Source organism: Nyctereutes procyonoides, unplaced genomic scaffold (genome assembly GCF_905146905.1).
Source record: "Nyctereutes procyonoides isolate TBG_1078 unplaced genomic scaffold, NYPRO_anot_genome, whole genome shotgun sequence".
Classification (NCBI taxonomy): Eukaryota; Metazoa; Chordata; class Mammalia; order Carnivora; family Canidae; genus Nyctereutes; species Nyctereutes procyonoides.
In genome coordinates this window covers 31,080,460-31,152,548 of record NW_026575048.1, presented here as the reverse complement: position 1 = coordinate 31,152,548, position 72,089 = coordinate 31,080,460, and the positions used below count along the sequence as shown (strand labels likewise).

Below are 72,089 nucleotides of genomic sequence, written 5' to 3'. Positions count from 1 at the left end.
AACTTGATTAATTATATTTACATTATAATATTTACAGTTGGAATTGGAGTTGCCCCTATAACTAGCCCCAAAAATGGAGTCAGGGAGTTTCTTTTTTCACATAGAGTTTATAATGCTCCTTTTTTCCTCCCAGCTGCCACTTGATGCTGTTGTGGTCACACTCCATTTATCCATCTAACTTGATAATCCTCAATTCCTCTGGGCACAGAAACTGACCACCAAACTTTAAAAATAAATGTAAGGTATAAGAGCCCTCTAAGGAATGTAAAGCATGTAAACTTTAATGTATTCACTTATTAATATCATTTTGTCAGAATAGAGACATTTGTAGCTTTATTTGAGCTTTTTTGTAGCTGTGTTCGGTTCTTCAAATTTTACTAAATATACCAGATGTGCAGAAAGTTTCCTAGTATATACATGAGACAACATTGAATACCGTATTACCTCTTCATTTAAGGAATTTCCATAGAGGAAGAGGTTACCTCTAAGAGTACTTTACCTCTACACTGTTACTTTGTTACAGTCAGTCTTTGGTGTTAGTAGCACTCACCAATGTGTCCTTCCAGCTTTCTTCAGTTTTGTTATCAAGAAGTTAGTTATTGTAAAATCGACTATTCTCTCATTTACTGGCAGGAAATCCGAAAGCCTTGTTTGCATGATAAAATTTTATGTGTATTAGTACTAGTTCTTCTACTGTAAAATGAGCACAAATTAAACTTCCTTTGAGCATCTTGTAATGTGCTGTAGTTCTCATAAATCTAGGTACTCATTGTATCATACTGTAAAGCTTCTTTAAAAAAGCATAAGTTTTGGAATCCAGGTAGAGTGAATTTAAATCCTGCTTACTTTAGGTTTGGGACCTTGAATAAATTACACAACCTCTCAGGGTATTCATCTAGAAAATAGAACCAGTATGCCAGTCTTGCAAAGTTATTTTTAAAATGATAAAATATGTATGTATCATATCCACCATGGTTTCTGGCATCTTAATAAGTAGATCTTTTGTCATCATTGTTAGGCATGATAAATTGAACTGTGTCTGTAATATATGCTAAAATATCTTACATTAAATAAGTTGAGAATGTTGGTTCACTTAGGATTCTAGTTAATTAGGTACCAGTAAATAAATTTTATTGCCTTATTGTAAAATCATTACTGAAAGTAAGGTAAGTCTGTATAGATCACTGTAGAAAATTATAAACTTTTATAACATTTTAGTGTGCTGCTCACAACTCAGTTTTGAATAGTTTCATTATTGTTAACTCTAAGCTATAATTAGTAGTATTGATTATGTGGTATTCTCTGTATAATCCTTCAGTACTTTGCAGTCAGTTAATCCTGGGTTTTGACAGCTTCAGTAACTTAACCCCTAAGTAACCTTGGGAGCCAGGAGGCAAGTTTACAAGTGTGGACCAGGAACATTAAACTTGTTGCAGTGGAAATCTTTCAAGACCTTGATTCAGATTTTTTTAAACTCTGAAAAGCACTTTTGTTTGAGCAATTTACTTAATTTACAGGTGTGGGGAATTTTTGTTTTAAGCTGTATAAAATTTCACTGTACATGAAAGGGGTATTTTCATAAATATTAATATAATGTGTGAATTGGAATGTAAAACTCTTCTTGATAAGAACATAGTTGAAGGGAACAGTAGGTCTTTAACCCCAAATTTGGAATCAAGGTATTCTAGATCATTATTGTTGTCATTCAGTGCCTCAGTATCTGATGAATTTCTGTGTCATTGTTTGGGTACCATAATACTAATAAAATGCTAATTCACACAGATAAAGTACTTACAAGTGGTAACAAATTTTAACAGCTTCTCTTGCAAGCTCAGAGCACTCTTTAGTTAAACTGATCCACAATCATAAAAGAGAAGTAAAATTTGTTTTCAAAGTTGAATCACTGTGAGCACTACAGTTAGACTAAGGCACTAGATTAGAATTCTTTCTTGCCTAGAACTGCTCACTGTATGACCTTGAGGAAATTATTAAATCTAACCCTCAGATTTCTATGCTATGACCTATCTCATGGCATTATCAGAGGGACTAATACAGAACATGTGAAGTTCATGGCAAACAGTAAGTTCTCAGTAAATGTTAGCAGTAGTTATTAAAGATTTTTATAAATATAAACAGCATGTACAACATATTAAAAGCTAACATTAACAATACTTCAGCATTATATGCTTGATCTACTCAGCTGCCAGTTGTACAGCAACAAGAACATCAAGATTATTCTAAGCTTGTTTGAAATGGTATTGAGCATCACATGCATGCTTTACAATTTTGTTACCAGTAAAGCACAACTCTTATTTTTTTTAAAAGAAAAAAGACATGCAGAGCAATATCTAATCTGTGACACATTTACACATGTAAAAGAAGTTTAAATATGTGTGCAAAAATGGAGAAATATAATTTGATGTTTGCATAACTTTGTACTAACAGTGTTATATTATCTTTCGTGATAAAAGGCTTTTGAGTTTATGTATATTTTTTAATTGCAGTTTAAAAAAATAATTTTAAATGGATTTTTACAAATTAAGTTTGAATCAGATGTTTGCAGAACCCCTAAACGACCTTTGCCAGAAAAATCTATATCCCACTCTTCCTAAGGAGAGAGATAAAAAATGTCTTTAAAAAATTCTTATTAAAAAAATTCTTATAAATTGTTTTAGTGGTGAGACAGCATTTTACATAGCTTAAATTTACTGTATGTGCTAAAAATATCTTTCCTCAGTTTATGGCTTTTTACTTAGTGGTATCTTTTGGTAAACCAAAGTTATTAATATATTCAACAAATTCATTCAATAAATTGAATGCCACCTGTAGTTTGTGGTGGTAGAGGGGGTCCATTCCTGAAAAAGTATCAAAAGTTTATTAATATTCCCTGTATAATTTGTTCTTTTTGCATTCTTTAAAGAAATTTCAAGGTCGTATTCTTCTAAATCTAAATATTTTATAGTCCTGTTCTTCATACTTTAATAAATCCTTAATCTATTTGGAATTGGAGGAGGGATGAGAAACAGAGCAAATGTATTATTTTTAGTAGACGACCTAGTAGGTCAGCACCAATTTTTAACAACTCATCCTTTCTCCACTGATCTGTAATGACACCATTATCATATACTAACTTCACCTACATGTATTATATATTCATTTTCATTTACATTTAGGAAATTTGCTGTATCAGCAAAAATCCCTGAAACCAAGTGGTGTCAGAAATGTTGTGTTGGTAAGTAAACTGTTCCATGACATGTAGTTCTCCTGCTTTGCAGAGCAGATAAGAAAACACTGTGAGGCTCATTTTTAAATCTAGTATAAAATAGTACTTCTCCAGGGCATTCTGGCAGTAGTAGTTTATTTTTTCCCCTTAAGTAAAACAAATGTCTTGGCCATTCCGTCTCCATGTAAACTAAACCTAACATAGTACCTTGCACATAACAGTCGTTTTGCAAATAATTTATTGACTGAGTAAATGGAGAAAGTAGGATGACTTTTTATTATAGTACTTTATCATACCTTGTTCTCCAGGGGGGGCCTGTTCCTTATCATTCACATGCTGCTCAGTAATAGCTTATGAGACTGCATTTATTCATTCAGCATATATCTTCATGCCTTTAATATGTGAAATCATATTCCTATGACGTGAAGGTTATAGTCTCCTCCTTCACACACCATGATCCTAAATTCCTCCCCCATTCCCATCACAACCAGCTGTTTTATTTGCCCATAGCAAAAGCAAAAAATAATTTTCTTTCCTTCCCTTAAGAAACTCTGAGGCTTTGTTTTATTTGTAAACCTATATTTTGAGATTTGATTAATGTCTTCATGTTGCTAGAACCAAAGTATCACTGCCTCTGAACATTACTACCAAAAGCACCCTTAGCCACCTGTCCCTAAATGTGCTATATTTAGCCTATCTATTTGGCAACTTCTCCCCAAACCTATGTATGATCTTCCTTCAGGATCTTGCTGCCTCACCTAATCGTCCTGGTACCATGAGACCTAAAATCTTTTTTCCTAACCCCAGACCCTAGAACTTATTTGTAATAAGACAAAACTCCTGCAAGTGATAGTTTCCTACCCTCATGGAAGGTGTTTTCACCCTGCAGTCTAATTAAGAAATGAAATGGCAGCCAGCTTTTGTTTTCAGAGCATGCAACTACTGTTGTCAGGACTTTGCATTATAAGAGAACTTACATATACTTTTTTGCCTTGACAGTGCGAAATCCTTACACAGGCCATAAGTACCTATGTGGGGCACTTCAGACTAGCATTGTTTTATTAGAATGGGTTGAACCAATGCAGAAATTTATGTTAATTAAGGTAAGCATGAAAAGCAACCTAAGTCATTCTTAGTATAAAAGCTTAATTAAGTCAATTTTCCTGTTCTTCAAAAAAAAAAAAAAAAAAAAAACCCCACCCAAACACCACATTTTTTCTTTTTTTCCCATTACTTCTCAAGTTAATTTCATGATTTTGGATTATGTGGCAGGAAAGGAAATTTCCTAATTGTAAGGAAATCAGTTAGCCAGATAAAAGTTTTAAAAGAGACTAGAGAAATACTTAAGGGAAATGGCAGTAGGAGCAAGAAATAGCATCTCACACACACAGTCTGATGTCCAGAACAGGAGGTGTTAAGAAGCAGTGGAATGTTGTTTAAATACATTCTCTGGCTGACCTGCTTTATCACAGAGGAGAAACAACCTACAGGTTGGCATTTGGCCTAAGAGGAAAGGGATAACCATAGTGAGAGGGAATTTACTTGGATTAACTGTTAATTTGGTCAGGCCTTCCCACGGATGGTTTTTTTGTGCCTAAGTTTCTGTAGAATCTTTAATTAATGAATATTCTTTAAAATATTTAATATTATTCAACTGTAACTTAAAATTGGAGGAAAAACTAACAAAAGGGCTCATTCCCATCAAGGAAATACCAAATGAATTTTTAAAGCTGTTTTCTTTGCTATTTTATATAAATTAAGTAGTCTTACTTCCTGAGCATTTGACATCTCCCTAGAAATTGGGGTCAGAATATAATTGGAGAAGATTCTTCCTAAATTTTATAATCCAGCCTTAGGGTACTTAAAGTATTGGCTTCCTGTTATTTAAATTTCTCTAAGTGACTAAAGAATCTTTTTAATTTCCTATCACTATTTGCTAACCTCAACATTAAGTAGGGCTAAAGAAATAAAATAGTTTCAAGAATTTTGAACCCATTGAGGTGCTCTTGCCACAAATCACTGAAGTAAAAATTGTTTAAACCAAAAACTGAAGGGGAGAAATAAATAGCCATATGAACTATCTAAAGCAAGGCTTCTGAATACAGCCCATTTATGGCAAAAACAGTTTTGTTCTCAGGTCCTCTTTATTTTTGCCTATTTAACAAAAGCATGCCTCCTCTAGATGGGGGTATAAAGTGTGCACAGTTTGATTTTTCTGCAGCCCTTCCCTTCCCTGTTGTCTTCTTATCTTTTCCTTTTACTCTATTTTAATTAGGTCCTCCCAATTCCTTTCATTCCTAACCTATAGCAGAATAAAAAATAGTTTCATTCTATCAGTTTTCATAGATTGAGTCTGATTAAAACTTAGGATGAATGAATTTTTTGCATTACCTGATATGTTATACCACTTATCCTAACATATAATGAAAGACCTTTTCTCTCTCTATTAAAGGAATTTTAGATATGAAGAACATGCAGGAAAGAATATACACTTTGAAGACATGAGAAGCTTAAAAATTACCCATCCACATCTTCTCTTTTCCAGGTGGATGGTTGCAGGGAGCCTGGCACTGACTAATTAATGAGGCCTGTTGCCAGTGTTCTAAGATACTACACTTAGAATACCATCTCCCTTAAGACTGCACACTTCCCATTTTCCTTATATTTCCTGAGCTCTCTGTAGGCCCTTACCCTGAATCTTAACCCAACTCTCTTTCCCATCTCTCTACTTCAAAATACTGGGGATATTTTGTTTCTAAGTTTGACATTATTGTGATTAGTGTTTATGATGTTTCTATTCTACAGTCTTATCTGTTTAAAAACATTTTTATCCTTTCTGTAGTCTCCCTTCCTCTTAATGACATTTCTGACAGAGATTTTGCTTCATTAGACTACATTTTCATAAGTAAAAGTTAGAAATTAAAGACCTTTCCAGCATATTATGTGCCTATTACAAACCAGGCACAGTGCTTTTTAACTAGAGAAGAAAATGAATAAGATGTAGTCATTGGTTCAAAGACCATCACCAATAGCAACTGGATTTAAAGCTCTTAGATGGGAATCCTCTTCTGTTAATGACAGCACACATTATTAGAAGCTAAATAAAATTATTCAGAATCTCTTGGTTTTCTTATTTGCTGACAAAATTAAACAGAAGCATTGTTTTCTGCTTTACTGTTCTTATCACATTTCAAAGAGAATTTTTTTTCAAAGAATTATTTTAAATGTTTCTGTACACTTGTAGGTGCTCTGGCAGTCACAGGGAAGGAAGGGATATGGATGAGGACAACAGATGCACAGGCTTTACCTTCTAGCCACAGAACCACATCATATTTTCTAACTCTCTAAGAATGGTAGTTACGGTAGCCCCATTTTACCAGTCTCTTTTCTCCAGACTTTATTTTCTTTAGAATCTATGAGTTGCCAAATTAAAATATAAATTCAGTAGCTTTGTTAAGTACTATTACTGCTTACCCTTTGCAGAATAAAATGAAAATACAGCCCATTTATAAGAGCAACAAAAATACAAAGATACTGAGTGGACTTATTAAAGTATGTATAAGATTGATATTTTTTGAAAAAGCAACTTTTATTGTGAAGAGTATCACTAGCTACTCAGAACTCCCCATGGCACCTCCCACCAAGTCAGCGCCTGTACTTTCCATTTTTACCGGATAAACATGCACCTCTAAAACATTAGAATTAATTTTACCTGATTTTTCAACAATATGTAGATGGAATCATAAAGTATATACTCATTCATGTCTGACTTTTGTGTAGCAACATATTTCATTGTTGGATATAGCTCATTTTCATTGTTCTATAATTTCCCATTGTGTGAATATGCCATTATTTTATCTATCTACTGTAGATGAGCATTTGGGATACTTCCAGTTTTTTGTTATTTGAACAGTACTGCTGTGAACATTTTTGCATATGCCTCCTATGCACATGCATACTCATATTCTCTAGAACGTATAACCAGAGTATTATTGCCGGGCTCAAAGGGATGCATATCTTCAGCAGGAACAGATGATGTAGGTATCTAGTGTAGCCATACTATACAGGTCATGCACCTATCACCTTGTGAGTGTTCGTCTGCTCCTCTCTGGGTAACACTTTTTGTGTCTATCATTTCATTTTAGTCATTCAGGTGGATATGTATAGTCTCTGGTAGTTTAATTTCCTGATTATGTTAATGTTCTCCATCGATTTTTCTAAATTTAGTAAATATGAATTTATTTAGACTTTGTATAGCATTCTGTAGCAACATAAAAATAACTTTGAAGTTAAATAAAATTGGTTGCATCATAACTGTGAGTTCATGAATAGTCACTTGAGGTATGAGGATAAATATCTCTTATTTGTGATTTTTTTTTTCCTGTCCAGTTACAAGAAGAGGGTTTCTTGCTAACGAGCATTTCAGTGCTCTTACCCATGTTTGCTCAGTTGAATAAGAAGGCAGGGAGTATAACTGAAGCAGCATCAAATTGGGAGGCAGGAGATACTGCCAGAAAGGGCTGGAGGACCCTGGACCAGTCACCAGATTCCTAGGTCTCGGTTTCCACCTCTGAAAAGAGAGGGCTAGACAGGTGATTTATAAGTTCCCTTCTAGCCATGATGTCCTAAAATTATGTGATTTTTTAACTTTAAAAAATTTGTACAGTGCTAAACCTTAAATATTTTATAATTTGTATTTCTCTGCATATCCAAAGTTTCTGTGGCAAGAAGCAATCTTTTAGTAGAGAGTTATTTTCCTTATTTTCATAAAACTAAAAATTCTTAACAGTGTTCATGAAACTATTTGGCTTTTGTTTTCCTTTGTTTAATATATTTTTGTTTCTCTCTTTAGCACATAGATTTTCCTATACCATGTCCACTTAGAATGTTTGAAATGCTGGTAGTTCCTGAACAGGAGTACCCTTTAGTCTGTGTTGGTGTCAGTAGAGGGAGAGACTTCAACCAAGTGGTTCGATTTGAAACAGTCAATCCAAATTCTACCTCTTCATGGTTTACAGAATCAGGTTTGTGATTTTTGTTGATTATTAAGGCCAATACATTATTTGATTTTATAAATAATAAACTTACTGTAGCTCTCAGGCTAAAATAGTGCATAAAAAACTAATCTGGAATAACATTAAAATCTCATCTGGAGGGATCCCTGGGTGGCGCAGCGGTTTGGCGCCTGCCTTTGGCCCAGGGCGCAATCCTGGAGACCCGGGATCGAATCCCACATCGGGCTCCCAGTGCATGGAGCCTGCTTCTCCCTCTGCCTATGTCTCTGTACCTCTCTCTCTCTCTCTCTGTGACTATCATAAATAAATAAAAAAAAAAAAATTAAAAAAAAAAAAATTAAAAAAAAAAAAAAAAACCCTACTGAAAAAAAAAAAAAAAAATCTCATCTGGAATAACTTAATAACTTCTGGAAAAAGAATATGGCTTGCTTTAAAATAGCTAATTTGTTTGACACATTTAAAATATAATGCAAAAAAAAAAAAAAAAAAAAAACCATAATGCATTCCTGAACCCAAGTATACATCTGAATCACCTGGAGACTTGCTGGCCCCCACTGCGAGAGTTCTTCATTCAGTACATCTGACGTGGGACCTGCGGATTTTACTTCTGTATGTTCCCATGTGGTGCTGATGATGTGAATACAGGAACCACACTTTGAAAACTACACAAATACACCTATCTCAGGCCTAGAAAAGTTGATTTAAATAAAAGGAAAAACTGTACTGAGTGTAGTTTATTTTCCATTTTATTCCTATAATTGAAACACAGCTACTATACAGTAACTTTAATAAAATTTTAATGATTTGTAATTAGGATATAAATTATAATGAAATAGCTCCTACTGAAATATTAGATGGTACTTGAAAATAATTTTTTATATAACTTGTTTCCTTACATTTTGATCTGTGTTGTTTAGTTGCATAGCAGATCTTTCCTTCATAGCTAGAAATATTATTTACAATTAATGAGCTTTTTACAGAAATTTGATTATAGTTTGAAACCTTCAATTTTGTCATAATCAGTACACATTAGTAAAACTTGTGTTATGTGGTAAGTAAATCTGAACTTTTACACTTTAAAAAAAGTAACCTGGATGGTTTTTTTTTTTCTTATTTTTAAAGCACTGTATTTATTATGGAGCTCCTTTTGTTGTTTCTCCCTTTAAAAATGACATTGTATGGTGTTTTGCTGTAAAATACAGTGGCCATTTTAGAAGGCACTTTTTATTTATTTAGAGAGCAAGGCATGTGAAGGGCAGAGAGGTAGAGGGACAGGGAGATTGAGGGGGATAATCTTAACAGAACTCCATGCCCAGTGTGGAGCCTGACATAGGGCTCAATCTCATGACCCTGAGATCATGACCTGAGCCAAAATTAAGAGTCATGCTTAACTGACTGAACTACTCAGGTGCCCCTAGAAGGCAATTTTTACAAGTCTTGTAGAGCCTCTTTGTCAGAGTTTTTGGGTTCTTACAGAAATGTTAAGCCAGTTTACTAGTAAATACTGATGAGTCAGGAGTTTGTTGGAAGCCTGAGTGTTCACAAAAGGAAAGAAATTAAGAGTTGAAGTTTTCTGCGGTAGAAAAAAATCACAAACACATTAAGAACCCTAGAGACAATTGCAGGACTTACTGAAACCCAGGAAACTTGAAACCGTTTTCCTTTAAGGACATATTGTTGAAGGAAAACGTGGTTGGCCCTTGGCAACATAATGTGGCTTCTCTGGCTCCCCTAAATAATCTATACTGCCTTTTCCCTTAGACACTGCTTCTTCCTTTCAGATAGTGGGCTCACTCTTGCTTTCCTGATCTCTTCCCCTCTGTTTTACAGACAGGCATTGTTGGGTGACTGGTACTTTATTGTTAGTGATTTTCAGTTAATGCCTTATTTCTCCCAAGCATTTTAATTTTAAATCCTTCTCTACAAACTATTGAATGAAGGGCCTAATCTCCGCACAAAAGAATTTAATACTATGGGTACCTTCCTTTTAAGGAATTTTTAATTTCATTCCCTTCCTGTAAGGATATCTCTTTATTAGAGGTTAAATATGATAAGTATAACTCATCTCTGGTTTTGAGATGGTGAGATAAAAATTGAGTAAGAGAAAGTATAGTTAGACTTTAACATCAAATGAGATTCTAAACCAGTGGTTTCCTAAACTCTGCTGCAGTTTAGAATCTACTTGGGAAGCTTTTAAAACTCCTGACACCTCAAGTCACACACACCCTCAATTAAATAAGAACATCTAGAGGTAAAGCTAGGCATCAGTATTTTTTAAAGATCTCTAGATGATTCCAGTGCGTGGTAACTAATTAATACAAGCAGTTGATAAAACCTTATTTTCCTGGCTTTCTCTCTAGTAATGCTGAACTGGCTTCCTGAACTGAAATAGATTGTGTAGATCTAGATTGAATAGATTGTTAATTTTCACCCATGTGTATAAGGGCTATAAAGATCAGATTTGCAGGAGGCCTAGTCTAAGTTCTTTCAGCCCTGGATAGTTACAGAAGTACCAGGTCTAAAATACATTTGCAGGTCTGAAATACTGCAGTCCTTGGATACCTAAATACTATGGGAAATAGAAACAGCGAACTGTAGGTCATCAGACTCTCAGGAAATATAAGGCCAGAAACAAAGGCCTATAGCTCAGCAGTTTCAGTTTTGATGTTCATATAAAGTTTAGGATAACCTACTTTTCACTTTATGGCAAATCATTATTTAAATATTCTGAGTTTGTAAGAACTTTGATAAATCATTATAATAAAAGTAATGCCTCTTTGCATTTTGGTATTTATACTTCTCAAAATACTTCAGTATTTCTTTTAATTTCATTTGTACTTGAAATATTTGACTCTGATTCACTCAGTAAATATTACATGTGGTGCCAGGCACTACCATATAATAAAGTACAAAAGCATAGTCCGTGGCCTTCTGAGCTTAAAAGGAGGAATCACTCATAACCATAATATAGAAGATTAGACTCCTGATTCCACATACAAATGAAGAAGATTGACAGTAGTAATGACGATAGCGCTCCACCGAGCACTCACTTCGTTTAGCACTTGGATCAGAGTTTAGACCCCCAAGCAGCCTGGTTTAGCCACTATATATGTATAGCTAAAAATGTAAATCCATTTCAAATTCAGTGATGTTCAGAATTCTTGTTTTTATACTTCTGTGCTTTCAATATTACTTTTTTGTGTAAGTTTATTGAGTTTGTTTGTGTTACAGATAGCCCACAGACAAATGTTACTCACGTAACCCAACTGGAGAGAGATACCATTCTTGTATGCTTGGACTGTAAGTTTTTCTTTATGAACACCTTATTTTAACACTTTTTTTTTAATCTTGGTTTCTGAGTGAATTTTCCCTACCTTCTTTAGGTTGTATCAAAATAGTAAATCTCCAAGGAAGATTAAAATCTAGCAGAAAACTATCATCTGAACTCACCTTTGATTTCCAGATTGAATCAATAGGTAAGTAAAAGTTTTGTATTTCTTGTATGATTTCAGTAAGAGCTACTTAAAATAACTTACGTGATAGTTATTTGAAACTATAGAACAATATTACTAAGGACACATTTTTTTAAAATACAGGATATAAAGAACATGAGTCAGTAGCAATCTTTTATAATTCTCTGAAATAGTTAATAACTGATATAATCTATAAATAACGCTACCCTCCTTAGAGATTTGACATTTCAAAAGAAATAATTAAATATTATTTTTCATAACACAGTTGTGAATTCCCATTCCTCCAAATTCCTGTAGTTTCCCTATAAGTACTTGAAAATTTCAGACTTAGGGTACTCTGTTATATTTTTGCTGTTGTATTTGCTTATCAGAGCATTTTAAGCATCTCCATAATGAGATCATGGAATCTCCTTATCATTCTCACATTTTGCTTGACTAGAGTGTTTTCTGAAAAAAGATTTCTTACAGAATCAGTATTCTAAAATGATTACATTCCAGAAAAGTAGGTAAAAATGATCATGTATGAGATGGTGCTGGAAAAATGAAGGAGAGCTAATTCAGTATTTAACTAGACAATTTTTTTGGTCTTGTTATCAGTGAAAGATATTTCCACATATATATGTTGATTGAGGGTAGGGCCGAGAGCAAATAGTTCATTTGTCTTATTCCTGGCTCTATTTTTACTCTGTCCTCCAATTAGAATGACTCTCTGCCAGCAAGCAAATGCCGATGATAATAAGGAGGGAAATCTCTTCAAGATGTTAAAACAGAATCCATGCTTAAAAACACAAGGTCAGGGCCAAAGAGTAAGATAAAGAACAGAAACTCAAAGCAGTATGCAGGCCTGAAGCCAACAGATGTGCTGGGCTCCTGGTAATAAAGAATATGAAAAGTATCCCACAGGAGATAGGAACCAGAGCCGGGCTCCTTGCTTGAGATGCCTGGTAACCAAGACTCTCCGCACCTAAGGCCTGATGGCTTTATAGAAGATTTTTATCCACCCTTAAAGAGATGATCTCTATCTATACAAACTATTTCAGATTATTGATAGAGAAGGAATGCTGAACAAATCAGTGTTTGACACTGATACTAAGGTCAAGCAAGATTAACATAGAAAACAAAATTATCCAGTCTCAAAAATAGATTTCAAAAAAAATCTAAAGTACTAACATATAGAATTCTGTATCATCAAATAATAGACTTTATGTCAGTAAAGTAGGGATAGTTAAGCATCAGAAAATTTGTTTATGTAATATAGCACACTAAATTTTAAAAGCAAAAAATCACATAATTTTTTGGTAAATAGACAAGCATTGAGTAAAATCCAATAGACAAGCATTCGTGATTTAAGAAAAAAAGAACCCAACTTCTTAGCAAATTAGGAATAGAAGGAAATGTTCTTCATCTAGCAAAGTATATTTTAAAATATTCATGTTTTAATGGTTAAACTCTCCCATTAAAGTCAAGAACAAGGTAAGAATACCTACTATCATCACATTTCAGCATCTTACTAGACAAGAAAGGAAACTATGAGGATTAGAAAGAAAAAAACACAAGATCCTTTTTTGCTGATGGTATTATCTATATAGAATGTACAACTGTCTAAACAGGAACCACTAGGAGAATTCAGAGTTGCTGAATGTGAGTAACAGAAATGAATCACTTTTCAGTGTGCCGGTAATTGTGAAATTTTTGAAAGGAAAAAAGATCTCATTGACAATGGCAATAAAATAGGTGGAATTAAATGTAATCAGAATATGTTTAAGGTCATTATCTAGGAAATTCCAACTTGTTTAAAATTATTGTTTAAAAACATAAAAGTCGATTTGAACAAATGAAGAACTATACCATGTCCATGGATAGAATGACGGAATATGAGAAAGGTGTCAGTTCTTTATAAATGAAACCACAAATTTGGTGCATTTATAATAAAAATCCTGATAAGGTGTTTTATGCCACTTGATAAGCTGATCTTAAAATTCATATGAAAGAACCAAAGGCTAAGAACAGTAAAATACATTTCAAAGAATACTTGCCCTACTCAGTGTTGAAACTTTTATAAGGCTATAGTGATTAAGACAGTGTGGGCTCAAGCAAGACAGGGATAAATAAATAGAACAGTGGCTCTAGAAGAGAAGGCTCAGAAATGGGCCTATATATAGATGGAAATTTATAAGCATAATATGTCAGTGGAAAATGGTGGATGTTCAGCAAATGATGCTGGTACAGTTGGCTATCTACAAGAAACAAAATTGGATGTTTCCTTGCTGAATACACACAAAAGTATGTATTTAAATATGCTTTTTTTTTTTTTTAAGATTTTTTATTTATTCATGAGAGACAGAGAGAGGCAGAGACACAGGCAGAGGGAGAAGCAGGCTCCATGCAGGGACCCTGACCCGGGACTCGATCCCGGATCTCCAGGACCACGCCCTGGGCTGAAGGTGGCGCTAAACCACTGAGCCACCCAGGCTGCCCAAGCACCAGATTTAAAATAGTGTGTCAGGGAGGGAAGAAGGACTGGAATGGGATTACAGGAGATTGTATGTGGATGCCAGCTATATTTGTTTTTATTTAAAACAAAAGGCAAATATGGCAAAATGTTAGGATTTGCTAGTTAAATAGTAAATGCATTTGTTTCTGTGCTATTCTCATATTTTTCTAGGTGTTTGAAACACCTTATTTTCAAATATTGTCATTTTATCAAAACAAAACTTTCTAGAAACAAAACAATATTTTTGAAGGATTTTCTTTTTTCCTGACAAAAAGTTGAGTAAGTTCTATCTGGCATATGTGTATTTTTCATTTCAAAAGTAAAGATGCCATGTAAATATGGAATAGCTGACAGTGATTAAATGAAGTATTGCTATACAAGATAGAGGGACAAAATGATGCTTATTGGTTAAACTTTTGTACTATTAACAGTAACTGAGCTGTTCTTGCCTGCTAGTTTGCCTACAAGACAGTGTGCTAGCGTTCTGGAAACATGGAATGCAAGGTAGAAGTTTTAGATCTAATGAGGTAAGCTTTTAAAAATTGTGTCCATTAAATAGTCATGAAGCTATCAAATTCTACTTCAAATAATTTTCTTTAACTTTGAAAAATTCCTAATTAATAGAGGAATACTTGGTATGCTCACTTTATTAATATTTACTGTATTCAGCCGGGTAATTAAATTAATAGCACATACTCTGGCAGCACCTCTCTCCATTCACTCAAACAACTCCAGTGCATATTTTATGTGCAACCAGATACTCCTACATTCAGAACAAGAATTTCCTGATACTGTTAAAAGTGATTTTCTTTCAACTCTCCCAGACCACACTTGGAACAAGAGTGTAGATGCTGGCTCTGTCTTGAGGCAACTTTCTACTTTGTATTTCAGAAATAATGACCAGAGCAGGCTTATAAGTAAAGGATTGCACATTCCTTTTCAACTGCCTTACCTGTTGTCTCTCTTACCTGTATTCACTTGACATTTATAAGATTCTTTGACTCCTCCCCTCCTTTTCTATAGATGCTTTGGTAGAGATATGCAAATTGTATGTCTGGTTTTTGTTTGTTTAGATTCTATTTATTATTTATTATTTTAGAGAACATGAGCATGGGGGGAGGGGCAGAGGGAGAGAAAATGCCAAGCAGAGTGCAGAACCCAACATGGGGCTTAATCTCACAACCCTGAAACCATGACCTGAGCTGAAATCACGAGGTGTTTGACTGACTTAGCCACCCAGGTGCCCCACTTCTTTCTTCCTGCCTTAATTTAGCTCCAGGAACAATTTAACTCCCAGTTCCTGTGACATACTCAGTTCTGCTCAGCATTTCCACCAGAATGCACTGGGGTTACAGATGTGAGCAAGATGTGGTATTGCCCCTAAGAATATTATGGGCAAATTAAGTCACCAGAGACTCTCAGTACCCCAAACCCCTCTCAATAGTTTAACTTTCACTTGAGCATTAGAGGGAAAAGAGAACTTTGGGTGCCTGAAGCAAGAAAGTAGCTCATTTGTGTTCTAAACTGTCATTCTAAGCTCAAAGTATGTCTTCTAACCAAGTGGACATTATAGCAGAGTTATCATGAGCATGAGTTCCGGAGTTGAAATACCGGATTCAAGTCTCCATCCTGCTATTTCATAACTGTGGCCATTGCATGTCACTTAACTTCTCTTTGCCTATACTTTTTCATTTGTGAATTGAAGATAACAAAATAGTACTTACTTCTTTGGGTTATTAAGATTAAATGAAAGGAAGCATGTAATATGCTTAGCATAATGCCTGGCTTATAATAAGTATTCCAGAAAAGTCATAGGGGCATCTGACTGGCTCCATCTTAGAGCATGCGGCTTTTAGCCAAGGCACAGGGTTATAAATTCGAGCCCCAGTTGGGTTATAGAGACTGCTTAAAAATAAAATTTTTAAATGAAAGAAAAGAAACTTCATAGCTAATATGTTTCTAGTAGGTATTCCCACAAAAGGGCTTCTCAGGAAGTTTGAAAAATCACCTGGGGGAATTGAGCGGGAGATAAGAATAGTCAGCAACAAATAAACACTAGGCAGAGAAAGAAAGACACCATGGGCAGGATACAAGAGAGCAGTTTCAGAAAAAGAAAAGGTTGCCCAAAAAAAATCACCTGAGGGGCTGTTTCAAACTGTGCCAACAGCCTGTACTGAATACTCTTCCAAAAATGTTAGGTCCTCCTAGTAGGCAAACCCCCAAACACATTGAAGATCAGTCATGGTGAGCCACTATTACTGAAGTTAACAGGTTGTAGCCTTCAGATGTGCTGGGTTCCAGAAGAGAGTGAGAATCCTTAGTGTTTCCAGAATAACCAGTTTTAGAGGTACTAATAGAATGCATTTAGTTTGGAAATCAAATGGTTTTTTCAGCCTATGACATTGTGGGGAGAAGTTACTGCCATTATAATTTAGAATGTTTTGCATTTAGTAAGCAAAAATAGTGGGTTTTTCTTTCTCCCATAGACTTATCTTTAACTTCCCAACTGGTAATTTGCCACACTGAGGACTTCTTAAAGGATACATGCCTTCAGAAAATACTATTTCAGGAGACTGGGGGAGATACGGGAAAGAAAAATCATCTATAGAGCACTGCCTTAGCTAGGCATTATACCTACTACTGCTTCTAAGAACACTGCACAGTACTGCAGGGTAGAGATTTTTCTCTTTTTATTTTACAGAAGACAAAACTATTTTTCAGGAAATTATATAACCTTGTCCAGTGTCGTAACTGGACACTCCCATAAGTGGGAGAGCAGGGCTTCAAATTCCAGTCTCGAATTTGTCCCATCATACCACAGCGCAGCCTTTGAAATAAAAGAACCAGATCTGAGTGGCTTGCTGCTTCAGTGGCCTTGCTGTTAGTATTAACATAACTGACAGAGGTTTCTGATAGATAAATGGTCTAGGTGCTTGCTTTTAAATTTTTCCAGGGTCTATAATTAATAAGTAAATGGTTTTCCTACTCTCCTATTTTATGATTAATTGAAAATTAAGCACATTTTTCATAGACTAACAAACTCTGATGTATTTAGGTACTGATTTAAGTTAACAATCATGCAGGGTTCTATTTTCATCTTAGGAATTATATTTCTTTTCAGTAGAGCTATAAATTAAATGCCCATATAAAATTTTGTGCCTTTAATTCCAGAAATTAAGTTTATATTTTAATTGAACAGGTAACACAAGAAATTTCAGATAACACAAGAATTTTCAGACTGCTTGGATCTGACAGGTATGGAGAATGGGTTGTGTTAAATACATTGTACTAAATGCATTTTATAAATCCAGCATGAAACTGATTTCTTTTTCAAGGGAATTGAAATTTCTACAGTAATATATTCAACATTGTATTTTTCACACTGAAGAATTCACAAGTCAGAAAGTTATAAAATGTGCCTGATCTTCCAAGTAACAGGAATATATCAATCTGTCAGTACTAATTTTGCATTAAATGTGCTATCTAAAGTATGATTTACAGAGCGAGAAAGAGGAAATTACCATATGCTAACAAATAAAACTTCTTGGTTTTAGTGCCACATAGAATTTTTGGGTTCTATTCTGATATACTTTCTGATTCTTGAACGACAGATGATTTTATACTTTGTAAAAATTAAGTTCCCCAAATTATTCCAAATACAGGTTTTCTCCACCTCTGACCCTTAGAACAACACCAGCTTAGAGGTGGGAGATGGTGGGCAGCAATATTACTTCCTGGGGTTGGAACTGGTTCTGTAATCATAGGGATTTGCAAATCATTTTCTGTCCACAAATCAAATAAACAGCATTTATAGAGGCATAAAATGAAGAAGCAATGGAAAATGTTTCTGCTAACGTTAGTTTTCAAGAATAACTTTTGGTCTGATTATTATTAATTATTATTATTTTAGGGTCGTGGTTTTGGAAAGTAGGCCAACTGATAACCCCACGGCAAATAGCAACTTATACATCCTGGCGGGCCATGAAAACAGTTACTGAGGAAGTCTGTGCTTTGGACAGTTAATTCTAGAAAGAACAAACACTACTGCCGCAACATTGATGAATGCTTGAAGCTGTACAAAAGCTGCAGTGACCTGGCTTCAGTTACATGTAATTTATTGTGGCATGAGACAAGATGGGGAGCCTTTTTGTTTTAAGTGGTATGGATATATTTAGCATATTGAACCACACAAGTGCTTAATTCATTGTTATGTAATCTTTGTACATATGGGCAGTATTTTTCTGTGAAACTTCATATTGCTGAAGACATACACTAAGAATTTATGTAGATAATGTACTTTTATGAGATGTACAAGTAAGCGTCTTATCTGTACAAATGTAAATGTTGATGAAAAATGCAACTGGGGTTAATATTTTAAGAATTCTTAGTATATTATTGGGTGTGGCTATATTACAAAATGGGATGCTGGCAAACAGTACATTTAACACTATTGTATTTTTATTATATGTAATTTAGTAATACAAATATAAATCTTGTAACTTTCAAAATTGTAATGGAGGCTATAATCATTTTATAATCTTGTTTTTAATTTTAATGCAAGTACACTGGTGTTTATATTTGCACAGAATATATGTGATGTATTAAGTCACAAAAGTAAGCTGTGACATTGTCAATACACATTTGGCTCCACAATATCTTTTTTTAAATGTATTTGGATTGTTTTCTATGTGAAACAAACCAATTAACCACCTGTTGTAGTAACTGGTCTTTTTATATTTAAGCAGAATCCTGTAAGATTGTCTGTGCTTAAAAACATACCTTTGAAAAAATTTTGAATCACAGAATAGTGGTACCGTGATATAACACTGCAGTTGTTGTCTGAATTACAGTATGCACAGTATGCACAAAGGATAAATTAGCATTATTAAAGAGTCCACACTAAACATTTCATATAATCATATTGAAGAACTATAACATTCCATAGAGTGGAGTGGTTCAAATTTCTAGTGAAATTTTTGCTTTGGTTGGCCTTATTTTATGATTTTCATATTTCTTTTGACTTAGAGTATTCACACATGGCCAAAATAATTTAGTTACTACCTCATATAAACGATATAATGGTTACTACACATCACAGGAACTTAGTTTTGGTTTAAAGTCCTTTTTGATTGCTTTTTTCCAATGGAATAGGTATATACCAAGTTTTAGCAAAATGCACACTTTGGCTCTTTTTTGGTATATGTTCTTTATATTTTAATGTGGATATATACACTAGGAACAAACTAAATTGTGATTTATGGTCTTCATTTATTTTAATTGATAATGCTTTTAAATATGTTCCTGATTGTACATAGTGTAAAATAAACATGTTTTTTAACATGCGGTTGTATAGTAGCTTGTCATCTGGCTTATATGGAGTAAGACTAAAATATATTAAGGAGAAAAACAGTTTTTCATCATTCTGCGTTGACTCTTTAAATACCCCCTTAAATACTTCATGTCCCTTAGATCATATTTTTATTTGAAGTGTCATCTCAGTTTCATAACGGGGCATCTTTTATAGAATTTTCAACTTTCCGATCAGAAAAATCAATTGAACATTCATAGTCTTATGGAGAGCAGGTGTCGGCAAACATACCTCAGCCCAATCCTGCTTACCACCTGTTTTTGTAAATAAAGTTTTATTGGAACACTGCACCACATACTCATTTATGTGTTGTTTATGGCTGTGTTTGTGCTACAGTGACAGAGGTGAATGGTTGCAAGAAAGCTGTATGGCTTACAGAGCCTTAAACATTTACCGTCTGACCCTTTTATAGAAAAAGTGTGGGGATCCCTGGGTGGCGCAGCGGTTTGGCGCCTGCCTTTGGCCCAGGGCGCGATCCTGGAGACCCGGGATCGAATCCCACGTCAGGCTCCCAGTGCTCCCAGCTCCCAGTGCTCCCTGCTTCTCCCTCCGCCTATGTCTCTGCCTCTCTCTCTCTCTCTCCCTCTCTCTCTCTCTCTCTCTCTGGGACTATCATAAATAAAAAATAAAAATTAAAAAAGTGTGCCAACTCCTGGGTTACAGAAAGGAAGGGGGGAGCGTGTTGGGAATGCAGTTTTGGAAGTTAAAGAAGGGGACAATTAGATTGGAAGAACTGGATGGTGGATCATGAGGCACCATTTCTACTCTTGGTAGTGTCACCACCCTTCTGTGTGATGTTAGGTAATTTACTTGACTCTAGAACAGTTTTCTTATCTAAAACATGACTTCTAAATCATATAGGTGTTAATAATCATAGCAGTTGTATATATGTGTCACTTTTCCCAAATAAATACATTGTCACTGATCTTAGCATTAATGACTGAATAATGACTCAAAAACACATCTTTGCCAGAATAACATTGACTTTTTGAAAAAGAAAGACTCATGGAATAGACTTTCAAGAAATTAAGATTTTGTTCTTGGCATTTATTGACCAAGTTGTTGATCCTTTTTCTGGACCACTGTTTTTTCTAGTTTCCAAGTCCTGTAAGTTATATATATAGGGTCGCATCTCAGAAAATTTAACAATCATATTTAACTGTCAAACACTTAGAATTATTTCCAGAAAATATACAGCTGTTTGTGTGTTATTCATGGGCTTTTAAACAACATAGACCCCTGGAATCACACTTTGGGGGCCAAGCCCAAGTAACCTGTTATTTGTATAAAGTCGTACAGATTATTCTGATGTGTAGTCCCTATGTGGGAAACATTGGCTGATCTGAATTTAAATCATTTTTCTGACGGTGGTCCAAGGATCACATGCCTCAGAATAATCTTTGATGACTCTTAAAAGTGTAAATTTTGTGGCTTCACCTAGTATTTTTTGATTAAAGATCTGTATTCATTCAGAAGGAAAAGAGACACACTGAAATGTTGGAGCAATGTATCTCCGCTTCATTGAAGTTTAAGCTACCTATTTTATTAGCTAGTTTTTTAGACACTAGTGTTGAGAAGAATGAGATCAGTTGTTTCTGGGCCTGTTGCAGTCATTCAGCTGGCAAGTGTGCCACTGATTACAGGAGAGATCAGGAAACAGGACAGACAGCAGTTTTCACCATTACTAGAAGAAATATGAAAATGCATGCTATACAAAATCATGGGTAAGCACTAAAAGTATTATTTGAGGGAATATTTTAAGAGTCAAGTGCATGTATCTCTGTCAGGTGTGATTCTACATGCTTTACATATATTGTCCCACTGAAGCCCCAGAACAGCCCAAGTGGGTAGCTATTGTTAATGCCATTTTACAAATGAAGAAACTAAGGCACAGGAAGCTTAAATAACTTGCTAAGATAATATAGCTGAGAAGTGGTGGAGCCAGGATTTGAACCCAGGCCACTTTGGTTCAAAGTGTATATACTCTTAACTACTGAAGTATGTATTACACAAAATACAAGCAGTATATTCATTCACTGCCCTCTAAAACACATTAAGCATTTTTCTCCAGGAGTTAGATTTCAAATTCTGATTTCCACCGTCTCTTGCAACAAGAGAAATTCTCTTCCTGTCTTCCATTTTTTGCTTTACCAAAAAGCATTTTCTTTATTCAGTGTTTTTGTATTAGAATAAGAGGATTTGCATAAAATAACTTTACAGTTAAAGGTTATTAAGTCTAGTCAAAACTCATTGCAAAGACTTTTTACTTTGTGAATACTCACTAACTTATCTATCACTTACAGTGTATCCAGGCACCTCACTGGCACTGGAAAAAAAGAAAAAGCAGCATTTCCAGTATTCAAGGAGCCCACTTGGATGAAAAAAATAAATAAATAAATGTAAAGAAAGGTACAAAGGGCTGCACCTAATTACGCTTTGGGAAAAAGCCTTTACGTGGAAAGTTATATATAAACCAGGCTGTTAATTGATGAGGGTTTATCAAGTGCAGGACAAAAGGTCAGCGAGCTGTAGGCTAGACCAAAGTTCCAGGACCTCGAAGGCACGTTCCCGGAAGAGTGGTAAATGCAGCTGAGCTCAGTTTGGAGTGCCTGGAGCATAGCAACGGGGCAGGAAGCTAAAAAGCCAAGGTTGGGCCTGATTGTGGAGAGCTTCCTAATGAGGAAGGGAGCTAGGAGCTCCGCAGTCCACAGTTTGGGAACCCCAGCGATCAGACACCGGGCCCAGGAAGCCAGGCTGCTGGGTTTGTGTTGAGGTGATCTACTTGAATCCTTACTGAGAACGTTTTCTGTAGCAGGAGGGGGGCAGAAGTGGTACAGAAATGAATAGATGTGAGCTCATGTAGATTTGAGTTTATTGGGAACATGCTTGGTCTTGAAGGAGGAAGGAGATAAAGGCGGTTTCTGGTATTATTTTCTAAGCAGATGAAAGCAGATGGAAAATCGAAGATGAGGGAAGGGGTGCAGTCAGTCACCGAAGGAGGAAGGGGGAGGAAGTACGGCCACCCTAAATCCGTCCGGCACAGGGAGGACCGCTTCGTTGATGCTAAACAAAGTATGTACGTGCTCCGTGACATACGGTATTTTTTTTTTTAAGTCCGTACTTGGGAACAAGAAGGGTAAGCTTCGGCAAAAACGACCTTGTCCGGCGAGAGTACGTTCACTTCAGGAGAGCAGTCATCACACCCTCGCTCGACGGCTTCCCCCGCCGGGCGGCCAGTGCGCCCCGTGGAGAACCGCGCCAGACGGTACGCGGTACGCGCCCCCGCGGCGCTGGGCGCTGGTGCCCGGGGCTGCCGGCCACCGAGCAGCCGCAGACCTGTGCTGAAGAGCCGCGCGCACAACCAGGCAAGACTGGAAAGTACTCCTGACGGAGGATTTGACGGACTGAGGGTCCCCGCCCGGGCAGGGAGACCGCCTGTTTGCAACATCCACTTGTGCTTCACTTCAAGTGCGCTGGGGGACTTGGAAAGGGGCGCCTCCTGCAGTCGCGGCGCCCGCCCGGCAGCCGCCTGAGACTTTCCTGAGCGCCTTCTTGAGGCGCCGTCGGGCTCGCGGAGCAGAAGCTCGGCGGCGTCTGCACCGCGACCGTGGCTCCGCCCAGGGGTTGCTCGCGCCCCCACCCACGGCCCCAGCCCCTCCCTTCCCCGCCGCGAGGGGAGGCAGGCGGCCGGGCGCCCCCGGCGGCGGGCGCGGGGGCACCGCAGGCTCCGGAAGCCGCCCGGCCGGCGCGCGCTGAGCGTCCGGTTGCCCGGGAGACGCCGCGGCCGAGCGCTCGGCAGCGGCTGTGCGGGGGGCGGCCTGCGCGCAGCGACGCCCAGGGTCGGGGCGGCCGGGGCTGCGCGAGGCTGCGTGGGGCGCGCCCCGGGTCCGCGCCGTAAGTCGGTTGCCGGCGGGCCCCGGGCCTGGGGGAGAGCGCAGCGGGGTCCGCGTGCACGCTCCCGGAGAGGGAGCGTTCCTGAGGGCCCCCACCCCCGCCGCAGCTCCCTGGGGCCTGCGGGAGGGCGGGAGGGGCCGCGGGCGCGCACCTGCGCTTCGGGAGGCCGGCCCCGGGTGGCCGCCGGGCTGCGCTGCCTCTGGGGGGTCGAGACCCCTTTAGAGGCCTGGAGGTCAAGCGGACTCGGCCACGCTTCCAGGTACGCGTACATAGGAAATGTGGTGGTGGTGGTGGTGGTTTAAACAAAACCAGTTTCCTGGCTTATATAAGTTACATGGTCTTCTGGTTTCCTGGGATGCTTTTAATTAATAGGGTTGTACTGTCGCCAGGACGAGTTTGTTGGGCAGCCCGGGTGCCTTCGGCCCAGGACGTGATCCTGGAGACCCGGGATCGAGTCCTGCATCGGGCTCCCAGCATGGAGCCTGCTTCTCTCTCTGCCTGTGTCTCTGCCTCTCTCTCTCTCTCTCTCTCTCTCTGAATAAATAAAATCTTAAAAAAAAAAAAAAACAAGTCTGTTAACAGGTGTGTGTGTACTTTTGAAGTTCTGTGATGCAATATGAGGTTCCTAAGACAGATGCAGAATCCTTTCGCAGCCCATTGTTCCGGATCGGTTCTATTAAACATGAATAGTGCAGGTTTGGTTGCATTGGAAACAGTAATAAATAACATCGCACGTTGTGGCTTTAAGCCTGCAGAATTTAACTGGGCTGGCCTGGTCTTGAAAATGTCTCCCTTTGCTTCCCTTGTTCCTAACACCGCTGTTTACACCAGTTTCTTGTAAGTTTAAGATCAGGAAATTAATAATTATGTTTTCACCCCATTACTCTCTCTTTCTTGATTTTCTTCCCCCAGTGTATTCCATAGGCTTGCTTGAGCCCTTAGGACCTGCTTTGTGATACGGTCATGGAAAATAATCTGCCTCCCAGGGTTTTCTGTTTCTATGTGCATCATTTCCTTCAGACTAAGGAAATAAAATAGGAAACTTTCAAAGAATTTAATGATCCACTCAAGTATCTTACCCACTCAGGTATCTTTCTGTGTTTACCAATGGGTCCAACTCTATATCTCTTCTTGCCTTTGTGCACGGAATTTCATTAATTTAACAGTCAGATATTTGGTAAATTTTGAAGTCAGGAAGCCCCATAGCCAAGAGATACATAAATTCAATTGAACATCACTAATGACTGTGAAAAATATTTTCAACCAGTTTCATCTGTTTCACTTTTGAGAGTACCTCAATTTTTTATATACCTTTTGAGAGTAATTAATTTTTTGTATCTTTTAATGTTTCTGTACCTTTTGAGAGTAAGTTACAGACATCATGTACCTTTATGCTTAAGTAGTCCAGTGTAAACTGCCTAAGAATGAGGACATGTTCTTACATAACCACAGTACAGATTACCAAAATCAGGAAATTTAATACCTAACCCACAGTCAATATTTAGGTTTCACCAATTATCCCAGTATTGCTCTTTATAGTTATTCTGAGATTCATTTCAGGATCAACACTGCATTTTATTTTCATGTCTTTTCATTCTCCTTCCTTCTGGAACAGTGCCTTGACCATTGTCTTTTATGACCTTAGCACTTTTAAAAAATCACAGGCCAGATATTTGTAGGATGTCAAAATTATTTCTACTTTTTTCTCATGATTCAATTCAGGCTTTGCATTTCAGGCAACAGTACCACTAAGGAAATCCTGGGTCTTTCTCGGTGGCATATTTGCCTTTTCTAGAAATTCCATGTAAATGGAATCATACAATATGTGGGGGGTGGGAGGAGAGTTGTCTGGCTTCTTTCACATAGTATATGTTTTCAGTTGTGGTTTTTTTTATGCTTATCACATAATAGAATAAATCAATACTTTCCTTTTAATGCTGAATGAGTATTTCATTGCATGGATTTTCATTCATCAGTTAATGGACATTTAGATTGTTTTCAATTGAAGCTTTTATGAATAATGGTACTATAAACACCTGCATACATGTCTTTGTACAGGCATATATTTTTATTTTTCCTGAGTAGATACCAAAGAGTAGAATTTTTATTTGTGTTTTATGTTTAACTTTTAGGATATCACCAAACTATTTACCAGTGGGGCTGTGCCATTTAACGTTCCCACCATTAATGTGTGAGAGTTTCAGTTTCTATACATCCTTATCAATCCTTGATATTGTCAGTCTTTTGGATTTTACCCATTCTGGTGTGTGTGTAGAAGTATCATTGTGGTTTTAATTTACATTTCCTAATGGCTAATAGCATTCTTTCATGTGCTTATTAAACATTTGTATATCTTCTTTGGTGAAATGTCTCTTGAAACCTTTTGTCCATTTTTAGGGTGACTGGCTGGCTCAGCAGAGCATGTGACTCTTGATCTTGGGGTTCTGAGTTTGAGCCCCATGTTGGGGATAGAATTTACTTGAAAAAAATCTTTTGTCCATTTTTAACTTAGGTTATCTGCCTGCCTGTTGAATTGTAAGAGTACTGTATATATATATATTGTGTATACAAATCCTTTATCTCACATTTTCTTCAGTCTGCAGCTTGTTTTTTCATTTTCTTTTTTTGAAGAGCAAAAGATTGTAATTTTGATAAATTCATTTTATCAATTTTCTTTTACATATCAAGCTTTTAGTGTAATCTCTTGGATATTTTTGCCTACTTAAGGTCAAAAAGATTTTTCTCCTTTTTTTTTTTTTTTTTTTTTTTAACTAGAACTCAGTAGTAGTTGTGGCTCTTACATTTTGGTCTATGATCCATTTTGAGTTAATTTTTGTATATTGTGTAAGGTATCTAAGGTTTTTTTGGCTTTTGTTTTTGTTGTTGTTACTTGTAGATACTAATTGTCCTAGCATCATTTGTTGAAAATAGTCTATCTTCATTGAATTGCCAAGGCATCTTTGTCAAAATCAATTGGCTATAAATAAAAAGGGCTATTTCTTGAATGTTTCACTAATATATATGTCTATCTTTATTCCAATGCCATATCCTTTGATTGACTATAACTTTATGGTAAAATTTGAAGTCAAGTATTGTAAGTCTTCCCAGTTTGTTTTTATTCCAGGTTGCTTTGGCTCTTCCTGGTACTGTGCATTTACATATCAGTCTTAGGTTCATCTTGTCAATTTCTAGCCCCAAAAAAGTCTATTGGGATTTTTATAGGGATTTAATTTAATCTGTCAGTGAATTTATGGAGCACTGACATTTTATTGAGTTTTCCAACCCATGACCATGACATTTCTCTCCTTTTATTTATCTCTCCTTTAATTTTCAATGTTCAGGTCTTGCACTTCACTTGTTAAATTCATTTCTAAATGTTTTATTCTTTTAATGTTATGATGAGTGGAATTGTTTTCATTTCCAAATTGTTAGTGCATAGACACACAATTTATTATGTTATATTGATCATGTATCCCACTACATTGCAAATATGTTCATTAGTTCAAGTTGCTTTTTTATAGATTCATTAGGGTATTTTTTACATACAGTATCGTGGCATTTCCAAGTAATGACAGCTTTACTTTCCATTTCCAATCTATATAACTTTATTTTTCTTGTTTTATTGCAATGGCAAGAACTTCCAATACAATGTTAAATAGAAGTGGTAAAAGCAAAATCATTTTCCCAGTCTTAGGGAGAAAGCATTGTCTTTAAACATGTTAACTACATTTTTCACATGTTAACTACATGTTTCACATATGCCCTTGAGGAAGGTCCCTTCTATTCATGATTTGTTGAGATTTTTATCATGAGTGAGTGTTGGCTTTTGTCGATGCTTTTTTTTATGCCTATTGAAATGGTCATGTGGTTGGGTCTTTTATTCTGTTATTATTATGGTGTTACACATTGATATTAACCAAACTGGGCAACCCGGGTTGCGCAGCCGTTTAGCCCCACCTGCAGCCTGGGGTGTGATCCTGGAGACCCAGGATGGAGTCCCACGTCGGGCTCCCTACATGGGAGCCTGCTTCTCTCTCTGTCTGTCTCTGCCTTTCTCTCTCTCTCTCTCTCTGAATAAATAAATAAATCTTTAAAAAAAAAAGATATTAACCAAACTTGCATTCTTGAAATAAATTCCACATATTCATGGTATATAATCTTTTTTATATGTGTCTGGATTTGGTTTGCCAATTATTTCATTAAGGATTCTTGTGTCTATATTTATGAAAATAATAATCTGTAGTTTTTCTGGTAATTTCTTAGTCTGTGTATCAAGGGAATATTGGCCTTATGGATTTAGTTAGGAAATGTTTCCTCCTCTTCTATTTTTAGGACTAGTTTGTAAATATTGGTATTAATTCTTTTTTGAATGTTTGGTAGAATTCACTATGAAGCCATCTTCATCACTATGAAGCCCTTTTCTTTGTGGGTTATTTTTCATTATTATCCAGTTTCTTCATTTGTTATGGGCATAGTCAGATTTTCTATCTTTTTCTTGGGTCAGTTTTGATATTTCGTCTTTTTAAGCCAACCACATTATCTGATTTGGCTGCATAAAACTATTCATAATATTCTGTTAGCCATTTTTAATTTCTCTAGGTGATTGTGATTTGAATGATTTTTTTCTCTATTTTCTTAGTCTAAAAATTCATCAATTTCATTGATCTTTTTGAAGAACCTACTTTTTGTTTTATTGGTTTTTTGCTGTTTTTCTGATGCATCAGTCATTAAGCTGATTGTTCCTTTGTATGTGAATGGATCTTTCTCACTGTTTTCAAGATATTCCCTTTATCTTTGGCTTTTAACAGTTTGGCTATAATGTATCTAGAGCTGTATCTCCTAATGTTTATCCTACTTTGATATTCATTTAGCTCTTGAATCTGTAAATTAATATTTTCCATTAAATTTGGAACTTTTTTGCCATTATTTCTTTCAGTATTTTCTTCTGCCCCTTTGTCTCAGTTGTCTTTCCGGGAATGTCATTACATTTATGTTGGTACTATTGATTTTGTACCACAGGCCTCTGAGGCTCTGTTCAGTCTTTTTTCTCTCTTGGATATTGGTCTTTTTCCATTAATATATCTTCAGATTCATTGAGTCTTTCTTCTGCCATCTCAAATCTGCTCTTGAGCCCATGTAGGGAATTTTTCATTTCAATTGTACCTCTCGACTCAAAAATTTGGTTCTTTTTTTTTTTTTAAACTTGTCATTTTGTTGTTGTTGTTGAGCTTTCCTATTTATTAAATCATTGTCATATAATTCTTTAATTCTTTAAATTATATTGCTTTAATTATTTGAACAAATTTATAATTGTTGTTTTAAAGTCTTTGTCAGCTAAATAAAATAGCTAAATCCATTCAGAATCCATTTTTATTAACTTTTTTTCCTGAGTATCACACTTTCCTTTTTCTTAGCATGTCTCATTTTTTTTAATTGAAAACTAGACACTTTAGATATTATATCTATGCTGGATTCCAGTTTTCCCCCTGAGGAAGATTTTGTGGGTTGCTTTTGTTTTTGTTTTTGTAACCTGCTTGTATTCCAGAATCTATCTCCTTCTGAGGGTGTGACTGTTGTTGTCTGTGTTCAGTTTTTAATTTTTCTGGCCTGGCTCTCTAGGACTAACCATTGTCTGCATAGTTTAGTGGTCACCAATAGTTTGGGCAGCAGTGGTATTTAAACAACTCTAGCCGTAGTCTTTCACCCTTTCCCAGTGGATCAGTGTGTGGGTTGAAGAGCATATTCATAATTCAGTCAGTCCTCAAATCTGCCTCAGCTTTAACTTCCTTTATCTTTCCTGTGCATTCCTCATAGTTTCCCAGTTAGCCAGAGATATGTAAAGCCAACCTAACTCTTCTATGGTTCTTACATTTCCAGGGTCCTCCCATAAATTTTTGGCTAGTCTGCAGCTCACCCCTACAGGAACCATACCCTTAGGCTTGCAAAGCTGTGGGGGGTTTCCCCGTTTTTTTCTTACTGAATTTTTAAGGATTTTACTGATAGTGTTGTCACAGGTTTTCAGCCTGTCACAGGTTTGAGCCATATCAAGCACATTTTCTCTTAGAGTAAGGCTTCTGGTTTATGGCCTGTTCACAGTGGTAGAACTGCTACACCTGCTGAGCTGGAGGATGGAGATAAAGAATGGCAAGCAGACCTGGGTAAGAAGCCACAGATGCCCATTGTCCTTAAGTGGAGTTCTAATGTATCATGAATAAATACTTCTCAATTTGTTTTTTGCCTTTGGTTGATTTCCAGAGCCCCCAAATTGTTATGTGTTGTTTTTTGTTTTGTTTTTTTTTACAATTTTGACTAGTCTTGTGTTTTAGAAAGAGGATTCACCAACATACACAGTAGTCAAAGCCATAGTTGGCCCCTGGTGCTTTTTGTGGGATTAAACACACACACACACCACAAATTATTTCTTATACAAAATTACTCTAAGTTCTCAACCTCTACGTAAATTTTTGTAAACTGTATTTCTCTAGAAAATTATCCATTTCATCTACATTTTCAGATTCATTTTTATAGATGTCTGCAAAGTAGCCTCATGATTTTTAAAAACATTGTTCTCTTTGGTGGTTATTCTTGTCATTTCTTATTTTTATTTCCTATATTCATTCTTTCTCCCTTTTTTCTTGGTTAAGCTAGTTATAGGTTTGTTTTAATTTTTTTAAGGAACTAATATTTGGGTTTATTAATTAGATCTATTATTTTTGTGTTCTCTATTAATTTCTGCATCAGTTATATTGTTTCTTGTGCTTTCTTTGGCTTATTTTGTAGTTCTTTTTTTAAATTGTTAAGCTTGTTATTTTTACTCATTTTTCTTCTATATTGCTTTGATCTCTGGATTTTTTTCTCCTAATTTCTGTATGTCAGGTTATCTCAACCATGGCATTATAAACATTTTGGATAGGTAATTCTTTATTGTGGGGTTCTATCCTGTGCATTAAGGAATACTTAGCAGCACCCTTGGCCTCTACATACCCATAATAACCAAAAACATCTCCAGACATTGAAAAATACCCCTGGGGGCTAAAATCACCCCCAGTTGAGAATCCCCACTTTAAATATATCTCATTGCTTTAGATATGTAGTATTTTCATTATTATTTTTTTAAATTCCATTATTTAAGTTTGCATTTCTGCCCTTTACCCAAGAGGTATTTAATTGAAGGCTTTTTTAGTTTCTAGGTGGAAAGTCTTTTTTTTTAATTTTATGTATATATATTTTAATTCTAATTTCTAGTTTGATAGTTTGTAATCAGAATGATTTTATGATTTCTAATTATGAAACTTTCTAATGTTTTCTTTGTGACCTAATATATGATCGTTTTTTTATAAATATTCCATGTGTGCTTGAGAAGAAGGTACATTTTAGATTATCAGAGTGTAAAATTCAATGCTGCCTTTCTAAAGCTGCCTTTATGGTTACATTTTTAAGTCTTCTACATAGTTACATATCTTCTGTGCACTTACCTTGCCTTTTCCTGACAGTAGTATATTTAAGTTTCACTATTAATGTATTTCAGTGCATGTCTTCTTGCATGTCCTAAAGTTTCTGCTGTATAACAGTAATTGTTACATTATTTGGAGGCTCTTATATCTTCATTGTGAATTGTGGCTTTAGCGTTAAAACTACCCCCTTTTGTTGTATTTAGTTCTTTTTGTAGTTTTAGTTCTACTCCATCAGATACCAGGATCATAAATCTTCTTTCTTAATGTTTCCATTTGCCCTGAATACCTTTGCTTGTCTTTTTATTTTAACTTTTCTGAATCACTTTAGATGTGTCTCTTGCACAGAGCATATAGTTGGAGCTTGCTTTGAGAGTAAAATTGAAAATCTTTTTCATTTAATAAGTGAGTTAAGCTCACTCATAATTATTGGTATCACTGATATTAGTCTTTATTCTGTCATCTTGTTTTATATTATAATTTTTATGTGTACAATATTAATCTGTGTTTCTTTATGTATTGTGTTGGTCTTTATGTCTCAGATTTCTTTGGGTATTTTTTTAATGCTCTTAGTCCCTGCTTTCTTATTTAACCTTTTATTTTATGGTTTGTCTGTTTTTAGTGGTATATTTTACTCCATCTGTTCAGTTATGAATGAGTTTATTCTGCTTTCTTCTTTCCCTTTCCATTTCTTACACATATTTTTATTTTTTTAAGATTTTATGTATTTATTCATGAGAGACAGAGAGAGAGAGAGAGAGAGAGAGAGAGAGAGAGAGGTAGAAATATAGGCAGAGAGAGAAGCAGGCTCCATGCAGGGAGCCCCATGTGGGACTCGATCCTGGGACTCCAGGATCACGCCCTGAGCTGAAGGCAGGCGCTAAACCGCTGAGCCAGCCAAGCATCCCTCTTACACATATTTTTAATTGCAGTACTTTCTAACCTGTCAGTACTTTTAACATTTATTTTTTTAAAGATTGTGTTTATTCATGAGAGACACAGAGAGAGACAGGCAGAGACACAGGCAGAGGGAGAAGCAGGCTTCATGCAGGGAGTCCAATGTGGGACTTGATCCCAGGACTCTGGGATCATGCCCTGAGCCAAAGGCAGAGGCTCAACCACTGAGCCACCCAGGCGTCCTGCACTTCTAACATTTATATGTTACTCTTCCACCATTGTCCCCACTTTTGCTTTAGTCTTCAATTAAATATATTAGATGCTTACTGTAAATCTCTTCCTGAAGTTTTCCCAATCAGCTCTTGGTTGGGTAAAAGTTGTCCTCTTGTAGATTCTTTGAGAAGGTTTACGAATGTAGTGTACCTGGAGTTCTTGCATATTTTGAACAGTTTCTATAACTTTGCTACTTGAAGGACAGTTTGGTTGAGTAGAAAATCCTGGCTTTCACTTTCTTGAGTGTCTTCAAAAGGCTGCTATATTTTTATGTTGCTTTGTGTGTTCTCTTGACAATTTTGATGTCACTCTCTTTCTCCTACACTTTAGTCTTTATACCTACAGGTTATGTAAGTATTTGATTTGATAGTTTTATTCCAATACACCTTTGAGTTGATTGTTGTGATTCAGTTTTGCCAACTACCTCATGGGCCTTTTCAATATGTATACTCCAATCTTATTTTGTTGCCAGAAAAATTTCATAGTTTATAGTTTCTTTTTTTTTTAATTTTTGTTTATTTATGATAGTCACAGAGAGAGAGGGAGATAGAGAGGCAGAGACACAGGCAGAGGGAGAAGCAGGCCCCATGCACCGGGAGCCCGACATGGGATTCGATCCCGGGTCTCCAAGATCGTGCCCCGGGCCAAAGGCAGGCGCTAAACCGCTGCGCCACCCAGGGATCCCCAGTTTATAGTTTCAACTGTTGGTTCTGTTACACTGGTTTTTTTTTTTCTTCAGAGATTCTAGTTACATATGTTGGGTCTTTTTTGCCTGTCTTCTATTTCAACCACTTTCGCTCTAAAATCTGTTACTTTTTTCTCTCATTTTTATTCTCTTAATTGCTGTTCTCTTAATTGCTTTTTTAAAATGCCCCTTCCAATTTTCATTAGAATCTCTTATCCCATTGGCATCTTGTGTTTTTTAGCCATTATCTGTGAGATGGTTTTGTCTTTTTCTTGTTTGTTTCCTGAGTTCAAATAACTTTTCTTCTTTCTTTCTTTCTGTCTTTCTGTCTTTCTGTCTTTTCTTTCTTTCTCTTTCTTTCTGTCTGTCTGTCTTATTTGAATTTCTGATTCAAAGTGGCTTTTCATGGGGGTACCTGGGTGGCTCAGTTAAACATCTGCCTTCAGTTCAGGTCATGATCCCAGGGTCCTGGGATCAAGCCCCACATCCATTGGGCTCCCTGCTCAGCAAGGAGCCTGCTTCTCTCTCTCTCCTCTCTCCCCTCTCCCCCATGTTTTCTCTCCCACTCTGAAATAAATAAAATCTTTAAAAAAGAAAAGCAGCCTTTCATATCTCCAGATGAATGTTAGAAGATACTTAAATCAGTTTGGAGTGTTGTGATAGTTTTCTTCTGCTTCATTGTTAGGGTTTTTTTTGGCATAATTTTCTTCAGCTAAAATGTTTGATTCTCATTTCTATTTTCTTCCAGTAATAGGTTTGTATGGAAACTGCTCTTCTCTCTTTTATTTCCTTGGCAGTATTTGTCTTGTAATAATTGACAGCTATCCTAGCTCAAGATAGTTCTTTCTGTCACTGTACCAAAGTGCAGTTTTTTTCATGAGTAGCACATTTTAAAAATTAGTGGTGAAGAGATTTGCATGTCCTTCAGTTTTGGGTTCTCCTTTGTCTTGCAGGGGCACAAATCTATCCCTCTTGCTTCTTTTTCCCTTCTCTTTCCAGCCTCTGAGGGAGCTTAGGGAGGCCTCTCCCTTCCCTCCTGCCCTTCTCTTCCCCAAGAGCAGTGTCACGCTGACTGATGCCTCCTCAGCATCCATGCCTTTAAGTCCCTTCCCTGCGGCAGACATTTGATCTACCAGGACACACTTAGAATTTCTGCATGTGTGCTGTTTTTTCTCCTCAAGGGATGGAGGGGGGATGATTTTAAGTCTATCATAGACCCTTCATTTCCTCTTCTGTCTTCTTGACAGTTTTTCCAGATCCCACCCCAGTCCTGTATTTGCTCTCTGCAAAGTGGGACCTTCAGAGATATCTCTTCCAGAATTTGTAGTTTACTTTTCTACTTTAATTTGTAAATTCCTCTGTCTTCCTGCAATGTTGGAAACATTGCATTTAATATGGTTTTATTGTTTATTGAGGAGATTAGATTTAGACAGCCACCATTATCCTCGGCACTATCAAAGTTCTCCACCATAAACATCTTCCCAAGCCATTTAGGTATAATATGGAGAGGGTTGGGAACTTTGGGTAAGTGTAGAGAATAAGAAAGAAGGCATTTTATTTAAAACAAACCGATTTTGAGATGATTCTATTTGTGTAGAGATAGTCATCAAACATATAATTGGTCTGTACCTCAGTTAAGATGTTAAGAATTACTGCTTTTTCACACTCCAGTAGAGTCCTAGTAAGCTGGAATTAGAGTCATAAATGCCTTTGAGGAATTTCTGCCGTGGTCTGACTCCTCTCTGCATGCTCAGATTCATCTTCCATGAACATATAAGGGCTTTAGAAAACAGCTACTATTGAAAGGTTACCAGATAAAATAATATTTTTACTATTTTCTGGTGCTTTATTTTATCGAATTCAGAAGTTTGGTTGATGTGACTGAGAGATCTAAGTATTAGTCTGAGAACTCAATCATTATTAAGCCATTTGCGAAAAAAGAAAATCATAGATCAGTAGATCAAATCATCTACCTAGAGAGAAATAAAATAATACAAAGACTTAAATATCATAATTAAGCTTTTTGGCATACTCATAGTTTATGCCAGTAACATGGGATTTATCAAGCAGGTTGAATTCATAAATCCACAGAGATTTACACCAATAACTTTCTAAAGCAAATTCCCAGTTTCTACTATTTTCTTTCCTATCACCTGTAACTAGTCTGAAGAACAAATGTATGCATGCTTGTATCTAAATACATTTAAGATAATAATATTTATGTAACAAAATGGTATAACCTACAGAGTTTTCAAAACATAATCTGTGATGAATTTTCCATGCATTAAGTGTATATTGCTTCCATTTTCTCCCTTTAATAAGAGAAAATAGAATCTATAAAAATATATATAGCATTGTAAAACATTTAGTAATAGTCATTTACCCAAGTAAAACACTTTTCCCATTTGTATATCTCTATGGTGGCAAGTGAGCGTGGATGATTTCTTTCTCCACTGAGACACTCTGTGGATGATGAAAAAGATGTTAGTGAAGTAAAAAAAAAAAGTACTCATTTGAACCATGAAAAATTTGTAAAGTGGTCAGCATTTCACTTGACAGTTTATTAATACTAAGACCTGGACTGTGCATTCTTTTGAATTAACTGAGAGGCAGTATAGCATAGTGATTCAAATTGTGATCTCTGGAACCTGACTTCCTGGGTTCTAATTTCATCCTAGTTTCACTTTCCCTTGGTTTTCTCATCCACATAATTGGTTAAAAATAGCACTTACTTCATAGAATGGTTGTAAAATTATATGTAATATTCATAGGACAATATTACTTAAGTGCTATTATTATCACTATTAGATTATATTAAGATTCTGCTCGATAAAGTGGTTTATATTAAAAATATAAAGCTATATATTTTTAATCCTAGACTTATTTATTTAATAATGTTGGCCTTCTTCAACATGTAATCCAGTCACCACAAAATTCACAAGTGAAGTGAGTGATAGAAGACAGAAAAATATTTCCATGGAAATCCCTATGAAAGAAAGCATCACTGAAAAATTAGAGAAACCTGTCTCCTTTTTCATGCTCTTTATTTTCTTTGGGAGCTAAGAATTTAAGGATCTGTTCCTTCGTACATATAAAAGCTAAGAGCAATAAATGATGCACTGAAAAGATTTTCTGTTTTTAATGGCTGCTTTAGTCAGCAACCGCATCTACTCTTTCTTCTCTCCACCAGGTGGAAGTATAACACTTTGTACCCTGTCTCTTCCTCAATTCTTTCTAGTCTCCTAGTCAGAGAGGTGAGGAAGGAAAAGATAAACACTGTATTCAAGAGTGTGAAATGTTCCACCAGCTGGATTTTACAGCATCATATTTTAATAATTTACTTGAGGATAATGAAAGTAGACTGGATACAGTTCCTTTCCACAAATTCTTTAATTCAACTGAACTAAAAGCAGACCCATTATAAGAAATATATAAAATCTTTCTAGTAGCTGGAAGAACTGCATTATGACTAAACTGAATTACCAAAATAATGTTCCAGTATCTTTAAGTGTATTTAAAATTAAATGACGGAAAGAAATTTTGGCATCTAAGTAAATCGGTTTTACGTAAGAGACTGTGAGCACGTTGTCCTTGATAACTTGATTAAGCTGAGTCATCTTATTTTCCAGGTGTAACATTGTGCTGCAAGTCAATACAGTAATATAAGTCATTTCAACTATAATGGAAAAGTACGAAAAATTAGCTAAGATTGGAGAAGGATCTTATGGGGTTGTATTCAAATGCAGAAACAAAACCTCAGGACAAGTGGTAGCTATTAAAAAATTTGTGGAATCTGAAGATGATCCTGTTGTTAAGAAAATAGCACTAAGGGAAATACGTATGTTGAAGGTATGTTAACTTTCTCTGTATATAACATCATGGTATTGGATGAAATGTGTATGCCAAAATTACAATTCAAATGGATTTTAAAGTGATATTTTTTTCTCATTGAACTTAAATTTCTTGGTATCAGCAACTATGGAAAATAAATTGATTATTACTTTGGACTTTGGCAGTTCTGATATTGAAGTCCTTACATTGTGGTTGGTAAATATTCAATGTCCTAAGTCCCTTCACCCCAGTGTTTACCCTCCCCCTCCCCCACCTTGGCCTTTCTCCACCTGCCCACCTCCCTTCTCCCCACAAACCAGCAGCTAAAAGAACACCTCCTGGCACAGGAGCCCACCAGGACTGTACCAGTCCCCCTGTAAGCATCAATATGGCATCTGTGCTTCACTCCACCGGGTCTTAGGCATATTGAGTATCTCCCCCAGCTATATAGATATTTTTCACAAAGATTTTGTTAGGCTTTTTTTTTTTTTTTAAGGTAAGCTCTATGCCCAACGTGGGGCTTGAACTCCAGACCCAGAGATCAAATCACATGCTTTAAGACTGAGCCAGCCAGGCACCTCTAAAGTTGTTTTTACTCTGATAGGATTTGACATGTAAGATAAGTCTTCAACTTAAATATTTTCCAGGCCTAGAAATCTTATGGTTTTAGAAGCACAGAAGACCTTAGGGATGCCTCTCATCCATCATCCTTATTTTATCAGAGAGGAAACTGAGGTACAGGACAGCACTTCTCAAACATTAATGTGCTTTGGAATTCCCGAGGGGACTTTGCTAAAATGAAGATTTTGAGTCAAAGGTCCATGACCAGCCTGAGATTCAGCATTTCAAGTAAACTCCCCAATGGCACAGTAGGTGCTGATTTATAGACCACACTTTGAGTAATAAAAGTGTGATTTCCTTACTTTTGACCTGTGCCATCTTTCTTTTAGGAAAATCCCAGAAACCAGTTTTTAGAGGAGGATAACAATTACCACATTATCCGTCCTTCCAAGTATTATTTGCAGCAGGTTTTCTCAAACTAATAATAGTTTAAGGGATCCCTGGGTGGCGCAGCGGTTTAGCGCCTGCCTTTGGCCCAGGGCGTGATCCTGGAAACCCAGGATCGAATCCCATGTCGGGCTCCCGGTGCATGGAGCCTGCTTCTCCCTCTGCCTATGTCTCTGCCTCTCTCTCTCTCTGTGTGTGACTATCACAAATAAATAAAATTAAAAAATAATAATAATAGTTTAAAATATAATTTAATATACACAGAATTTTCCCATCATAAAAACCGGTTCACTGATACCTCACAGCCGGCAGAGGGCGCGGGTTAGCCAGGCGGCTTTGTCTCAGAGCTAAGAAGCTACAGGGTGTGTCTGAACCGGCCGTGGGTGGTTTTCTCATAAAAGTAATGCTTTTTATCCAGCACCTGCCGCCGCCTCATGTCTGCAAGTAAGGTTAAGCTCAGGTAGTACCTCCTGGGTCACAATGCCCCAATTTAAGAATGGACTTTAAGGTCATAAGTAGTCGGAGGGGCCCTGGGTGACTCAGTAATTGAGCCCCTCAGGGTGTGATCCTGGGGTCCTGGGATCAAGTCCTGCATCAGGCTCCCCGCAGGAAGCCTGCCTCTCCGCCTATGTCTCTGCCTCGCTCTGTGTGTCTCTTATGAATAAATAAATAAAATCCTTTTTTTTTTAAGTAGTAAGATTCCACCTCAGCTTGTCTGGCGATGGTTCTTCTAATGTACCTCTTGCCAGCTATATGATGTGTTACACCCATGCATGCCCTGAACAGATTCCTTCCAAAATAAATTTATCTTACCTTCCTCACATCCTCCTAGTATTTAAATGTGATTTGATTTTTGTCCTCCGTATTACCTGTTTTATTTATACAAGTCACTGTTTTTCTGGGCTAAATTAATTTTATTTGCAAAAGGGATATAAATTGCTGAGCTGCCCAAAGACAGATTTGACCAGGTTAGCATCTATAAATCCCTTACTTTCCTGGTAAAAACACTGTCTTCTTCCCTTCCGTGGTTTTTAGCGTAGCACAAAGTGGCTGGCTTACCTGTGTGACCTGTCCATCCATTCTTTGCCTTTCTGCTCTTTAGGCAATGGCAAATCGATTTTGTGCTCTGGACATATTTTTAATATGTGATGGAGTCATTTTTCCCAAACTATTGAGCACATAGTTGCAGAGTGATTTTTCCCCCCTCAAACCATGCTTACAGAAACTAGAGGATGCTGTTTCTATTGGGCCTGTAAAATATTTATGCAGCTCCCACTATATGCAAAATATGGTGCTCCCTCTATATAGCTATCTGTCTAAGTGGCATAGGGTTTGAAAAGTGATGTATCTAATATACTGGGAAAACAATAGAGAAAATGAGTTATATGTAGATGGGAGCGACCAGATGTCCTGTTTATAGCTATTGTCCCAGAGTCCAGTCTGATTAGCACCTTCTTTCAAAAGCATCCTGGTTTGGGACACCTGGGTGGCTCATTGCTTGAGCATCTGCCTTCTACTCAGGGCATGATCCTGGAGTCCCAGAATCGAGTCCCATGTCGGGCTCCTTGCATGGAGCCTGCTTCTCCCTCTGCCAGTGTCTCTGCCTTTTTCTCTCTGTGTCTCTCATGAGTAAATAAATGAAATCTTAAAAAAAAAAAAAAAAAGCATCCTGGTATGTGTGCTAAATTATGTGGCCACCCTAGATATAGGCAGAGTGACTGTATCTGCCTGTTTGCCTGGGACAGTCTTGTCTTATACTCTTTACCCTGATTGGATGATAAATTATACAGTTACTCTATGATGTGTTATCTTACCCATTATAGAATTTTTTCTCTGGTTTAAAACATTAAACAGAGGCTGCCTTGTGAAATGCTTAGCTTGAGATAGAATTTAACACATAAAACATCTAAGCATAAGAGAAAGCAATAGAATCAAAGAACAGAGCTGAATAGATGATAAATTAATAACACACTGTGGGAACTCCTACAATAGGTAGTTTAACCAGATTTGGAAGTTGGGATCTAAAATCCAGACACCACTTAAATCCAGCTGACATTTGTTTTAAATCTCCGGCACTCTGCAAGCTAAATGGGGATTGATAATCTTTATAGCCTTTAACTCAATACTTCTACCTCCTCAATTTTTTATTCAGGTTCCTTTATGACTTGGATATTTAGAATTTTCACAAAATCCATAAAGTATTTATGACATCGGTACCTTTATTTCATGTGTGTACTTCATTTGCTATCTCCAGAGATTCAAGCAGCTTAATTACCACCTGTTACAGGTACATTAGAAGAAGAAAAATGTCTTCTTTTTTTCCCAACCTTAAGTGTCTAAGATTCTTACTAAGAGTAGTTTTCTCTTGTGAGTAACCATAATAAAATTATCCACAAGAAATGCAAAGAGAATGATAAAAAGGCCTTGCATTGCTTAAGTTGTAAGGGATCTGGGGAGAAACTACCAAGAGAAACAAATCATTGAACTTTGTATTTCAATTCCTTTTGCAGCAATTAAAACACCCAAACCTTGTGAACCTCATTGAGGTTTTCAGGAGAAAAAGGAAAATGCATTTAGTGTTTGAATACTGTGATCACACACTTTTAAATGAGCTGGAAAGAAATCCCAAAGGGTAAGTAATCTGGAAACTGAGACTCTGTATGACCACTCAGTTTCATTATATGTTGGGCTAACTGTGGCAGATTTCACATCTGAAACACACTCCTCTTTCTACCAAGATGCATCTGCTGGCTACCTCTTCTCCATCTTAGGATGTGCTCTGAGGGACACAAATACTAACCTAGAGTAAAAATATTTAGGAAGACAAATTGGCTGCAAATATAAATCACAATGCATCCCGATGCTATTATGTATGAGGTTATACCTTGGAGATATTGCAGATTTGGCTCCAGACCACTGCAATAAAGCAAAGATTGTAATAAAGTGAGTCAAATGAATTTGTTGGTTTCCTAGTGTGTTTAAAAAGATATGTTTACACTATATTGTAGTCTATTAAGTGTGTAATAACATGTCTAAAAAACAATGTACGTACTTTAATTTTAAAATATCATATTGCTTTTAAAAATGCTAACCATCATCAGAACTTTCAGCAAGTCATAATCACTAATTGCAGATCACCATAAAATATAATAATAATGAAAAAGTTTGAAATATTATAAGAATTACCAAACACAGAAAGTGAACAATGGCTATTGGAAAAATAGCGCCAATGAACTTGCTTCACAGGGGGTTTCCGTAAACTGTCAATTGGTAAAAAACACAATGTCTGTGGAGTGCAATAAAGCAAAGCACAGTATAACCGAGGGTAATAAAATGAGGAATGTCTGTATGAATTCAAGGAATGAACCATGGTTCAATATTAGGATTCAGTATTAGAATTCATATAATTCACTAGTAGGTCAACGGACCAAAAAAATACATGGGGTTGATAAAATTTGAAAAGGCAGTTGATAAATTCAACATCCTTTCCTGGTTATTGGGTGGGTGGGGGGAACCTTAGCAAACTAGGATTAAAATACTTCCTTAGTGTACATGTGTGCGCGCGCACACACCCCTCTTCAAGTCAACAGCTAATTTTATACTAAAGGAACCACCATTAAAGTGAGAAACAAGGAAGTCAGTTGTCACCAGTATAATGTAACATTCCAAGAGCTCTAGCCAATGTATTGCAATAAGAAATACAAATAGAATGTATAACTTTGGAGACAAGATTAATCATTTTTGTCTGGATGATAGTATTCTACAAAATCTAAGAGAATTGCCTAAGAGTCATTACAACCAGTGGAATTCAGTATAATGACTACAGCTCTCCAAATTCCACACACAAAAATTAACAGCTTTTGTACCAATCAGCACTTTAGAAAATCTAGTGGAGAAGCATCTCATTCAAATATCAACAACAAAAAAGTTTAGAAGATAAAAAGAATTGTTCAGACTCTACGTAAAGACAACTACAAAACTTAGGTGAGGTACATAAATGATTTTATTTAAATTAACATATATTTCTGGGGCTCCCTGGGTGGCTCAGCAGTTTGGTGCCTGCCTTTGGCCCAGGGCATGATCCTGGAGTCCTGGGATTGGGTCACATATCGGGCTCCCTGTATGGAGCCTGTGTCTCCCTCTGCCTATGTTTCTGTGTCCCCCCCCCCCCAGGTCTCTCATGAATAAATAAATAAAATCTTTTAAAAAAATAAAAAAAAATAAAAAAATAAATTAACATATATTTCTGGATGGAAATATTCATTATTACAAAGATACTGCTTCCTTTATTTATTTATTGCACAAAAATCTAATCAGAGTGCCAACGGGATTTTTTTAACTTGAAAATCAAGTTATCTAAATCAGTATCTTTTTTTTAAAAAGAAAGGGGACCTTAACTGCCAAATACTTAAATCAGTTAGAGATTTCCTTTGACAAAAAGTACCATAAACAAAACTAAAAATTTATTTGCCAGGTGAAGAATTAATATAATTTCATTTGCAGATTTTACAAATTAAATGTTTTAAAAGATTAACACCCAGTTAGAAAATATATTCATCCAAAAAAACTTGAGTCAAATCCTACTATTGTTCCAGCTGGATACAGAGAATATAGCAGTAAAAAGAACATACAAAAAAAGTTGCCTAACTTTTATGGAACTTACATCCAATTCCTACATGAAAAAGTAAATCATAAAGCAGAGGGGAAAATGACAAACACACCTTGGAGAACATGTTTATTCTCCCAATTAATTAGAAAAAATTCAAAAATTTAAAATAAGGTACCATTTCTTGCCTATCAAATCAGCAAAGAATTTTGAAAAACCAATATACCTAGCATTGTTAAAGTCAAGGAATCGGTCACTCTGATTCACAGCTGCTGAGAGTATATAATTGAAGGGAAATTTAGCAGTATGTATGAAAATCCTTTAAATGGTTTTCATCCTTTGATAAAGACATTCCATTTAGAGAAATTTATAATAAAATAATCAGATAGTTGCAAAGTTACACATAAGAATGTTCAACACATCAATATTTATAACAACAACAAATTGGGACTGACTTAATTTTCTAATAGTAAAGATTTGGTTAACTTTGTAGCACTTTGCTACATCCATACAATAGAATATGATGCATCCAGCCCATTAAAATGGAAGCTGTAAAATACTCATGTTCTGGGGAAATATTCATGAAATGATACTGTGGAAAAAAATGAGATTAGAAAATAGAATGTCCAGTGTAATTGAAATTTATTTTGAATTGTTCCAATATCCCAGTGAATGCACATATTTTACTTTTAAAATAAAAATTATTTTAAAAAACAGTTTACATGATGAATTAATTCATAATTCATCTTTATTATGAGCTAAATAGGTTTTGTATTGGCTCAGAGGACAGATTGTTTAACCATCCTACAAGTTAATTTATAAACTAACATATATTTTCATAAAGTTAGAAATGTAAACTTCATGTATTGTGCAAGGCCTAAAAATAGGGGCAGCCCGGGTGGATCAACAGTTTTGTGCCGCCTTCAGCCCAGGGCCTGATCCTAGAGACCCAGATCGAGTCCCACGTCGGGCTCCCTGCATGGGGAGCCTCCTTCTCCCTCTACCCCTCTCTCTCTCTCTCTCTCCATAAATAAAATCTTTAAAAAAAAGATTAAAAAAAAGACAAAGACTGTCTTTAAAAAAAAAAAAAAACGGCCCTAAAAATAAACATACCATACATACAATACACATACCTGTTTAACTGAACTAAACATCTTTCTCTTCCCTCTATGCACCATAAGCCTTCCTACCTCTGGGACTTAGCTGATGCTCTTCCTTTAACTTGGAATATTCTAACTTATTCCACTTTCCCTTTCTCTATCATCATCTTTGCAATGGGAAATCCTAGGGGCACCTGGCTGGCTTAGTTGGTAGAGCATGTGATTCTTGATATGGGGGTTGAAAGTTTAAGCCCTATGTTGGGTGTAGAGATTACTTAATAATAAAATCTTTAAAAAATAAATAAAATGGGAAATCCTAGATATTCTCAACATATCAGAAATTCCTCCACGTGGGTGGAATTCCTTCCTCCTTGGCATAGCCACAGAGTTTTATTTCTATCTGTGTTACGGTCCTTGGTACCTAACTGCCTTATGTGATTTTATGTGCATTCTCTCTTACTGGATTGTAAGTATTTTGAGTGCAGAATTCAAATCTAATTAATCTTAACAGCTTCCTCAGTGTGCACCATTCTTTTATTCATTCACTTCAGAAATAAGTTATTGAGGACTTCTGCTGGTGCAGAGGATACAAAGATATAGTGGCTCAGTCCTGCCCTCAAGAAGCTTAAAATTGAATTGAGAGACATATACTCAGAATAGCAGTTACAAATGGCAATGTTGATTGGGTTAATGTTGGTACAACTGCAACATCTGCCAGTCCTGGGGAATCAGGGAAGTTTCTGCAGAGAAGGACGTTTTTAGCCTTAGACTTTACAAAGGGAAGAGTTGGCCAGATGGACAGTCATGGGAGGAATGCACAGCAAGAAGGAGCAAAACATAGTCAAGTAATCTTTCATACAGTGTATTTAAGAACCACAGGGATCTCTCTCGCTCTCTCTTTTTTTTTTAAGTTTTATTTATTTAATCTCTATACCAAGTGTGGGGCTCAAACTCATGACCCTGAGAGATCAGGAGTCTCACACTCTTCCGACTGAGCTACCCTCACAAGGATCTCTGAACTACCTACTTTCCACTCTTTTAAGTTTTATAAGTGTATTTAGCAGGGCTAGTGCGTACATGTGCTTTTGGTCCACCCTGAGATCTACATAGGAGATCAGTGCAGAACCTGCCACTCTTTTTATGAAATGCAGGGTACTTCTGCATAACAATGATTAATTTAAAACATCCATCTTCACTCCCTTCTTAAAACCTACTTAAGTAATAACAAAGTGTAAAACCAGTGAATAGAAACAGGTGAATAACCAGACTGCACACATACCAACCCTGTTTGAGCCATTGTTTAATAGAGTAAATTCACAGTTTGGATAAATAACTGGTGTGCAGATATGAGGCAATCAACATAGTGGACAGGTAGGCTGAGCTGTGGGATGGTGAGCTGATGACCAAGAGATCCAAGCACTAAATCGTATCATTAAGAAGAGCTGATTTAACACTAAGATGGTGAAAATGTACTGCTTCCTCTGCCAGATAAAACCTTTGGTGTCTTCTGTTTGGATAGAAAGAAAAGCACTTGTTATTTAGATCAATAGCTGCATGCTGAGTACTGGTACTGAGACTGGGCTGGATTTGGTCAAGTAAAGAAACTATATGTATGTACAGCAGCTGAAACTGGCATCACCTGATTAAACTTAAAATAATCTATTCCCATTCTCTAGGACCCTGCTGTGTTCTATAGTAAGTACAATGGGCAAGTTAATTGGTTATGTGAGAGAAATTGCGTCCCTGCCAGAGGAAGGATTTTCCTTCCCATTGCACTATGTATAATGGAATAATCCTGCCTTCAAGAAGATTAAGATCTATTGAGGAATCAGAAATGCAAAGGAACAATTATAAGTGATTATAGTATTATAAAGCTAGTGGTTTATAAAACTACAGCTGTCCATTCCACTTCTGGCTGACAGTAGCACATTATGTATATATGTAAGTCAGGCTTCTTCAGTTTCTTTTTTTTTTTTAACTTTAGCTTTATTGAGGTATAATTGACATATAAAAGGTTTGAATTTCTCTCTCACTTAACTGTTCATAGAAAAATTCCCATAAGACAGGGTGTGGTTTGGTAGAAAATTGACTGTGAATCATGAGTACCGAGAAATACATCAATGAGGGTTGCACAAGCATCATGTCCCAGATAATGAAGTGTAGGGAGAGCCTTTCTTTGAAATGGCTTCCTGATTTCAGTGGGGATGATGAGATCCCTGGATGACAGCGGCCAAATAGTAGTTGTTCATTTTCAGAATTGTTGTAACAGGCAACAGAGCCAAGGGTGATTGATCAAAATGGCCTAATTGACCATAGGGTCTCTCAAACCAAAATAAAAGGGCAGACTGCTAAGGTTCTGTTTGTTCTATAAAACTGGTGAGAGGCTTGACTTGAGTCACCACAATAACCAGTTCACAGAACCAGTACCTGGTGACTCAAGGGAAGATGGCTGTCCTTGAGGAATGGCCCTGCAATAACATCACACATCTGTAATTAATTCTCCTCTTAGCCTGCCCCAAAGTAGTCTGTTGCCATTTACCAGGACAGTTGCATACTGGGAAAAGAGAAATACCCTATATTTCAGGAATTACTGGACAAGGCTCTGAGGTAAAACCAGTGACCAGTGACCTTGAAAGACACTGCGGTCAGTTTAGAGGGATGGAAAGCAGGAAGCATTAAGTCTGGTGGTAAATGAAATCTTGACTCAAATCCATCTCACAGTTGTCCTAGTAGGTCCACAGATCCATCCTTGGGATTTTTTTCCCATTTCCTACCTGGATAGTTGAAATGAATACACTAGAAGAAGGGAGAGGGGGAGGTGGTGGAAAGCCAACTGGCTTTGATCCAAGGAATGAAAACTATGGTGGTAGGAAGAGCCTGGTACAATTGGCTGGTATGCTTCTGCTTCTTTACCAAAATAGAAAACTGAAAGCCATACCATGCGTTTGGGGAAGAGCATAGATTGGCACTACCATTAAACACCTTGAGGAGGCACAGTTGAGAGGTAGATGAGCATGTTGCGAATGAAAAATCCTCTCCAACACTCTATCTCGTCAGATCTTTGGATCTCCTCCTCCTCATTTTACTAATGATTTCTGGCATTCAACTTCAATTGCCATAGGCAACCATTTAGCCAGGTTTTAATCAACCAGTTTAGTAATCAGCTAGATTCATTCCTAGCTGTTCCAGGTAGTCTGTTGAAACTAGAATCTCTAGTAAGTGTGTCCATATTATAATAATCAGTCCAATATAAAATTATGATTCTTCCTCCCTGGTCCTACATCAATGAAATCCATTCTCATAGGCATTCCCCATTGGAAATTAGCAACATCTTATAGTTCTTTTGGCTGCATAAACCTCTTCCTCTGTTTGACTTTGTAATAGTCCCCATGGGACATCCTGAAATCTGACTTTAGATAAGGTTTGGAGACCTTGAGAAGTGTTGGGGAGAGGAGCCTTGAGAAGAATGGTTATCCCCATGCAACACAGCTACCTCAAGTGAGAACATTAGAGGGTTTCTGTCAAGGCAAAACCAGCCTCATCATACAAGTTTGGGGACCAATTTGCATGAGATGGGATGTTTGGTGGGAAGTTGGGGTGCTCTTAGCTATATAAATACACCTGAGTGTCACATTTCAATTCTTGAAATATAGATAGCTCTTTCTCAGTTAATTGAGAAATTAATTAACCTCGTGTAAGTTAAATCTATCTCATCACTTAACACCCTGCAAGATTATTTTCCTTGGTTTGATTTTTCAGTCATTTCATGTTATCCCTAAAGGTCCATGAAGTGAGTTCTACACACGCAATTAATAAAGGGATCTTTTAGGGCAAGCATTGAAACTCCTGGCTTCCTAAGTGGGTCTTGAACAAAGATATTAAAGCCCTAACCCTATCCTTCTTAAAAATTTCTCATGAAGTTAGAAAAAGCCAACCTGCTCCTCTTTTCTTTTATTATTTATGTTTCCCATGTTGTTCCGTCACATTCAGTCCGCCAAAGGCTTGCCTTGAATGGGCATTTTATTCCAAATGACCACAGATGATGATTTAACAATTGTTTTATCTCTAAGTGCCCATCTACTACCTAGTCCAGTTGCCAGTGGTACTCAGGTTCCCCCACCTTTAGACCCAATTAAATCAGATAGCCAGTCCCCAATTCCCAAGGCCTTGGTGTCCTGCCCACAAACGCTTCTGGTATCATCTTCTGAACCAGTCAGGATTCAACAACAGAATTCACGCCAGCTAGTTTAAATGAAAAGGATTTATTATAGGGTGCTGGTTTATAAAATTTCCAGAGTGCCTGTAAAACAAGGTCAGTGAAATACCTATTAGATACCAGGTACCATTCTAGGTACCCCCAGGGCTACAACAGTGAATAAGACAAAGTCCTTGAATTGAAAGAAAACACAGGGAGTGGTTAGAGAATGCTTAGGGAGGGGAGGAGAACGAACAATAAACACAAGGATCTGGAGGTGTGAACAAGCCTGGCATGTTCAGGGAACCACAGAAACCAATGGGGCCAAAGTGGAGTATCTGTGGGCCTATGGGAGGAGATCAATGGGGAGGAGGTTACTGAAGTGGCAGTGTTACTCGGGTAGTGACAATGAAATCAGGTTTTCCTATGTGAAGTTGTTTAACAAATTAAAGCAAAGATGATAAGCCCTGATGTCAGCATTCGGATTCGTCTCAGTGACCCAAGAGAGCAGTCCCTGAGCAATCCAGTCTGAATTTCCCAATCATGACACCCTTCAATCTTGAGTAAGGATGTCTGGTTTTTGCTCTCAGGCCTTCACTATTCCTTGCAGTATTTGTTTCTGCACTTACCCAGGGTATAATACCTGAACACTGAGTGTCAGTTGACTTCTGAAGGTTTGATTTCACTTCAAAACACTGAAACATGCTGCCTTTGGCTGAATAATGTTGCAATCCTGTATCTTTCTGGAATGAGCACTGTGTGAATCTGTCTTCTCTTTGATAACTATCTTCTCTTTGTAAGATCAATGGTATTTGTTTGTAGCTGGTATTTTGAATATATGTTGTGTTGCCTATGATGGAACCTGCTTTCTCGAAATCTGAGCTGTTCTGTGTAGAGCAGAGCCATGACACTTCCCATGAGATGCCACAAAACAAACATTCTTCTTCCATAGCAAGAACCCAGGACTTTCGTATGGCATTCATTCATGCTGGATTCCATGTTGTTAACACTAGAAACCTTGGTTCTACCAGTCTTTGAACCCTTGCCCAATCTCCAAATTCCAGGACTTGATCCCCCGGACCTGCAGTCCTTACATCCCGCCCAGCATTATATTTCTACATGAATTGGGCTGCGTGTTTCTCTTAACAGTCCCTCACAAGGACTGAAATCCATTTCCCTTCCCTCTACCACCACCACTCTAATCAAAATCACCAGATCTCACCTGCATCATTAAATTTGCCACCTAATCAACCTTCCTGTATCCACTCTGACCCCAGAAATCCATTCTCCATGTTATGCCACTTGCCACCTTGAGTCCTTTCAATGGCTTTCCCTTAGACTTAGAATAAAATTCAAACTACTTACCCAGATCTGTAAGGCCTGCTGTGCTTTGGCTCCTGCCAACCTCACCAACTTCTTCACTCATACTTTGACCACACTGGCTTCCTAACTGTTTCTCCTACACTCCCTGTTCTTTCTTACTGCTATTCTCTTGGAGTTCTTCTTGTCTTTGTACAGGGTCTCAGTCCTATCTACTGGTCTCCCCTGATCCCAGACCCTCATTTCCTAAACCTATGGAGAGATAAAAACCCAGACTCTTAGGGGATAGTCATCATCATCGTCTTCTCCTTCCTCTTCCTCCTCCTCTTCCTCTTCAGATTTTATTTATTAGACAGGGAGAGCACAAGCAGGGAGAGCAGCAGGGAAAGGGAGAAGCAGAGACCCCCTGGGGTTTGATCCCAGGAGTCTGGGATCATGACCTGAACCGAAGGCAGATATGTAACCGACTAAGCCACCCGGATGCCCAGGAATAGTCTTCTCAATAAACTCATGGGGCATTGTTCCATTTTTACACATGAGGAAAACTGCAGGCACAAGTAACTTGCCCAGAGTTATAAAACTTGGAAACAGCACAGCTGGGATTTGAACCTTGCCTCATAGTGTTCAAAATGGCTGTACTATTCTTTTTGTCTCTGAATTTTGACATAACCTGATCTTTCTCCCCTCTTTGCCTAGAACCAAGCTGGAGACGACATTGCTTGATTGTTTTTATAAGAGACAGGAAATAGAAATGGCCCTATATACTTGCAGTGGAAAGGGATTTAATACTGAGAACTAGGGCTTTCAAAATTAGTAATATTTAATCATCAGAAGAACTGGAGTCAAAGGGCTGCCACCAGACCATGGATATCAAGAATGTGCCGCCATAATTGTGACCTGAAATCAGAAAACTGCCCTGCGAAAAATACCTCCATGTACTTGTTGCTGTTTCTCAGCATGTACTGCAGCTCCTCCTGGTGAGGTCTTCTAGCTAATGCCATGCCTATGTCATACATAGGCCATCCCACTCCTCTGTAAGACCAGCTACACCTACAGGATGAGTTTAGTTTTTAAAAACTGATCTAAACATATGATTTAAATTTCCAAATGTGATAAAATATTAAGGCCAAGTGATGGGGGTATTTGGAATATTAGATATTCCAAACACATCTAATATTAGATAATTTAAATTTTTTTAACTAAAAAGTTCTTTAGGGACACCTGGGTGGCTCAGCAGTTGAGCGTCTGCCTTTGGCTCAGGGCGTGATCCTGGTCCAGGAATTGAGTCCCACATCGGGCTCCCTGTGAAGAGCCTGCTTCTTCCTCTGTCTATGTCTCTGCTTCTCTCTTGTGTCTCTCAGGAATAAATAAATAAAATCTTTAAAAAAAAAATCTTCAAAAGACATCTTGTGTTTCAGATTTTCAAACCTGTAAACAGCAGCCTCATCCCCATGAACAGGGTTGAAAAACAAACAACACGTGGATATTGCAGCACATATGCAGAATCCAGTATATATCAAGTCTTCATGAATCAGTTTTTAAACAAGTAAACAAATAGCCAAAAAAGACACAAAGGCCATGAGCAGGAAGTACACAAAAGAAGAAATGTAATGTCCAATAAACATGTGAAAACAAAAGTCACCAATAGTGAAATGCAAAAGAAAACCAAAATGAGCTATCTTTTTATTTTAACCACAGTTTGGCAAACATGACATCGGCAAAACCGGATGTTGGCAAGACAATGAGGAAACAGGGGCTTTAATGCACAGATGTTTGGTGGGCGTGTAAATGGGCATAACCTTTTTTAGACAAGGTAGCTTGGCAGTCTGTAACTGAAGGCACATCATGGGACAGTGATGAATGGAAAGATAATAACAGAAAGTTAAAGGGAATGTAATTGCTATAATTTATAGAGATGGTTAGACAAAGTAGACTACTCCCAGGCAGAATGTAAGTTGCCCAGATCCCCAGTTCTGCAGGGAAAAATACCTTCCAGTACTTCCAGGATTCTGCAGGGACAAGAAGCACCCAACCTCCCCTTCTCAGGGGACGTGTGTGTTCCCTGGCTGGCCCCGGCTGCGTACCTGCCTGCTTACCAGGTATGAGAAACTGTTACACAACTACAGCACCTACTTGAATGTGTTTACCACCAAACTGCTGGAAGCCAGTCTTCAGGTATGCCTTCCTTCCTGCAAAACCAGGTTTCAGATTACCTGAAGGTCATACCTGCAGGATCAAAATGTAAAATGTGCCCTCCATTGGTTCTGGAAATCCCATTTCTGGAACTCACCCTAAAAAGATAATTGCACAACTGTAATAAGATGAATGATTATGGATATTCATTGAAATGTTTCTAGGAATAAAACTGAGTCAACCTAATTGCTCACCAGTGGGAACTAAGTAAGTAAATTATGACACATCCATATAATGAGACCATGAAATAGATGTAGACGCATTAGTGTTTATACCCCTATGCATAAAAGGTTTCTGAAAGAGGTGGGGGAGGTTGCAGAGATTGAAATGTTGGACTACCCAGTTATGGAAGACTTTTCTTCGTGGATATACTTTTATACTCTTTAAATTTTGAGCCATATGAATGCATTTATTTAAAATTAAAGGAGCACCTGTGGGGCTCAGTTGGTTAAGTGTCTGACTCTTGATTTTGGCTCAGGTCATGATCTCAGGGTCGTGAGATCAAGCCCCACGTTGGGCTCTGTGCTGGGCATGGAGCATGCTTAAGATTTTTTCTCTCCCTTTATTCCTTCCCCCCACACTCACTCACTCTTATTCTCTCTCTCTCTTTCAGATAATTAAAGTTAAAAATACAGAGAGACAGAGGGAGAGATACAGGTACCTGAAGAGACAGCCACTGTACATTTCAGCAATTAGTTTGGGGTAGCAAGTTTTGAGTCAATACTTTCTATTCCTTCATGTTTCGATACAGTTTGAGTTTGATTTTTGTGATAAGCATATATCATTTCTACAGATCTAAAATTTTCAAATTGCAAGAGAAAATTATCTATAATGAAAACACAGTAAAGCAATTTTCATTAACACATTCAAATAAAATATCTCCAGCACACCCTTTGCACCGTGTTTGTTGGCCATGGCAAGCCCTACCCACTCCATTTCTGTTCCCAGCACCCACGCCTGACTCTATCTTAGGAGTTTTCATTTCCATTTTCATTTTCTTTCCCCTAGAGTTGCTGATGGAGTGATCAAAAGTGTATTATGGCAAACACTTCAAGCTCTTAATTTCTGTCATAAACATAACGTAAGTAACATTTTCCAATATATTTGTTAATTTCTTCTTTTCTTCTAAATAGCTCAGGGATCGCTTTAAAGAGCTAAGGATGGAGGGAAAGGAAGACAGTCATAGAATATGGGGAATGCAATCTGTGGCTTTTTTTCTCCCCAATTTCCATGAGAACCAAATTAGTAAATCCTTATGAATTAATAGCTTGTGTAAACTTAATGTTCCTTTTGCCATCCTATTGGAGATTCCTGTGATCATTGTTAATGGGTTAAATAAGTTTGGTTAAATAAGTTTGCAGGATAGCAGTGGTGTAACTCCCCATGGCACTTGATTTGATTTTGTTTTTATGTTTTCTGAGTCCTTTGTTCTCTAACAGGCCCCCTTCCTCTATCCCTTTTTTTTTTTTTAATTTTTATTGTTAGTTTTCTAGATCCATAGTTCTCAAACCTGAGCATGCATCAACTGCCATGGAGGTCTCATTAAGATAGAGTTTGCTGCCCCCGCCCCTTCAGAGTTTCTGATTCCAGAGGTCCGGGGTAGGGCCCCGAGAATTTGCATTTCTAACCTTTGCCCAGTTAATACTGAAGCTGCAGGTCCAAGAAATACACTTGGAATACTACTGTGTTCCAGAGATCCTTGCGGCTGATTGCTTCCTGTGTCATTTAACTTGTTCTTTCCCTGTATTTCTAGTAAATTGGTATTGTGTCTAGACACTTGATAATTTCAGTTTTTCAAACAAGAATATTTCATATGTAATGCTGTACATGTACATGTCTTGTGTTAACATCACAAGGCATATGTCAGCTGTTCCACTTTTGATAATCTTAAAATAGATTAGTGGACTAAATCTTAAAATAGATTAAAAGCTATTAGTTTGATCCTCTCCATTATTAATTTCCTGGTCAGCCTTTTTACTTGATGGCTTTAGCATCCATTGTTGTTTATTGCCTATATCTAGTATTTCATTAGGGTTAAAAGATGGTGATTTTCAAAATCTATTATTTCTTCTGCATTTATTAATTCGAATTTTATGGAGAAGAACCAACCCTCAAGGACTCTGGCTACAGTAAAATACAATAAGATAAAGATGTGATTATTCCTTTATTTGCTAACACAAACAGTGATAAGTTGGTATCTTTGCAACCTCCAAGAGTGAACAATGAAGATTTTAGGGGAATATAGACATCATTACAAACTTATGGATCTTATATCATTGATGTGTTTCAATCCTTTGCAATTGTCATTCTAACATTCAAATTGTCCCATCTTGGACCAGTGGGAACTTCTTTAAGTTGTCTTTGAGAGACTTTTAATATAATGATAGTTTTTAAACAATAACTCTAGACCTTTTGAGTTGGTACCTAGACAGAGGCAGTGCCTGAGCAAGATACAGACTACCATATGGTCAATGTTGATGTCAGTGGAATGTCTAACATAGTCTAGGATTGCTGGAAAAGAATGAAAAATCATGGAAATAAATTTCAATACTTAGGGGAAGCTTCCTTTAGTTTTAAGAAAGTCAATGAAGAGTTTGTTAGGATCAATCAAAAGCTTATATTTTAAATAAAGTATTTTGTTAAGATACCTGGGGAACTCATTCAGTTCAGCACCTGACTTTTTTTTTTTTAAGATTTTATTTATTTATTCATGAGAGACAGAGAGAGAGAGAGAGAGAGAGAGGCAGAGAACAAGGCAGAGGGAGAAGCAGGCTCCATGCAGGGAGCCCAATGTGGGACTCAGTCCCAGGACTCCAGGATCACGCCCTGGGCCGAAGGCAGGGGCTAAACCACTGAGCTACCCAGGGATCCTCAGCGCCTGACTCTTCATATCACCTCAGGTCTTGATCTCAGGGTTGTGAGGTCAAGCCCCAAATTGGGCTCCATGCTGGGCATGGAGCCTACTTAAAAAAAATAAAAATAAAAAATATAGAGAAATACTGTTCACAAGATACATAAGTCTGGTTTTCATGATGCAAATGCTTTCAAATACTTACTAAAGATGATGCTGAATTAAAACCGCATCTCTGTTGCTTTCCATCATGCTATCAGAAGTATTAAAGTTTACCGAAGGTTCTTATAGGAGTGTTATGGGTAGTTAAAATTATTTTTGAAAATCGTGTTTACCGGGATCCCTGGGTGGCGCAGCGGTTGGGCGCCTGCCTTTGGCCCAGGGCGCGATCCTGGAGACCCGGGATCGAATCCCACGTCGGGCTCCCGGTGCATGGAGCCTGCTTCTCCCTCTGCCTGTGTCTCTGCCTCTCTCTCTCTCTCTCTCTGTGCGACTATCATAAATAAATAAAAATTTAAAAAAAAAAAAAGAAAATCGTGTTTACCATAGTGTTTGTCCTTTATCTCTATTATCAGACACTTTCCTGTGTACTAGTTTATAAACTTGAATGCAATATCGAGGCTGATTTACCTTTGTATCTCTTCAACATCTAGCATGGTCTTCTTATATAAAAGGTGCTCACTCAATAAATATTTGTTGAATAACTAGATGAATGAATGAATGAATCAATCAGCTTACCTACCTAATTGTAATTTATAATTTCCAGCAGAACCAAACATTATTATAGCTCAGTGCAACTCATCATTTCTCTGCTCAGAACATGTTCTGTATCTTAAGTTTTAAAACCTCCAATTGATAATTCATGACCTCTATTACAAATGGATAATTTCGTCGGGCTCTCTGCATGGAGCCTGTATCTCCCTCTGCCTGTGTCTCTGCCTCTCTCTCTCATGAATAAATAAATAAATCTTTTTTTAAAAAAAAGGATAATTTTTCAGACACACTTCCCTCCTCCAACATGGGAATTACTTCTGAACTCTGGTTATCTCATTTTCTTATGCTATGGTAAGCCTTTGTGTATCTTCTTATTTTATCTATTACTAAAATGCATGCAAAGGAAAAAATTTAGGTCATATATAAACTGTTACAATACTGCATCTAAAACCTTTACCCCCCCCCCTTATTTTTAAAGGAACCCTCATGATACTCTCAAAGAACAGATAAGGCAATCTAACCCAATGGTGTTGCTGAAAATTCACAACTTTCAACCTATGGGGACCGTGACTACTTATTATCTCCAGAGTGGTGATCCGAACTAAGACAAGGAAGGTTAAAGTAGTAAGGAATTAAGACCTTGTTACTCAAAGTGTAGTTAACAGAGACCACCTGGGAGCTCATTAGAAATGCAGAATCTCAGGCCCACCCTAGATCTATTGAACCAGAATTTGCATTTTAATAAGATCTCTAGGAGATTCATGTGCACATTAAATTTTAAGAAGCACTGGACTTAAGAAAATACCTACTCATTTTGTTCTTTCTCACCCAATAACATTGCTAGAATGAGTTAACTAAAGTGACCCATTTAGTATCATTATGAACTCATGGATTTTTATATACTTGATATATTAGACAAAAAGAACTTTATCTTAAAATGCCAAAACTACAGTGACTTCAAAGATGTGTGTGTATTAGGCTGCAACATCCATCATCATCTTCTTCATATTAATGTTCTGGCTGTCAAGAAGGAGGTCCTTTTCCTCACTGCTGTATTAGTATCCATCTGTAAAGCTCAAAGAGGATGACCTCAGATAACAAGACTATTATTTAGGAACACCTGGCTGGCTCAGTTGGTAGAGCCAGCAACTCTTGATCTTGGGATCATGAGTTTGAGTGCCATTTTGAGTGTAAAGATTCCTTTAAAAGTAAAACATTGATTTGATCAGGTTATATGAGAAGCAATTTGTGAAAGTTCTGGAGTTTCTTAAAGTTGAGAGTCATGGATATCTTTTCTTGTTGGCTTGTGAGCCAGTTAAAATGAGATTATATATTAACCACAATAACCCAACATGAGCAATGTTTTTTTCTAAAAACTGTGTATGCAACCCAGGTTATTAAAAAGAACTGCTTCTGTCACAGTGACTTGCAGGTTTCTTGTTCTTTGGTGGAAAGTAAGCTGATTGCAAGAAGCACTGCCGAGTTAGCACTGAGTGTGGCTTTGCAGCCGAGAAAGTGAATATTCTGCGACTCACTCAGCGGCTTCCATTCTCCATGCTTGACTTCTTACTGTTTCAGAGATTCTTACTCTTTTTCTTTCTTCAGTATCCTATTCCTCATTATTTTGTAGCTTCTCTTACCTGCACTTACACCCATATTTTTTTTTCTGTTTCTTTGGGACACATCAATACTTCATTTGCCTTTGTATTTTTTGGTTGGAAAATAGATTACTAAAAATTTCGCATGGATTTGCATTAGATCCAAAAATCATATTTAAATAGGCCAAAAAACAAGTGGTCAATGTAAGTCCATCTGCTTGATAATGCCACACATAGTCCAAAAATTGTAGGATTTGATGCAAACTCTTTTGAGGGACACAATCTATTCCTAGTAGATCACCAACTATTGTGAATAGAACTCAGTGTTAATCTAATTTTCATAAGTGTGTTGCTTAAAAGATAGGATCTCAAAACTATGTTGGTTTATATTAGAGCAATGTATCTTTAAAAAATTAATATCTAAGGCCTTAGGACATTAAAGAGGGCTAGAGTTTTCTTCTTTTGGTCATACAAATTGTGAGACAGTTGACAGTAATTGAGACTAACTAGGAACAAACTTCTACTACCACTGCCATTTTTGTGACCTCAAATGATTTTGGATTCAGCCTTTTCTCTTCCCAGATAGCTCCAATAGAAGCAAAGAAAAATTATTTCAGAATTGTCAATGTAGCAGGAATTTATAAAGGGACGAGTAGCATAGGAGAGGAGTGAGGCAAAAGGAGCAAATTACTGTGACACTTCCTCCAGAGACCCTGTCAGTGGGGTCTTGCATTCACAAGATTGTGGAAGGAATGAAATGATTCGTGTGCAAGTACTTTGAAAAGGACAGAGCTCAATATGAGGGCTGATCTGTAGAAGAACAACATCAATTTTATGTTTGCTTGTTTGGGAGAAAGGACTGGAAAGATAAAGTTCTGAGGAATAGGGCCTGAGCTGTGTTCTCAGAGAGCCTTTGAGAACATGGAGCAGCCATTTCTAGAAGAAGGAAGAGGGAGGTTCACTCAGCCTTCATCCTCACCGCAGCCTGGTCCTCGCATGTCCAATGAGGAGCCCATGCTCCACTCAGGGTCATTTCAGTGATACAGCAAACTGTCAGGTCTCTACCTAGAGAGAAATAGCAGGAGCCTCTGTGATGTTAGAATGCCTCATGGTGTCCTGCTCTCCTAGGAGGGAGCCCGTCAGACAGCACTGTGTGGTCATTTCTCAGGAGAGCTGCTCATCCCTCCAGGTTAGCTCCCTGCTGAGGGAGTGGAAGTGGTCCTCATCCCCTGATGCCGGAGAAGTAGGTGACCATAGCTCCCAACTTACCCAGGACCCTTGTGGTTTGTTCCTGTTGTCCTGGCATTGATTACTAACAGAGATCCTTTTACACATCCCAATTTGGTCAATAAATAATATGGTCACTCTAATTATAAGCCAATTTTTTATGTAAGCCAATTTTTAAGAAATGTTTTCGTTTTTTTTAAAGATTTTATTTATTTATTCATGAGAGACACGGGGAGAGAGAGACAGAGACAGAGACAGAGACATAGGGACATAGGCAGAGGGAGAAGCAGGCTCCATGCAGGGAGCCTGATGTGGGACTCAATCCCAGGACTCTAGGATCATGCCCTGAGCCGAAGGCAGACACTCAACCACTGAGCCACCCAGGGATCCCCCTAAGAAATGTTTTCTATCATTCACATGTGTTTTCCAGTTTCCCAAATCTGCAATACTTACTTAACTGAATTGTGATTTTTGGGCAGCAGTTCTTACCAGAGGTAGATTGAGTCTAATCTCATCTAGGGTTTTACCTCTTACAGTTTAAGTAGAGCCCAGTAAAATGTGGAAGAAATAATTGTGTGGGGCAGCCCCGGTGGCGCAGCAGTTTAGCACCGCCTGCAGCCCCGGGTGTGATCCTGGAGACCTGGGATCGAGTCCCGCGTCAGGCTTCCTGCATGGAGCCTGCTTCTCCCTCTGCCTGTGTCTCTGCCCCCCTGCCCCCCTCTGGATAAATAAATAAATATTTAAAAAGAAAAAAAAGAAATAATTGTGTGGCATTGCCTTCTCAAAGAAAAAAAAAGTTTTCTTATCTAACAATTATAGTTTTATTTCTTCACCTCCATAGCAGCATTTTGATTTTTTCTTCCTTTTGGTGTGATAAGGTTTACAAGTGAAAACCTGCCAATTAAAGTTCTTTTAGAAAAATGAAGGAAAAGCATATTTGTTTTGATCTCATAAGCTGTGTTTATCATTTAAACTAATAATGTTTATTATGCTTTGTCATTTTGATGACGCTGAGAAATAATCAAATATTATCTTACAGTGTATTCACAGAGATGTAAAACCTGAAAATATTCTAATAACTAAGCAAGGGATAATCAAGATCTGTGACTTTGGGTTTGCACGAATTCTGAGTAAGTAGCAATTTTTCACTTGCTCATCTAATTCAGATGATTATGAAATGAGATAAACTCTTACTTTAGAAATAGAACAGATGCTAAATGTGACACTGTGATTATTCAAAGAAGAAAGGCTCACGTCTACCTTTTAGCCAGTACCTTGGTTTGCACTACAGCTCTGCTCCGCTCCACTCAAATTTATTGCATGTCGCATTCATGTGCTTTGCCTCATAGAGGAAAAGAATTACAAGATGCATTTCTGTTCTTCATGCACTTATAATCTGAAGTACAAGAAACAAAAGAATAAAACTAGATGGCTCACAGTGAAGTACCAAACAAAGCAAGGGTGTAGATGGTTCCCTGGAGGGAGACATTACTGTGCCCCAGAGAGGTCATGAAAACCCCACATGGGGTTGGTGCAACTAGAATAGTAAACCAAAAGTTGAGGAGAGGCTTCAGAGACAGTGCTAAGGAAAAGGAAGTGGGGGTGCCCAGGGGACTCAGGTCATGATCTCAGAGTCCTGAGATTGAGCCCCAGGGCAGGCTCTCTGCCCATCAGGGTGCCTGTTTCTCCCTCTTCCTGTCCCTGGCTCATGCTCTCACTTGTTCTCTCTCTCTCTCTCTCTCTCTCTCTCTCTCTCACACACACACACACAAATAAATAGATAAAATCTAAAAAAGAAAGAGAGAGAGAAGAAAGAAAGAAAGAAAGAAAGAAAGAAAGAAAGAAAGAAAGAAAAAGAAAGAAAAGAAAGAAAAGAAAGAAGAGAAGAAAGAAAAAAGGGAGGGAGGGAGGGAGGGAAGAAGGAAGGAAGGAAGGAAAAGAAGAGAAAGAAAAGAGGAAGTCATCCCAGATAGTGGGGAATCAAAGGGCAAGGGGAACAAAGCATTATTTCTCCTTGAATCTAGAATTGTCGGGCAAGCAAAAACACGCATTAGCAACAACTCACCACGAGGTGGTTGCGCCCAGAATCAGTATCCTGATAGGACCAGACGCAGGTAGCTTCATGATACACTTGGAAGCTGGTTTCAACTTGAGGTTACACTACAGGAACCCTCACTCCTGCCCCCACCCCAAATGTAGGATGATATAGATGCTAAGCTGAAAGACCCTTGAGAGTTGACTTTCCTACCTGAGCACACAGTGGAAGTATTTACACAGTTAGTGCTTCACTGCCTCAACTGTTAGGAGTATTGTGGCCTCAGAGTCACTGAAGCCTGCCTGAATGCCCCACCAGCTCCCAGAGTCATTCACATGGTAAAGGAATGTGACCCACCTGATCTGACTGACGCATTTGCAGTTCCAGGAGACGCCTACACAGACTATGTCGCTACCCGATGGTACCGAGCTCCTGAACTTCTTGTGGGAGACACACAGTATGGTTCTTCAGTAGACATATGGGCTATTGGCTGCGTTTTTGCAGAGCTTCAGACAGGCCAGCCACTCTGGCCTGGAAAATCAGATGTGGACCAGCTTTATCTGATCATCAGAACACTGGGTATGAGTTGCATGTTATGGCTTACAGAGTTGCTAAATTGTTACAGTGATAGAAGAGGTCGTCACTGTAATGAACGAGAGCTTTCTTGCTTCTCCAAAGTGCTGCTCAGTTGCTTGTTCTGGGCTGTAGCCAAAGTCCAACCATTTTCTCAATGCGGAGCCATAACTCCTCTCAGTGAGGAGCTCTCAGGTACCTTTCCAAGTCAAGTCAATTAGCCATGGAATAAGCTATATACTTACTTTCTGTATCAGGCTAAAATAGGAGTCATCTGCATAGAGCTGACTCTAAGAGATATTTGATCAGATGTTATTTCTGCCCACTGTAAAAGAGATTTCCCCCTAACTCTAGAGCAAGGGTCAGGCTTTTCTATAAAGCGCTCGCTGAAAAATATTTTAGGTTTTGTATGCTCTGCAGTCTCTGTTGCAACTCAACTCTGTTCCTTTGTATAGCATTTTAGAATTTACATATTACTTTCACACACGTCTCTTCAGTCTTAAGAAAAACCCATTAAGGACATAACATTTTTAATTGTGTCTGTGTTACAAATGAGGAAACTGAGGCTCAGGGAGCTTCCATGAAGTCATACAACAGTTACATGCAAAGCAGGAATGGGACTCAAGAGGCCTTTTTCATAAGTTTTCACCATGTGTCAGCATCCGTGGCAGTTGGCAGAGGATGTAACCAGAAGGTTAGCTATAGCTTTACACCAAACAGCATGGACTCAAGGAAAGCAATACATCCACACACAAAATAGGTATTTATTAATTCCTTCCCGTAGGCTATCCTGGCAGCATGGCTGCTAGGCAATGGAACCACACTGCTGTTTGGTCTGATGAAGGTCCCTGTTTGGTTCCAACACATTCTTCTGGAGAACTCACAGCATGAAAAAATATAGGGTAGAGTATCACCACAAGCCATGCCTTAAGTATATATTGTTTGGTTTATTTCCTAAAAAGACTGTGTAAATTTACATTAAGCAGACATTAGACAGACCTGAGTGTGAGTCCTGCATCTGTCCCTTAATGACCATGTGACTTTAAACAGGTTATTAAGCTTCTGAGCCTCATTTTCCAAATTAAAAATAGCAACTACTATTCTACTGTGAGACAGTTATGAGTAAAGCCCTCAATATGGTTTTCATACCTACTCTTGGTGAGAGCTGCATGGCAGACCGAGCCACATGTGACTAAAAGAGTTGCATGGGAGAACTGACCTTCCCTGAGGAGGCATGTTTTTGCAGCGACTCATTCTTTCCAAATCTGGAAGGAATAATCAGGTTTAGTATTCTTATATATCTGGACCTCAGAAGTTAACCATTTAAACACTTTATTTTTATTAAATTTATCATGAGTTGCATGGTTTGTATTTTACAGGAAAACTAATCCCAAGACATCAATCTATCTTCAAAAGTAACCAGTTTTTCCATGGCATCAGTATTCCTGAGCCAGAAGACATGGTAAACTGCTCAATTTTGGATGTTTTATTATTTGTGTTGCAGCTTTCTTTAAAGGGGTATTTTTAAAAAATCTGAACTTTTGGCTCCTGTTTTCCTTCTGGCACACTGACATACAGATCAAAGAAGTTGTATTAAAATGATATAAATTAACCCAGAGAATGCTTTATAAGTCTCTTTTCCCTATCTAGTCAAAGATTAACTTAATATTAAATTTGGAATGAAAGTATATTTAGTACCTTACATAAATACCTTGATCCTTTTAGTCAAAACACCCAGTACCTTTCCCTAAAATAATTATCTACTGTTAAATGGTACTTACTGTAGTCTTCTTTATTTTGATAACATGCATTCTCTATTTTTTCAGCTTGTAAAACAAAGCTCAAGTCCATAAAAACCATTTCTTCACAACAGATATTTTCATGTGGAAAGTCATTCTACAAAATGATCCTCATTGTATCCAAACCAAAACTCTAAACCACATTGATCACGGCTACACTCTTGCTGTGTTCTTTGCCTTTCTTTGGGCATGTGTCAGTGACTACTTGACACTCTTACTCTCTCTAGACATTGATTTCCTGTCTGTGTTAGCTAAGCATGGGCTATGACTTTTAAAGCTCCATGTGGTCTAAATTCTGCCTATAGAATGAAAGGACTGTTAGAAGAGATGTTTGCCGACATTTAGACTGTGTTGGCACAAGAGTGGTGCAGGGATGGGGAAAGTCTGCAAAGCCATATTATGGTTCATAGCCATGTGAACAATCTGAGGTTCAAATGATCCCAACCATCTCCAGACACCCTGTTTATTTTAAATTTGGTATTTCATATGATACTTTGATATATATACTAGATTTCTTTTTTATATTTGTTAAAGCTTTTTTTAAAAAGATTGGTTTATTCATTTGAAAGCTGGAAGGCACAAATGAGTGAGTGGGGGTGGGGGAGGGAATAGAGAAAGAGGGAGAGAGAAACTTTAGCCTACTTGCAGGCTGAGCGACTTACATACTGAGTGTGGATCCGCACCCAGGGCTGGATCTGAGGACCCTAAGAGCATGACCTGAGCCAAAACCAAGAGTCAGCCACTTAACCTGCTGCACCACTCAGGTGCCCCTATATTTGTTAAAGGTTTTAACAAATACAAGAAAAGGTTAAAATTGAATTAACAAGGCTAGAAGTTGAATTACAAAAGAACATTTACGTAACAGTTTAAAGAATGGAATACAAATTCACAATACTTGCTGCCTAGTTAAAGGAGACTATTACCTGTGCACCTCAGTGGCTCAGTTGGTTGAGTGTCTGACTCTTGATCTCGGTTCAGGTCTTGATCTCAGGGTTGTGAATTCAGCCCCTGCGTTGGGCTCCACACTAGGTATGGAGCCTACCTAAAAAAAAAAAAAAAAAAAGTTAAAAAAAACCTAAAAACCATAAAGGAGACTATTACTATTATCTTTGAAGCTTCCCCTTCCCTATGTGCTCCTCCCTTAATCCCATTCTCTTCCTTCCCTACTATTCTGAATTTTGTGTTTATCATTCTGTTGCTTTTTGTAGTGCTCATGCACATGTAGCTCAACACATTTTCATTAATGCTCAAAACATTCCCTATAAGTAGACCTGGCACAGCTATTAAAGTACTGTTGTAGGATTTCAGGGAAATTTGGAGCTCACATTTACCAAGCGTCCATTGCAAGACAATGTGAAATTAAGAAAATAATTCCAGCTTTTGTCTTTTAACCTTTGTACTATAGTGTAAAATTATATAAAAATGGACTTTAAGAAAGTCCTTAAAAGGAATTATCTAGTCTTCTAGGGGAGGTCTTTCTCCAGAGTGCACTTCTAATATATTCAAAATAAACATAACTTTGTTGTAATGTAACATTGAAATTCTTTATTTTGTTTTCTAGGAAACTCTTGAAGAAAAGTTCTCAGATGCTCATCCCATGTCTTTGAATTTCATGAAGGTACTTAAGAATCAATTATAACCATTATTGACTACAAATTGTAATAATTGAAGCTGGTAACTCTGGGAGGGATTGACAATATAATGTTTTAGATACATTGGGTTAAATGAAATTTAAAATCATTTTTTAAAAAATTAATAGACCAGGCAAACTCAGAGACATGAAGACACCAGATAGAGTTCTTTTACTAGGCCCAAAAGAAATAGTCAAACAAAGGACAAATTCTAATATAAAGCAGGGGCACCTGGGTGGCTCAGTGGTTGAGTGTCTGCCTTCAGCTTGAGTCATGATCCCAGGATTCTTGGGTCCAGTCCCTTGTCAGGCTCCCTGCAGGGAACCTGTTTCTCCCTCTGCCTATATCTCTGTGTCTCTCGTGAATAAATAAATAAAATATTTTTTTTAAAATTCTAATATAAAACAGAAGAAATTCACCTATGATTAGGCTGCCGTTCATGCTTGACCAACTGACCCATGCAAGAAGATGTGACTCTTATATCCACCATGGATACTGAAAGTTCTTAGTGGGATTTGGATGGAGATATCAGTAAAGGTATCTATCTTTAGCAACCAATTAAGTTCTATCTATAGCAGTGGTTTCCATACTATTCATCAGAATGACTACTCATCAGAACGAGCTTTTTAAAAATATACTTTCCAGTATCTAACCTCAGAGTTACAGAAGCATAATCTCTCTGTATAGGACCTTGGAATTTGCATCTTTAAACATCCCCCTAGGTGATTATGATACACAGCCTAGCTCAGAAATCATCTGATCTAGATGGCAGAGCCACCTGGATGACCTAGAGTCAATTGGATAGACTAGCCATTGTTCTAGTGGTTGTCACTGCCAAGGTGCTATCCAGGGTGCTGGATTCCTTTGGTTTGAGTCCTCCTGAAAGCCTGGCATCTCTGTGCCCTCAGACTGCCCTTACCAATGCTTCACTGGCTCTCAGCTGCCTTCTCTCTCTCTTCCTGATCTGACTTGCCTTAACCCAGCACTCTGCAGGCCCTGTCCTAGAAGTCCAACTTCCTAACCTTGTTCTGGACAGATTGTTATGACCCACCTGCTATTTAGCAAGACCTCCTGTGGGGAGGTATCTGTCCAGCACTATAAACCCAACCCATTCTCAGGTGTAGGTCCAGCCTTCTGCTAGTTACTCCTCTAACCAGAGGAAAAAAACTTCCTAGAAGGCAACTCCAAGGCAGAAAAACTCCAAGGGGGACACGTGGGTGGCTCAGTGATTGAGCATTTGCCTCTGGCTCAGGGTGTGATCCCGGGGTCCTAGGATTGAGTCCCACATTAGGCTCCCCACTGCTTCTCCCTCTGCGGAAGTCTCCGCCTCTTTCTGTGTGTCTCTCATGAATAAGTAAATAAAACCTTTTAAAAAAATACTCCAAGATATAGGACAAACTCCCTGTCTTCAGCTCCAAAGGTGAAGTGCCCTGTTTGCCTGCCCACTTCTGGATGAAGCTAGTTTTTTTCACTCAGCTATTTGATTTATATCTGTAACATCTGACCTGAGACCTAAGGATTCTCTAAGTTCATCAAAGATTGTGCTGTTCCATGGGCCACACCCTGTCTGCTAGACTCCTGCCCCAGGCTAATTGAAGGAAGGCTTTCTTTCACTAATTGCAATTGAGATATCTTTAACAACAAATAAATACTAGCTACTGTAACAGGTAGTTGTCCCATGGGAATAGACCACCACAAAGTTAGTGGTGGCATGCAGTAGCCAATCTATGGCAGAGCTTTATGATCTCATCTTAACCCTTTACATTTGTAAAGACCCTAATTCCAAATAAGATTGCATGATGAGATACAGGGAGTTAGGACTTCACCATAGTTGGGGGTGGTGAGACACAAGTCAATCTATAACAGTGCCCTTGAGACAAATCAGAAGTGTTAAGTAGACTACTGCATATGTGGGTCTGGAGCTCAAAGGAGAGGTCTGGACCAGAAATATACATGTGGAAGTCTCTGATAAACCTTAATAATTGAAGCCATTAAGCATCAGTGTGATTAGCTAGAAACAGAGAGACAGAAAGAGCCTAGGAATGTGCCTGGAAGAGTTCTATCCACCCACAGTGGAGAAGGAGGTAAGTTAACAAAGGTTGGTTTGAGGAGTGGTCACGAGGTAAAAAGGAAAGGGAGGCATCAGGAAGCCAAAGGGAGTTTCAGAAAGGAGGTTGTAGTCAATAGTGTCTAATACTGTGGAGATGAGAACATGATCTCCCTATTGGATTTATAAATCTGGAAGTCATAGGTATGAATGGCAGGAATCACTTACGTGGAATGATGGAGGCAAAAGCCAGAGCAATGTGATGAAGAAATAGACTATTACAGTTTATATTCAGAATCTTTGAATATCAGTCTTTCTGTGCTGGTTATAGTCCTGACAGTGTTAGAATTTGAGGAGACAGACCCCCAGTAGCAGTTAGACTTAATTATGACACAAATCATTAACTTGGGGTGGGGGTGGGGGATCTGCTTGGAGCAGGTAGTGGCTGTGGAAGGACAGGTGAATCTAATTATGCTGACTGAGCAGAGTTATTTCTTAAAACCGGGTCCAATCAGACACGGCTCTGAAGGGCCGTGAGACTGTAGGGGTGGCAGCAGGTCTCCGGTGTCTGGGTGTTCAAAGGCTGCTCTAATTCCTTAAGAATCATAATCTGTGTTTCTTCATGGGAGAAGCCCCATTCCCTGGCCAAAGAGTACCAGGGCTTCTTGAAGAAAATCTTTGTGACAGGACTCCACTGACCCCACTGCTGCCAGAGTCTTCCCCTCTCCTGAAGGCAAAGCTAGAGGCTTCCAGTAGCCTCTAATATAAAGGTCATGATGCTATCTTTTCCTTTTTGCCTCTAGCTTTTCTTATATAAATATATATGCCAATTATCCAGGTTTTAGACTTGTTTCATTATGAAGACTCATACTTCACCCATCTCTCTAAACTAGTAGTTATCAAACTTGAGCAGTATCAGAATCACCCAGAGGGTTTGTCAAATGCAGATCTGGGCCCCACCCCCAGTGCTTTGGCCTGAGCAAGAACTGCATTCATTCATTCATTCATTATTTATTTTTTTTTAAAGATTTTATTTATTTATTATGAGTGACACCCAAAGAGACCGAGAGAGGCAGAGACACAGGCAGAGGGAGAAGCAGGCTCCATGCAGGAAGCCCGATGTGGGACTCGATCCCTGTCTCCAAGATCATGCCCTGAGCCAGAAGCCAGATGCTTAACCGCTGAGCCACCCAGGCGTCCCAAGAACTGCATTTATAAGAAGTTCCCACGTAATGCTGGTGCAGCCGGGATCACACACAGGATCACACTTGAAGTGTCCCACAAACTATTTACTTTGACAAGTAATGAAGAGATGTCATTGGTAGAAACACCTGACCTACTTGTAGCTCCCTTCCAGAGACACTGAATGGTCAATTCTACCCTCAAGACTTTGAAATGGCAAAAGGAAAAGCAATTCCATATATTAACAAGTTTCAAGTACTTGATCATTTGCAAACCTGAAGATTTTCTAAACTCTTATCTGCCCTAACAAGTTATTCAATTTTGGGGCACAGTAACAAAAAAGGCTCCTCTTTTAATACTTTATTTTCTTCCAAAGGAGTGTCTGAAGATGAATCCTGATGACAGATTAACCTGTGCCCAACTCCTGGAGAGTCCCTACTTTGATTCTTTTCACGAGGACCATATTAAAAGAAAAGCACATACTGAAGGAAGAAACAGAAGACGTCAGCAGGTACCTCAGTTCAAAGTTAAAGTGCTATAAAAATTATTCTTTTATTTTCTTTTTTCTACCTTTCAAAGTGAGAGTAGGTGGACACCAAGACCTTTCTTTGTACTGGTTTAGTTATATTTGTTTATTTTAATAAATTTTTGGTGATTGATGTAATAAAACCATAAAACTATGGAAATATTCAAATTTGTTGCAAAATCTTATTGCAAACATACTTGAGTCAGAGTATTGCTCAACTTTTTGCTATGCTGATTGGATAGTTCACCTGCCAGATCATGTACCTGAAATACAACAACTTCATACAAAAAAATCCCTAATGACAGCAAGACTGAGTTTGAACATTACAGAGGAATCCCGGGACCCTCCTGTTGCCTCCAGACACACCATTAAAAGAAACTTGACCTGCCATCTTTTTACCGATGGCAGGCACCCAAGCCTGTCTTCCCTAAGCTCTTCCTCAAAACCGACGACAAGCTCTGGCAGATACTAAGAGATGAAACTCAAACACTTGGGAACCAAATTCTATCCTAAAAAAATGCCAATATCATAGAATAATATGATGAATATGACAAATACCAATTCTGCGTTTTTTTAGGTGCTTTACTTGGTTTCAGAAAAACTTTGAAGTTGAAACATAAACCCCATGGAAGTGGGTGTGTTTTGGTTTGAGGTTTATTTTCTATCTTATATCCCCAGCACCTAAAACAGTGTCTGCCCCATAGAAGGTACTTGGTAAATACTATCCAAATAAATAAATAAACGAATATTGCTTATTAATAAGTGAAGATGTAATTTTCAATTTATCAGACTGACAATCATCCCATTCTATGTTTGCTTAAGCTTCAACCTTTGATCTACTTATTGGTCACTTATCTTCTCATTAGCATGTCTACCATATAGGAAGAAAGCAGGGGTTTTTTTCTTTTCAAATTTTTGATTATTGGGATCCCTGGGTGGCGCAGAGGTTTAGCGCCTGCCTTTGGCCCAGGGCCCGATCCTGGAGACCCGGGATCGAATCCCACGTCGGGCTCCCAGTGCATGGAGCCTGCTTCTCCCTCTGCCTGTGTCTCTGCCTCTCTCTCCCTCTCCCTCTCTCTCTCTGTGTGATTATCATAAATAAATTAAAATTTTAAAAAAACAAATTTTTGATCATTAAAATCAAAGTTTGTTGAGAAAGATCTAACCAATCAACAAGATGACATATTAAGATGATTTTCAAAATTTTGCTGCATAGACCATTTTATCTTTTACTGTTTGAGTTATGTGTTTGCAAGTCAAGCCCAATACACTTTACTAAACTGAAAGATTAGCATTTGGTCAAATAAGTCTGAGGCAGCAGTTTGAAATACAGGGTGAGTTGTGCATAAAAACACTAAAAACATAAAAACCCTTAAAAACATCTCACCAGATTCCCTACCTTTGGCCTGGGAGGATGAACCTTGGTTCATCCAAGGATCCCCTTGGTTCCTGATTCAAGTTTCCCACACTCACCTTAAGGTGGTGCGGATGCTGCTACCCCTTCTAGTCTCCTGTCAGAGGCTGTGTGTTCCCCATTCCTTAATACCCTCTAGCCCAGCTGATACAGATCAGGGACTTTATTTCTCCAGAAGGAAAAGAGGCACAGAGAGCAGCATGTACCTAGATAATCTCATTTACAGAACTCATGTCATGTTCTCCATTCTTAGTCACCTGCATCCCAGCCCACTTTACAAGAAAGCCTTACTAGAGCACCCATCATTGAGACCAGGCCTAACACCTTCCACCACCAGCCGAAGTCTCTGGAGAGAAAGGCCAAGAGAAAGACAGGGATGTCGTTCAGGTTCTGGTTTTCTTTCTGAACATGTGCCTCTTCCCTAAACATTTTACCGAATCAGAAAATAAACTACAAATTCAAAAAGACTTTTTTCATTCAATGTGGTTTTGCTTTGTGAGTTCAAATTTCTACCTAGATCCCAACTCCTAGATCTCTGAGTAAGTGACCAGCAATTTCCTTAAGACTAAATATTGTTTAAACAACTGATAGGAAAGAGGTTTTAAATCTTTACTGTTTTGCCAATATCCTAAAATTAATATGCTGAAATTAAAAATTTAAGACAGGTAGAACGTAGACTCTTGGAATTATTGCCTAACAGCTGGTGGGCATCTAGCTTTTAAACGCTGAGATACTCAGAAATGAATGTACTGAAATAAATGAGCTACACCCTTGAGGATCCTAGAATAAATAATAAGTGTAGTAATAGAATAAGTAATAGAACCTAATTTTCAAGTATCAGAGTATCACAATTTTTGGAAGGGTAACCCTATTTGATTTTTAAATTGATGTCTTTTGACATCTTTGTATCATGTGTATCCTTTTTGTTTTATCATCTTTAAATCAAACTGTACAAATAGGAATTATTTTCCATTTACTTTCTTATTTTTGTCTTGTTCTGCTATTAGAATCAACTGTTGCCTCTCATACCAGGAAGCCACATCTCCCCCACACCTGATGGAAGAAAACAAGTCCTCCAGTTAAAATTTGATCATCTTCCAAACATTTAGGAAAATGTTCTTTCAAGTGGAAAGTAATTTAATATGTACACATTTTTGTACAAGAGAGATAGGAATTCTCAATGTTTCAGATGCAAATGAGCCATATGAAAATTAAGATGCCTTCTAGAATTGTTTTGCTCTGATCATTACTGATTCCTCTGCCCGTGCTTTTTATATGCCAACTTTATCTTTTAGAACATTTTCTTTAAATGTTATAGAGTCTGAAACTGCACATATGGAGGAGACATTTTCAATTTCATCAGAGCAGCCCCTCCTGAGGCAATTTATATTGAGAATTTGTGAGCTTGTATGTTGATTTTTAAAAAAAGATTTACATATGTCATTTCAGCTTACCTGACTACATAATGTCTTAGAACATTATCAAATATCTTGCCTAGCTGTTGTTTGTCTAAGGAATGACATTATGTTTCTGCATTTTAATTCACTCTTATTGTAACTCTGTTGAGTAATGCTGGATTTTATATTGGTGGAGGAAGGGAACTTTGAAATGTCATGTAGGTTTATCCCTCGATTTCACGGCAGACTCTACTTTCTCTGTCTCATGAGACGTTGATGATTCTAATTTTAATGCTAGCCAGAGAAAATTCCATACACTCAACACAGCAAATAAGGTGGCTACACTACAAGGAATTACCATCTTCATGACATAATCCCCTGCGATAACTGACTGCTGATTCTAATGCTTTCCTTTAGAACATCATAGTTTCTTATTCTTTTTCCTGGCTCAATCGTTTCAGTACCTGGATGTATCCTGTTGGGTGTGTGTCCTAAATAGTTCACTGCCAATACTCTTCCAAACATTTGAATCCACAGCTTCTGTGAGCTTTTGCAGCCCTAAACTGGTATATCACGATCACATCAGGTTTGTAAATGCTTCTAACAGCAGAAAGATTATCTTTCAGTTAACTGCTCTGTGTCTTCTACCAAAAAAAGGAAGCAAGCAAACATCACAGTAGGTAGGCCCCGTTTACATTGGGATATTTCCCAAGTAAACTTGACAGATATACCCACATACGTGCACACATATGTACAAATATATAAATATATGTTTATTAGTTTTGAAACATGGTAGGTGCCTTTTATCCTAGACATGTAAGAATGAAGTTATTTAAAGGGCTTTTAGTTTGCTAACAAGAAACTTCATGTAAAATAATAGCATGGGGTTCTCTATCACTGTCTGGCATAAAGGCACAAAAAAGTGATGTCTCAATAAATATTAAGATTGTTTCACTAACTCTTTTCTGCTCCTGGGTCTGGCATGCGTACCTTAACATTGTCAGATTTTGCAGATACCCATAAGTCCAAAGATGCCGTGTGTCTAGCACCTATATACCAAGCATAAATTGTTTTAGGAAAACACACTAATGTCTTATGTTCACCTCTAAAAGTTTATTGCGCTTATAAACATGGCTATGTAGACTTCTAGAGAATCTTCTTCAGTTATATGGGAGCATCACTTAGGAATTGTGGCATCTAAATAATATTTTCTTGCTCACTGGAAGAACATTCTAAGAGGGTTTATTTAGTCATTTAAGAGCTTAGTGTGAATATAAGCTCCTATGGTCTGCTTATTGTCATTTTATCATCAAGACTGTGCCTCTTCAGATTTGTATGTTTCTTGCATTTTTAATTAAATAATACTACAGGAACAAGGAAAATGAGAAATAAAAGATAAAAGGCAACTTTGCTGAGAGTTCTTTTTAACCTTCATAGTGTTTCTATCATGTAAGCCTTCTTACTGCCAAGCTACTCATACTGCACCAGCTTTCCTAAATATCTAGATTGTATCACACACACACACACACACACACACACTCAGAAATTCAAAATACAGCACACAACCCTAGTTCCCATTTTGCTTATAATCATGCTTCAAACGATGATGGACTTTTTGGCAAGGGTTGATAGGTGACTGCCTTTTCTTATTTTTGCTTACATGTAAGAATTAATGCAAACTGGCATTTTACTTTCTCGATTTTTTTTCCATAGACAAATCCATCATTTAGAGATCACTGGGGAGGAGAGAGGAGAAAGCATCTAATGCTTAGGAAAATGCTCTTTGCCATCCTTTTACTATGAAGAAAAACAACCTCCTTTAAAAAAAAAAAAGATTTTATTTATTCATGAGAGACACAGACAGAGAGAGAGGCAGAGACACAGGCAGAGGCAGAAGCAGGCTCCGTGCAGGGAGCCTGATGCAGGACTCGATCCACGGGTCTTCAGGATCATGCCCTGAGCCGAAGGCAGGTGCCAAACCACTGAGCCACCCAGGTGTCTCCCAAAAAACAATCTTCTGAGTCACATTTGCACACGGGCACTTTCCCCTGGTGACCCGGGCCCTGTAG

General features: G+C 37.7%; 2 protein-coding genes across 5 annotated transcripts in view; both read left to right on the top strand.

Annotated features, from left to right (window-relative positions):
- Positions 1-19,863, top strand: part of MAP4K3 (mitogen-activated protein kinase kinase kinase kinase 3) — a 186,230-nt gene extending 166,367 nt beyond the window's left edge. For 2 of the 3 annotated variants that reach the window (XM_055326973.1, XM_055326974.1), the window contains 8 exons: positions 3,174-3,232; positions 4,223-4,326; positions 8,076-8,247; positions 11,470-11,538; positions 11,622-11,714; positions 14,662-14,732; positions 17,405-17,460; positions 18,116-19,863. In XM_055326973.1, the coding sequence (XP_055182948.1) occupies positions 3,174-3,232; positions 4,223-4,326; positions 8,076-8,247; positions 11,470-11,538; positions 11,622-11,714; positions 14,662-14,732; positions 17,405-17,460; positions 18,116-18,203 (712 nt within the window). In that variant the 3' untranslated portion in view covers positions 18,204-19,863. Of the gene's footprint in view, positions 1-3,173; positions 3,233-4,222; positions 4,327-8,075; positions 8,248-11,469; positions 11,539-11,621; positions 11,715-14,636; positions 14,733-17,404; positions 17,461-18,115 lie in introns of all 3 variants that reach the window. The other variant, XR_008664688.1, reaches the window with a different exon arrangement.
- A 2,288-nt stretch (positions 19,864-22,151) lies between these two features.
- CDKL4 (cyclin dependent kinase like 4) lies at positions 22,152-71,409 on the top strand. 2 transcript variants are annotated; one of them, XM_055327363.1, is made up of 11 exons: positions 22,152-22,346; positions 22,516-22,645; positions 36,403-36,622; positions 40,123-40,244; positions 52,035-52,107; positions 58,456-58,546; positions 59,833-60,030; positions 61,404-61,486; positions 63,385-63,441; positions 67,060-67,194; positions 69,631-71,409. In XM_055327363.1, exons 3-11 carry the CDS (start codon positions 36,455-36,457, stop codon positions 69,730-69,732), a joined length of 1,029 nt encoding a protein of 342 aa, XP_055183338.1. In that variant the 5' UTR covers positions 22,152-22,346; positions 22,516-22,645; positions 36,403-36,454; the 3' UTR covers positions 69,733-71,409. The 2 variants fall into 2 exon arrangements, with proteins under 2 accessions (XP_055183338.1, XP_055183337.1); XM_055327362.1 differs by lacking the exons at positions 22,152-22,346; positions 22,516-22,645 and adding an exon at positions 23,428-23,726.
- The last annotated feature ends 680 nt before the right edge of the window (positions 71,410-72,089 follow it).

Excerpts from the sequence above, each read along its gene's own strand:
- CDKL4 (XM_055327363.1), top strand. The coding sequence starts at position 36,455 with ATGGAAAAGTACGAAAAATTAGCTAAGATTGGAGAAGGATCTTATGGG. Across the intron at positions 60,031-61,403 it reads TCTGATCATCAGAACACTGG|GAAAACTAATCCCAAGACAT; the intron begins GTATGAGTTGCA and ends TGTATTTTACAG. Across the intron at positions 61,487-63,384 it reads TTCCTGAGCCAGAAGACATG|GAAACTCTTGAAGAAAAGTT; the intron begins GTAAACTGCTCA and ends TTTGTTTTCTAG.